Genomic DNA, 62,336 nt, shown 5'->3' with positions numbered 1-62,336 from the left:
GTGTGCACGTGTGTACCACACGTGTGCAATGTCTGTGGTGGCCAGAACAGGGCATCCGATTACCTAGCATTGGAGTTACAGACAGTTGTGAGGCACCAACCCATTGGCACTGGGAACTGAACTTAGGTCCTAGCATGTATGGCTGCACATGCTATGGGATGTAAGGAGTTCAGAGGACAACTAATGAAAGTTCCCTCTTTCCACCGTGTGGGTTCCAGACATCAAACTCAGGTTATCCAGCTTGGCAGCAACTGCCAATACACAATGAGTCTCTGACAGGATCTCTCTCTCTCCCCCTCTCTCCCCCCCTCTCTGTCTCTCTCTGTCTCTATGTGTGGTGTTTTCACTTGAATTTGTTTTTGAAATACTATCTCATTGTATAGCCTCAACTGACTTGTAATTCTCTATGTAGATAATATTGGCCTCAAACTCACAAATGCACCTGCTTCTGCCTCCCAGGCCAGGATTAAAGTAGTGTAACCCCATGTCTGGCCTGTGTCTGATCTTTAGCATATTTGTATTTTTTGGTTTTTTTATGAGACAGGGTTTCTCTGTATTGTTTTGGAGGCTCTGGTCCAGCCCGGCCTTGAACTCACAGAGATCTGCCTGCCTCTGCTTCCTGAGTGCTGGGATTAAAGGCATGCGCCACCACCGCCTGGCTTTAACATATTTTTAAAGGCAATTTAGATTCATAGAAAAGTCAAACAAAAGGTGGAGAGATTTTTTGCCATACATACCCCCAGCCCTGTTCAATGCCATGCCTCATAGATGTGCTCTTTTCCTATTTCTTCTGACTTTTCCTAAAACACAGAAACAAGGTAGGCAAGTCCACAGTTGTCAGTCCCAGAGGCACGCTCCTAAAATGAAGGGATCAAAAGGTGAACACACAGAGAAAACGGGGGAGACATCGCTCACTACACACCCCAGGCACTTCTTGGAAGATAAGACCAACGGTCTTGCTGAGTGGGAAAACCCCAAGCCTTCCTGAAGGAATTTCTTAGTAATAAGCCAGCTGGGACTGATGAACCCCAGAAAGGCTCCTAGGGAGAGATGGGGACCAAAACCCAATAATTCAAGGGACATCTGCAACATTGGAAGCCAAAGACTTAAGCTGTCTTGTATTTGCTCGTATTTTTGTTTGTTTGTTTTTGTTTTCTCCTTAATTTGTAAAGAAGATCATTTGGTTCAACATTCTGGGGGATTTATGCCTGCTTGTTTTTGAGATGGAGGTCTCAGTATATGACCCACACTGGCCTTGAACTTGCCTACTTTAAAGTCCTGAGAGCTGGGATTACTGGTGCTTTATCCCCATGTCTGGCTTTTAATAAACCACACAGTGGCCCATTAATAATGCATTTTCTATGATTTCTTTTATGGATTTATTAATTATGCATAAGAGTGTGTGTGTGTGTGTGTGTGTGTGTGTGTGTGTGTGAGTGTGTGTGTGTGTATGAGTTCATGCATGCAGGTGCCCACAGAGTCCAGAAGAGAAATTCTGGTTCCCCAGAGGTGGATTTACGAGCAGTTGTGAGTTGCCTGGAGTGGATGCTAGGAACCAAATCCCAGTCTCCTACAAGTGCAGTGAGCATTCTTAACTACCAAGCCATATCTCCAGCCTCAGTTTCGCATTTAAACCTGTCCATCCTTTCCAATAAGTGAGGGGTCATGGGTGGAATGTGCATGTGCTGGGACACAAGTCACAGTGGCAGTGTCAGGTGACAAGGCACCACGAGGCCTCAGGAAGAAAGGCCCAAAGGAGGAACTCCTTGTAGGTCCCCCAGAACAAAGATGAAATCACGTTTACAACTTAGAACCCCAAACAGAAGTTGGGGAGGAAAGAGCAGCAGATCTCAAGATAATAGGAGGGTAGCTTGATCCCACTTTTTGACGCTCTTTGTATGTTTTTTTTTTTCTTACACAGGGTGTCATGTAGCCCAGGCTTAGCTTTGACCTTGCTATGCAGCTGAAGCTGACCTTGAGCTCCTGATCTTCCTGCCTTGACCCCCCCCTCCAGTGCTGGAATTATATACACCTTTCTTCCTTATTTTCTTTCAGACAAAATCTTTTCATGTAGCTCAGAGTGGCCTTGAACTTCGGAATTATCCTACTGTCTGAACCTTCCAAGTGAGTCATGACACCTAGCCTCAGACTCTAGGTGGTTTTGGTATCTCAGCATTAAACTACAAAGCCAGTGTGAGTCGTCATATCAATGGGATTAAGAACAGTTCCACCCCAGGGAGGCTGGTTTGGAAAGGACGGAGACTACACAGTAAGTCAGTCTCTCTCTCTCAATCTCTCTCTCTCCTCTCTCTCCTCTCTCCCTCTCTCTCTCTCCTCTCTCCCTCTCTTCAAACAAATAACAAATATCTGGGAATATCTAGGGTGCTTATGTAATACACATGAAGTCCTGGGTTTATCTTTGCTCTCATATACTCTGGGTATGGTGACATGTACCTGCCATCCACTGGGGAGGAGGGAGCAGGAAAACCAGAAATTCAAGGTCATTCTTACTTATTCACTACGTTTCAGGCCAGCCTGTGTCACAAGAGAGATTCTGGAGAAAAGTTGGGCAGTTTCTTATCAACTTACAAACACACCATAGGATGAACTCTTAGGAAGGACATCCAAGATAAATGAAGACCGGTGCCCACTTTAAAGTCTATAGTGAACCTATTAGAGTGGCTTTATAAAAGTCACTGGAAACGGCCGGGTGGTTGTGACACACGCCTTTAATCCCAGCACTCGGGAGGTAGAGGCAGGCGGATCTCTGTGAGTTCGAGGCCAGTCTGGTCTACAGAGTGAGTTCCAGGACAGACTCCAAAACAATACAGAGAAACCCTGTCTCGAAAAAAACCTACTAAGGCTTGCAAAATGTTTTGAGCATATGAAAAGTCAACATTTTGACTTTTTTTGTTTGTTTTCAGGACAGGGTTTCCCTGTGTAACCTTGGAGCCTGTACTGGAACTAACTCTTGTAGACTACCCTGGTCTCAAACTCACAGAGATCTGCCTGCCTCTGCCTCCCAAGTGCTGGGATTAAAGGTATGTGCCACCACCTCCCGGCCACATTTTGATTTTTGTTTTTGTTTTTGTTTTTGGAGACAGGGTTTCTCTGTGGCTTTGGAGGCTGTCCTGGAACTCTCTCTGTAGACCAGGCTGGCCTCGAACTCACAGAGATCCGCCTGCCTCTGCCTCCCGAGTGCTGGGACTAAAGGCGTGCGCCACCAACGCCTGACCATTTTGACTTTTAAAAAAGTCAAATGTCAAAAAATTACATTGGGTTCATCAGGGATTGCAATTGGACCAGAGGACTTTGAGGACTTTTCACGGAATGGTTGTAAGCATGGGACTTTAGACTTGAGATGGAGAGATGACTCAGCCATTAAGAGCACTGGCTGCTCTTCCAGAGATCCTGAGTTCAATTCCTAGCACCCATGTGGAGGCTCACAACCGTCTATGACTGTAGTCCCATGAGATCTGTTGCCCTCTTCTAGTGAGCATGTATATAGACAAAATAGCCATGTACATAAAATATATAAATGAATAAACCTTTCAGAAAAAGAAAGACTTGAAGAAAGCCTCCCAAGTCATATAATCATAAAGGTAGAAATGGAGATTGGACACGGTGACACATGCCTGTCATTGGAGACTGAGGGAGGACTGGACTGTTGTGAGTTCTAGGTCCCAGCTACACAGTGAGATCCTGTCTAAAAGAAAAAACTAAGGGTTCTTTTGTTCTCTCATCATAAATATGTGAGTAGAAGTCATCTGTTGATCTCCTGCGATGTATCCATCTAAAAGCAAAGAAGGCAAAGCCAGTGACCTATGGTAGGGAATTCAAGGGTGGTGGATATGTGATTTAACTCCATATTCCTGCAAAGGACCCAATTCGCTTCTAAATTTCCCTCCATTTACCCGCTGTGGGTCTTTTATTAGAAGTACTCACTTCTGGGTTGGAGAGATGGCTCAGCGGTTAAGAGCACTGACTGCTCTTCCAGAAGTCCTGAGTTCAATTCCCAGCAACCACATGGTGGCTCACAACCATCTGTAATGAGATCCAGTGCCTTTTTCTGGTGTGCAGGCAAACAACATGCAGGTAGAACAAACACTATATACATAATAAATGATAAAATCTTGAAAAAAAACTTACTTCTAGGCTCTGTCCTAGACTTGACTGACTCCAAATATCATGAGGTTGTAGCTGGGAATCTACAATTTTGAAAGCGCCACGCAGCCCACAGGGTGTCTCAAGAGTTTACACCTTATAGCTCTCTGAGGGCTCCTTCAAAAGAGCAGCCTCAGGCTCCGCCCCCGAGGGTCCTGGCCCTGCCCCTCCCTCCGCTTTTGGTCAGTCCCCGCCCACAGCCCCTCTCGAGCCCGCCTCCTGCAGTCCCCGCCCCTAAAGTGTCCACCCAGTTCCGTCCCTAAAGGCACGGCGTAGTCTCGCCCACATGCCCGCCCCTTTCGTAACGTTCTGCCCTTAAGCCTATCCCCACTAGCCTGACTCCAGGCTCCACCTCCTCCCGCAGACTAGCGCGACCTCGCGAGCCCTTTCCCATGATACCTTGCGCTTGGCTGTGACTGTTGCCGGGCAACTCACAGGCCTGGGACCCGGGCGCGGGATGCTCTGCTCGGCCATGGGGCCGCGGGGTTTCCCGCCGCTCCTGCTGATGCTCCTGAGCTGCTGCGCTTCAGCGAGCACCCAGGCCGTGGCCACCCCGGCCGTGGCCACCCCGACCATGACGAAGGAGGACCTCAACTCCACCGAGGCCATCCCAGCCACTCTCAGGCCCTCCGGGTCGCCTAGGACCCCAGGGACTCCCAGGGCGCCGGAGCTCTCTGGCCCCAGGCCCACCCCGGTCACGGACGGTGGGTACAAAGAGTTAACTCCCTGGAGCGGGTAGAAGACTAGTGGGAACATGCGAAAAGTGATAACCGCTCAAAGTTCCATTCTTGTCAGGCTCCCTGTCAGAACCTTGCGAGGGAGACGGGATCTCGGGCACACAAGTGCAGAAAGCGGGGCCTAAGTTGGCACACTCCCAGATGTGGGAAAACTTCAGTAGTCCCGGGCAATGTTAATCCCAAAGTTTATATTGGATACACCCACGCAGCTGAAGATGAAATAGTTTCTGGAACGTGGAGGAAATGAACGCATAGGCTCTGCTGAGCTTTTTTCAACGGGTACATTTCAGACGCCATTCTCTGATAACAGATTTCAGCTTGCCTCCTGTGTTGAGCTGGAGGTGGGAGAGTGTAAGGCGAGGGCTTAGGCCCAGATAATAGGATTTTTATTTATGTATAATGAATGCGACTCAGGAACTGGTGTCACTTAAAAAAGAAACCACTACGTTTACTTATTTGTGTGTTTGCAGCACAAAATACTGTGGAGGTCAGAGGACACCTTGAATTTTGCTCTGCCAAACCAAGTGGGCACCAGACCAAAGTGCCTTTATCTGTACCATATCACCACCCCAGAAACTGGCCTTTTAATCTTGAGGTTGCACATTTAGTGAATATTTTATAATCTGACTTTGCGTCTGTGACTTCAGGGGCTCTGTGACCCTTTGAGTTCGTGAAATTTTCTAACTGCATTTTTCTAGGGTGAGGATTTGTAGCAGTCATTAGGTTCTCAGTGGAGCTGTGATTTCAGAAAAAGAGTTTTGGACAGCCTTGTCTGGATTGAGAGTAACAGTGTGTGTGTGTTTGTGTGATATTTTTATTATTTTATTACTGTTTGAGAGGAAACGATCTTTAACCCAGTAAGGCTGAGAGTATAGATAACTTAAAGGGCTGTCTTTGACTGGTATCCTGAACTCCTCGAGTTAATTTCAGGTCATTCTGGGAGGCCTCCTTTGAAAGCTATGAGAAGTTTGTGAGAAAAAAATACACAGGCTGGTAGGTGGTGTGGTTCAGTGGTTTGGGTGTCCACTTATCATGCAAGGAGGCCCTGGGTTCAATCCCCGACACCAAAGGGGGAAACAAATGAGGAATACATTTAACACTTTAATATATAAACCAAACTCTCTGCTTTATACTTAACCCGCTGACTTGTGAGTTAGCAGAGAAGTTAAATCATTATATGTGGGGACAATATAGCCAACTATTTGTGTCTGAAGCTCTATAAGGTTTTTTTTTTCAGGGGGATGGTTTATTCTATTCTATTTTATTTCTGAGACAGAGTTTCTCTGTGTAGCCCTGGCTGTCCTGGAACTGGATTGGTAGAGCAGGGTGTCCTTGAACTCAGAGAACCACCTGCCTCTGCCTCTCAAGTGCTGGGATTAAAGGCGTGCACTACCACTAAGGTTTGTGAACTGGGTTATCGTTAATCCAGGTAAGTATACCCATTAGTGATTTTTCTCCCCAAAATGAAGTTGTGCTTGAGCTGACATGACTGGGACTCATATCTAGGGCTGGCTTTTCCGTGACATATATGCACTTCATCTTTACTGAGTAGTAACTCACTTATTAACTATCTCTGTGCCAGAGGCACCCTGCCAAGTGTTTCACTTAATCTTCACAACAACTCCATGATGTGTCTATCTAATCCTTATCTAGTTACAGAGGCCAACACGTGAGGCAGTGGGCCTGATCGCTCACTTTATTTTCCCATCCCAGATCAGGGATTTCAGTATCATTTTAGAGAGCATACTGTTGAGTCCTTAGCTAGAGAAAAGTGTCTAGAGGGAGAATATTTGTCTCTCAGACTAAGATAGCCTTATGCATTATCAATAAACTTTCATTTCTCTTCATGCTTCTCCAGACCATGTTATACCATTTGGGGGAGGGATTTTTCTAAAACTAAAAAAAATATTTTAATTCTGTGTGTATATTTGTATTTCTGTGTGAGTATGTGCTTATAAGTGCTGGTGCCCTCAGAGGTCAGGAGAGGGCTTCAGAGTCCCTGGGGCTGTATTAAGTGGTTGTCAGCTGCCTGAACTGGGTGCTGGGAACCAAGCTTGGCTTCCAGCCTTCTCCTTCTTGCCTAGCTCCCTTCCTGACAGTTTAGCTCAGAGACTCGGTCTGGCCTCTAACCTGCATACCTTCTTGACTCTACCTCCTAGTTGCTGGGAGGCACAGGTGTTGACTTCCCATCTCTAGAGCTCGTTTTGTTAGTTTTTATTGTGAAACCATTCATTCATACACTCAAGAATGTTGGCATGACATCCTACATGCATTTGACTAAAATTCCTTTATTTGTTTGTAGCTTGAGATTGTTTTCCAAAAAAGGAAACAACATTATAGTTAAGATTCAGTGACGGCCGGGCGTTGGTGGCGCACGCCTTTAATCCCAGCACTTGGGAGGCAGAGGCAGGCGGATCTTTGTGAGTTCAAAGCCAGCCTGGTCTATAAGAGCTAGTTCCAGGACAGCCTCCAAAGCCACAGAGAAACCCTGTCTCGAAAAACCAAAAAAAAAAAAAAAAAAAGATTCAGTGATGCCTTAGCTGCGGGAGGGGAGGAATCATGGTACACACCTGTTATCTCACATTTCCTACATAGAGGTGTGATGATTAGGAGGCCAGCCTGGTCTGCATGAGCCTCTGTTTCAGGAAACAGAACAGCAACGACAAAAAAATACTGAAGCCCCAAATGTATTATTTCCTCCCTCCTCACAATGGTCTGTGCCATGGATTGGGTTTGTTATTTTCATGTTCTGGTATTGTTTGTTTTGTTTTTTAAGATTTACTCATATTTATCTTATGTGGATGGATGTTTTGCCTGCATGTATATCTGTGCACTGTAAGTGTGCCTGGTGCCTGCAGAGGCCAGAAGAGGGCGTCAGATCCCCTGGAACCAGTGTTCCAGATGCTCTGCTGCAAGAGCAGCCAGTGCTCTTAACTGCCCAGCCTTCTCTGCAGGCTCTGTAACTTCTGTCAGAGTTGTCTCCATTTGATAAAATCTCTCCATTTGATACAGAACATTAGAAATAAATTGAAACACTGTAGTGAAACCCTGAGTACTCTGGGCTCTCAGAGACTGTTAGAGGAGGCTCTCTTCTGCACCTGTGGAGGTCTCCCTTAAATGGGCTAACAATGGAGTACTGAATACAGTCAAAGTAGCTACAGGGGTATGAAGTGAGTTTCCTGCTTTTCCTCCATATTATATTTTCTTGCCATAAATTTATTACCCTGTATTGTAAATTTTTAAATAAAAAAATAACATTTTGGCAGGGTTATAATGGCACATGCCTTTAATCTCAGGCATTGTTCAGAAGGTAGATCTCTGAGTTTGAGGCTAGTCTGGTCTACAGAGTGAGTTCCAGGACAGCCAGGGCTACACAGAGAAAAACTCTGTCTCAAAAAGAAAAAGAAAAAAAAAAGGGCATTTAAAGCCACAGTAGGAACGTTTGATTATTGGTCAGGATCGATCTTATGACTAGGAGTTCAGTTTCAAAGGGGCTGAATGAAAAACTTTAATCTCAATTGTTAATCTCCATGTTTGAGGCCAGTCTGGTCTACAGAGTGAGTTCCAAGACAGCCAAGGCAGAGAAACCCTGTCTCAAAAAAGACAAAAAAGGAAAAGCAACCAGGGCATGTGAGGAAAGGGATGAGGCTGCCAGTGGTGCTTTCTTGGCATCTACTCTGATGTAGGCATGCAGGCATCTGCAGCCACCTCAGGGGGACACTGATGGAGGGTGCTCAAAGTCACTGTCCCCCAGCACAATAGGAACCAGGCACTTTGGGTTTTTTTTGTTTGTTTGTTTTTGTTTTTTGCTTTGTTTTTTTGGTTTTTACGAGACAGGGTATCTCTGTATTGTTTTGGAGGCTATCGGTCCCGCCTGGCCTCGAACTCACAGAGATCCGCCTGTCTCTGCCTCCCGAGTGCTGGGATTAAAGGCGTGCGCCACCACCGCCCGGCTGAACCAGGCACTTTGTAACAGTGGCTGGTGGCAGGGAACAGTAACAGCTCACTGCTGTGGTCGTCTGACCCCACTGTCTTTATTTCACAGTTGCTGCTCTGTGTGCCTGTGACCTGCTTCCAGCACAGTGTGATGTCAACTGCTGCTGTGATCCTGACTGCAGCCCCACAGACTTCAGTGTCTTCTCTGCCTGCTCAGTTCCAGTTGTCACGTAAGCATGTGACAGGGAGTTTTGATGGCAGTTTGGCCAGGACAATAAAATGTGGGGACAAAAAGCATGTCCCTCGCTATTCAGGAACCGCACTGTGCAAAGCCCTGTGTTGTCAGATGCAGTCGCTTGTCTGCAGGCAACCCCAACGTAGTGTGGGCAACGGAAGAGCATGCGTATGACCTCTAGGGCAGCAGTACTCAGCCTGTGGGTCGTGACCTTTGGAGGTCGTGTATCAGATATCCTGTATATCAGATATTTGCATTGCCATTCATAACAGGAGCAGAATACAGTTATGAAGTAGCAACAAAATGAACTTATGGTTGGGGGTCACCACAGCATGGGGGTCATGGTATCAGGAAGGTTGAGAACCACTGCTCTAGAGTGTTATGAAATAAGTCTCAAAAAAAAAAAAGGCCGGGCGTTGGTGGCGCACGCCTTTAATCCCAGCACTCGGGAGGCAGAGGCAGGCGGATCTCTGTGAGTTTGAGGCCAGCCTGGTATACAAAGCGAGTTCCAGGACAGGCTCCAAAACAATACAGAGAAACCCTGTCTCGAAAAAAAACCAAAAAAAAAAAAAAAAAAGAAATAAGTCTCTCTGTGTTTGTAGGTTAATATTTGAGTTGTGCACAGGTAATGTGTCACCTGTTTGTACTTGTAAATTAGTCTGTGTGCACCTTTGTATATGTATAGTGTATGCATGTATGTGTGTATGTATGCATGTATGTATGTATGTATGCTTGTCTTGGCATTCATGCCGTTTTGGCCAGAACTCAACATGGGTCTCCATCATCTATTGCTTTCCAGCTTAATTTTGTTTACTTTTTTTGAGATAGAGTTTCTCTGTGTAGCCCTGGCTGTCCTGGAACTCACTCTGTAGACTAGACTGGCCTCTCAAGTGCTGGGACTAAAGGTATGCACTGCCACTGCCCGGCACCACCTTAGTTTTGAGATGGGGTTTCACACTGAACATGGAACTCTTTTTGTTTGTTTTTTGACCAGACTGGCTGGCTAACAACTTCTTGTCTCTGCCTCTGCCTGGTTACAGATACCTATCAATGCCTAGCTTTTTTCATGCTGGGATCTTAACTTAGGTCCTCATGTTTCTGAGGCGAGTACTTTACCCACTGAGCACCTCCCCCATCCCTGTGTTTCCCAGCCCTTTGTATGGACATTAACTAGTTAGTCGGGATGCTTTGCATGCACCTCTCTGGCTGTAAACAAAGCCAGGAGTCTCAGTTCACCGTGCATGGGAAATGATGGAGAGAGACATTCTCATGGGAGTAAAAGGTGAGTAAGAGATCAGTTCTGAGTGATCTCATCTTGTGTTTCAGAGGTTTTTGCAAAAAGTAGCAGCCCTTTGAAAAGGGTCATGCATATGGGGTGGGACCAGCTTACTGCAGAGAGAGTTTACTGAAATTCAGTGACAGCCACCTGGCAGACTTAGTCCTTTTGGAAACACAATGGACTCTTCCCATGAGAAACCATTTTATCAATCCAGCAGAGAAACCGAATCCCTTTCAAACATTGGGAAGAAGCCTGCAATTCCTGTATCTTCGTATGTACCAGCCTTCTCCCCTCACTGCCTCTCTATTGAGTGGCCAATAGCTAGGCAGGGGATAGGGATAGTTGGGGCTGCCAGGCAGAGAGAATAAAGAGAAGAGAGGAGAAAAGGGAGGAGCAAGAAAAAGAAAAGGAGGGGAGGACACCAGGGGCCAGTCACATGGCCTGTCACTGAGTGAGAAGGAAAGAAAGATATATAGAATAAAGAAAGATAAAAAGCCCAGAGCCAAAAGGTAGATGGGATAATTTAAGTTAAGAAAAGCTGTCTAGAAACAAGCCAAGCTAAGGCCAGGCATTTATAAGAAAGAATAAGTCTCCATGTGTTTATTGGGAGCTGGATGGTGGGCTCCCTAAAAGAGTCTTTAAAACACAGCTGTAAGGGTTAGGGCTAAATCTATCAGGAAAAGACTTAAGATTTTTAAAACTCAGTTTTGTTTGTGATACCCCCCAAAAAAATATGAACTAAATTAAACTCCAGGGTAGCTGCAGCACCTTGGGGATCCTGGGGCAGGAGGATCGCTTGAGCTCCTGTGTTAGAAACTAGCCTGGGCAATTATTGGGAGACCTTATCTCTAAAAAAGAAAGAAAGAAATAGCCAAAGTCCGAATGCTAATCTGTAGAGCCTGCCGTTACATAGGCTTCAGTTCATAAATGTTTCGTTCCATTTAACAACTCCTGTCATGTAATGACTGGAAGTCTGTCCCCCATCAGATGGGACCTTCATGAGCACAGGAGTACCTATTATAGATACATACATATATACATACGTATGTACGTACATACATCTTGAGATAGGGTCTCTCTGTGTAGCTCTAACTGACATGGAACTTGCTGTGTAGACCTGAATTCACAGAGCCATTTTTTTTTTCTAGACAGGGTTTCCCTATGTACCTTTGGAGGCTGTCCTGGAACTCAATCTGTAGACCAGGCTGGTCTCAAACTCACAGAAATCTGCCTGCCTCTACCTCCAGAGTGCTGGGGTTAAAGGTGTGCAGCACCACTGCCCACTTTTCTACACCACCCCAGTGCTTTTGTCAGGCCACCGCCATGCCTGACAAAAGTTAGTCTGCTTGTCTTCTTTCTCTTAGAGATAAAAGCTTCAGTGCCACACTGTACCAGCAAATAAGTACCAATGGATTCTGTGTTGACCTCAGACTTCATCAGTGTCCTTGTGGTTCTTAGTGTAATTGCAGGCATCTGGAAAATTAAAGATGATCTGGCTTAGCTTGTGAACTAAAAACTTGTTGTTGCTTTCCTTAATTTTCAGGGGTGATAGACAATTTTGTAGTCAGAAGGCAGCCATCTACTCAATGAATTTGACAGCAGACCCTCCTCACCGGGTCTTTAAACTCATTGACCAGATCAACCCATCCATCTTCTGCATCCATATTTCGAACTGTAAGTATTTGAATTTGATAGATCTTGTGAAGCCCAGTTTTTCTTTTACAAGTGACTTTTGGGGAAACGCCTTCTTCAGTTACATTTAAAGCACCTGTTCTGTGTTTTGGTTGTGTGGATAATTCAAGGCTGAAGGCTGGTTTACAGGTAACTATAGATCCTTGGCACACAGTCTTCAATCCCGTGTGCTGCAGCTGTCTTTATCTTACACTTGACTTCAAAGATGTTTATGCCATGTAGACATAGGAATCCAGGTTGTGTGTGCATATGCACACGTGTGCATGTGTGTGCCTGCACGTTTTGTTTCCTCTTGGAGTAATAGCTGAAAATCAGTTTCATCTTTAAATATTACCTGTGGTTTCCATTTCCCTTTTCTTTTTTATTTTTACTAAGAGTATTTGCATGCACACAGGATCTTTATTTTTACCTGAGCAGTCAGCCTAGGCAGTGTGTTGCTCTTGAGTGTACGCTGTTCTCAGGGCAGCAAAGGCAGAGGCACACTCATCATCTCATTCCCAAGTATATCCACATTTGGGATTTGTTCCCTTGTAATTAAAGACTTGGGGGAATGTGCTGTGATTTATCCTAAGGGACAGCTGACAATGACTAAGCCATAACTGCAGCCCAGTGGACGTGGAGCTTGTCTTTTCCGACAAGAAAATATTTTAAATTACATTTATTTGTGTACATGCGTGCATAGGTTACAGGCGTCTTTTCTAGAGTCAGTTCTCTCTTTCCACCATGTGGATCCTAGGGCTCAGACTCAGGTGTCAGGACTGGTGACAAGTGCCTTCACCAGCTGAGTCATCTAGACAACCCAGAAAAACTTTTCTTATGTCAGTCTCTTTGTTTGTTTTTTGTTTTGTTTTGTTTTTTGAGACAGAGTTTCTCTGTGTAGCCCTGACTGTCTTGAAACTCACTCTGTAGACCAGGCTGGCCTTGAACTCACAAAGATTCACCTGCCTCTGCCTCCCAAGTTCTGGGATTAAAGGTGTGTGCCACCACTGTGCAGCTGATAACATCAGTTTTGTTTCCAAAGTTGGGATGTCACATACTCCATACATTTCTGCTGATTTTCAATGCTTTGTGTAAAAACAGACAAGCCTGCACTGTCCTTTGCTAATCCAGAAGTGCCCAACGAAGACTATTTCAACAGAGTGACGCAAGCATTGGGTGGTTTTACATTGAGTGCCGAATCAGATGTTCCTCCCACAGCTATATCAGACACTCCACAGCCCACTAAATACAAGGTGAGCCAACAACTTGATGGCAGCTTCTCATATATCCTGAAATACTCTCTCCTTATTAGCTAATTTCAGTATCAACATAGAAACCCAACTGTCAACCTTTGGGACACAGGTGACACCACTGAGGGCCATTGCTGCTCCTCTCAGTCAAAGACCATGGGAATTCAAGTGAGTGTTCAAATTCTGAATCCAGGATTTGAGATCACGTCTGCAGTTGAATTTGTTTTGTTTGGTTTGGTTTTTTGAGATGGGGTTTCTCTGCAGCCCTGGCTATCCTGGAACTCAAACTCCCAGATCTGTCTGTCTCTGCCTCCTGAGTGCTGGGATTAAAGGCATGTGCCACCACCACCCAGCTCTGCAGTTGAATTTTATCTCTGCAAAATTTTCTGTTCTTTTTAGCCCAAGAGAGTTTAGCAAAATGATCAAAGCTTATCTCTGGGCATGGGGAGTGAACTTCCTAGATGCTAGGTCCTTGTCTGAGAATTGTATTTTGTTTTACAGACACTAGGAAGTTGTGTGCTATTTACATATCTCTTCATTAACAAACCAGTAAAATATGACCCATTAATATTGTACTTTCTTTTTTTTTTTTTTTTGTTTTTTCGATACAGGGTTTCTCTGTGGCTTTGGAGGCTGTCCTGAAACTCCCATGGTAGTCCAGGCTGGTCTCGAATTTACAGAGATCCACCTGCCTCTGCCTCCCGAGTGCTGGGATTAAAGGTGTGCGCCACCAATGGCTGGCCCCTAATATTGTACTTTCTAAAAGCTGGGTGTACTGGTACCCACCTATAATCTCAGCAGTTGGGAGGTGGAGGTAGGAGGGTCAGGAGTTCAAATTTAAAGTAGCTTACTGAAACCCTGCCTTAAAACAAGAGGGCTGTTGAGATAACTGGGGGATTAAGTACTTGAGCCACAAACATGAAGAAGAGTATTTGGATTTCCACTATCCTTGTAAATGCTTATGGGGGAGTAGTGGCCTGTCTGTCATTTTGGCATCAGAAGGTGAACATGGGATCCCCAGGAGCTAACTAGCTACAGACTGACTCTATCTGCAAGCTCTGGATTTGATTGAGAGACCCTGCTTCATTGTTTTTTTGTTTTTGTTTTGTTTTTCGAGACAGAGTTTCTCTGCATTGTTTTGGAGGCTGTCCTGGAACTAGCTCTGTAGACCAAGCTGGCCTCGAACTCACAGAGATCCGCCTGCCTTTGCCTCCCGAGTGCTGGGATTAAAGGCATGCGCCACCAACGCCCGGCGACCCTGCTTCATTGACTCAGGTGGGCAAATGACTGAATGATGCCTGACATCAACCTCAAGCCTCCATTTGCCCCTGTACCCACGTGCTCATGCAGCCACACAAGAGTGTCCCTGCATGTACAAACAGTTGTATCACACACACACACACACACACACACACACACACAGACAGACACACGAAGATAGAAAAGGAAGGGAAAAATAACCTTTTCCAAAGCATCCTTTGGAAAGGAAATAGAGACTAATTGCCGAGCCTCAGTAAGAATCGAAAGGTTATTGGTAGAGCACATGCTTAGTGTGCTCCAGACTATGATGTCAATCCCACCTTTTCCCCCACACACAAGAAAATTCACATTGCAAACCATTGAGAAAGGGTTGGCCCATGTTCATTCATCCTGGTTTGTAAGTGTATATACAAATTTGTATATAATTGTAGAAGTAGGGTTCATGACCACATTGGTCTAGAACACTTTTTTTCTGTGATGATCTTTGTGTTGCCATGTTGATATGAAATCTGGTTACTGTTCTTTGAGTGTTCCCTGCCTGTGTGCCAGGCACTGTGGAGGTCTTTCCCAGCATTACCCAATGCAGCCTGGGAAGGACACGACTGTCCCACTGACCTGAGAGAAACATCTTGACACGCCTGCCTTGTGTGTGTCCCACCATTCCAATGTTGGCAGCACTGGGGATGGGACTCATGCTGCTCATGCATTCCCCAGGACCCCAGCCCCCCCTTCTATACGCTGTGTAGTTCAGCTGGTCCTTGAAATGATCACCTTCCTGTCTCTACCTCCTGAGTGGAAGTCACTATCCATTTTTTAATTAAAACATTAATTATGCATTTATGTTTGTTTATTTTGAGACAGTCTCACTATATAGCCTTGACTGTCTTAGTATGTAGACCAGGCTGGCTTCAAACTCACAGAGGCCTGCTTCTGCCTTCAAGTGCTAGGATCAAAGGTGTGCACCTCCACACTGGAATAATTACGTTTGTGGGGGGGGTAGATGCAAATGAGTGTAGTGCCTGTGGAGGCCAGGAGAGGGTGTTGGATCCCCCTAAGCTGGAGTTACAGATGATTGTGAGCTTAGAGCCCATGGGGGGCTTAGAAACTGAATTGGGTCCTCTGCAAAAACACCATGTCCTGCCCCATCATCCTTTCTTAGCAGACACGAGCTTCCAGTTGTAAGTAGAGAGACCTGGTCTCAAAAGCTAAGGTGAAGAGCAGTTGAGGAAGACATCCAGCTAACTGCTGACCTCCATGGACCCCTCCCCACATCCGCACACACACAAACTCTTGTAAGATTATAGTAAGTATTACAACTGCCATCTAAATGACTGCTACTGAACAGTGATTCCCTCACACTTGTGCTCAGCCATCTGACTCCTGTCCACAAAGGTAAACACTGCTTCAGCTTCTCCTCCTATGCCAAAGGGCATTCCATAATGAAACAGGCGACAATATAGTGACAGGCACACACAGGTGCACATGTCCTTCTAAGCCTCTGTTTATTTGCTTCAGATAGGATCTCACTGTGTAGCCTTGGTTCACCTAGAACCCCTATGTGGACCAGGATGACCTCTAATTTACAGTTATCTGCCCGCCTCTGCCTTCCAACTAGAGGACACAGTTAACCTTGTCCCTAAAATAAATAAATAAATAAATAAATAAATAAATAGCAGTAGTTCTCTATCTTCCTACCGCTGTGACCCTTTAATACAGTTCCTCATGTTGTGGTGACCGCCTACCATAAAATTATTTTCATTGTTACTTCATAGCTGTAATTTCGCTAGTTATGAATCATAATGTAAATATTTGATGTGCAAGATGGTCTTAGGTAACACCTGTGACAATCACTGGTCTAAACCTCTTCCAGGTTAGTTACTGCTTCTATCAGGCAGCTGATCTGGTCTGAGAGTCTCCTTTGCATTTAGCCTTAAAGGGACTCTCGGCTTTTATTGCTTACTTTGGCAGGGAGGGGCCTAGTGAATCTGGTCAGTTTCAGGGACTTCCTGAAGTCCCTTTGAGTTGTTTACCTTCCTGCTTAAGGAGCTTCTGTTCAGGGTAGAATGTTTCAATATCGGAGGAAACTGTTACACAACAGTTTTGGCTGTGTAGCTCTGTCTGATATGGGACTACATAGACCAGGCTGGCCTTAAACACATAAAGATGCATTTGCTTCTGTCTCCTGAATGCTGGGATTAAAGGTATACATTGCCACATGAAGCTTCACATTTACTTTAAAAAGGCATGTGTGGATGTGGTTGACAGCTGAGAATGAGCCCTGTGTGGCAGAGATTGTCCTCAAACATTGTGTCCCCAAACCCATAGCTCTGTGGGCACTGGCATGTGTCCATTGCATGCTGAAGGAGCACCTTGTCTCACCGGTGGGTTCTGTGTTTGCAGTATGGAGTCCCTCTGCAGACTGCAGGTGCGTCTTCAGGTTCATTTCTTCGACTGCCTTCGCCTCTCACGTCATCTCTGTGTACAGATGAGAACCCTGCGGGTAAGAGAGCGCCCCTGCCCTTCCGGTTAGTTGAGTAAGCTTGCCAGTCATCAGGCTTCATAGCCTAAAGACTCTTCAAGAGACAGGTCTCGAAGGTTGCCTGCCTGAAGAGGTGATTTCTACCTTGGTCAGTGGCTGCCTGAACACTGCAGTAAGCCTTGCAGGCAGTGACACACAGGTACACATGTCCAGGATGACAGATCTCTACGGCTTTTCACTAAGCACTTAAGTGTGCTGGTTGCCATGCTGCATGGGGCTGTTTCCTCTGGTTAGCCTTCACCCAGGGGAGCTGGCATTGGTGGCGCACACCTTTAATCCCAGCACTCGGGAGGCAGAGGCAAGCGGATCTCTGTGAGTTCGAGGCCAGCCTGGTGTACAGAGCGAGTTCCAGGACAGCCTCCAAAACAATACAGAGAAACCCTGTCTCAAAAACCAAAAAACCAAACAAACAAAACCGTTCACCTAGGGGCCAGTGACATGGCAGGTAAAGGTGCCTGACAACTTCGGAGACTCATGGAGTGGAGGGAGGGAATTGAGTCCCGTAGGTTATCCTCTGCCTTCTAACCATGTGCTGTATCTCTCATATGCCACCCCCCAAGTCAAATGTGGTAACAAAGTTGTTTTCACAGTATCCCTTGAGGCCTTGCTAATGTCCCTAGGTTTTTTTGTTTTTTGTTTTTTTTTGTCTTTTGTTTGTTTTCAGAAGTGGGATGGTGAGGCTTCCAGTTTCTTTTCACTTGTTTTGTTTGTTTATTTATTTTTAGTTTCTTTCTTTTTTATTAGAAAGTCTTATTTTATGTATCCCAGTTCTCTCTCCTTCCCTTCCTCCTCTGCCCCCCACCAATTCCCCATCCCACCTTCCAGCTCCTCCCCAGAGAGGGTGAGGCCTTCCATGGGGGATCATCAAAGTCTGTCTCATCATTTGGGGCAGGGCCTAGGCCCTCCCCTGTGTGTCTAGGCTGAGAGAGTATCCCTCCATGGGGAATGGGCTCCCGAAGTCTGTTTGTGCAATAGGGATAAATACTGGTTCTGTTGCCAGAGGCCCCACAGACTGCCCAGGCCTCCTAACAGAACCCCACGTTCAGGGGCTCTGGGTCCGTCCTGTGCTGGTTCCCTTGCTGTCAGATTGGGGTCCGTGAGCTTTATTTTTAGTTTTTTGAGACAATGGCTCACTGTGTAGCCCCAGCTGGCTCAGAAGTCCGTACATAGATCAGGCTGGCCATCAGCTCACAAAGACCTTCCTGCCTCTGTGTCTCCCTGTGCCTTCCCAATGCTGGCATTAAAGTCATGTGCCACCCTGCCTGGCTCTTGCTTGTTTGCTGAGTCAGGGTCTTTCAGTGTACCTCATGCTGGTCCTTCCAACTCAGCCCCCAAGTTCTGGAATTCCAAGTGTGCACCCCATGCCCGCTTGTGTAGGATTTCTTGGGCTGAGTCTCACAGTGGGAGCACTGGGAGCATTGTGCTCAAGTGCCTGGGTAAGACCTGCTTCTCCCAGGAGAGCAGAGATGCCAAGGCCGAGGACCTGGGCAATGGAGGGCCAAAGCCATGACTCTCTAACCCTCAGCCAGCTGTGAGCAGCTGTAATGAATGAATGGATAACAAGTTCTGTAGAGAAGAAGCTTCCCTGCACATAGTAGGCCAGTTAAAACTAGCTGAAGCCTGGTGCAGTGGGCATGCCTCACACCCCAGCTCTTAGGAGATGGAGGGAGGACCACCAACTTGAGGCCAGCCTGAGCTACATAATGAGACCTTGTCTCAAAAAGCAAACAAGCCAAACTAAGAAGAAATTTCCACTTTTCAGAGTGACAAAGCCCAGAGGGTTTGAAGCTGTGGGGAATAGATAGTCTCCTGCAGTAGCTGGTGGAACAGTTGGTCCTGCCCTGCTAAGGGCTGTGTAACATATGGATCAAAATTACTGAAGCTCCTGCAGGAAGGCTTGGCCCACATGCAAAAGCCCCATGCAGACTTGACAGTGACAGCCAAGGCAGAGACAACTGCAGTGGCCATTAGCAGGGAACTGGGGAGTAATTATGCTACATCCACAAGAGAACACTAATTATCCCTTCACGGCTGCTGGAAAGTCTTCAGGATGCATTCATTGCTCATGGAAAAATGCACAGTATAGTGTATCGTATGCGCATCTGTGTCCAAAAGGGGAAAGTGATTGTTAAAGAAAAAAAAACTACCTTTTACGTATGTGTTTTGTTTGATTTGCATAGTATTTCTGAAAGCTTCAGCAGGCAGTCATGCTACTCCCTCTGGGGCAGGGACCTGGTTAGGGGACAGAATTGGAGGGAGACACTGTGCAGTATCTTTTGTGCCTTTTAAATTTAGATTTTGTGTGTGTTTCCTAGTTGAAACCTAGTTTTTAAGCCCCATTTTAAAGATGTTGTAGATTATTTTGCTTTTTATACATGACTGTTTTAGTTCCCATTCACTAGCTGAACATGTTCTGTATCCCCCCACCCCACCCCACCCTGGGATGTTACCTTTTCCAGCATTCCTGGTGAGCCAGGCCTTCAAATGCAGCCGAAGGGTGGACATAGAAGAGTGTGAAGGAATGGACGCCCTCAGCATGGCTCGTTACAGCAGCCCTGCCATTCTGAGGGTAAGGATCATCTGGACACACAACTGTGTTCTGCTCTCTGCACCCTCTAAGGTCAGAGTGATCTCAGCAGGTGCCTGACCTGGGCAGGAGGTTGTGCTCTCTAACACTGTGGCATCAGTAGCTGTGGAAGTGATCTTTATGTAGTTTGTATGTACTTCACTTTCTTATTTCTATTTAGTTTCTAAATTTCCTGCATTCACCTTGATAGCAGCTGACCAAGGCCAGGTCTTCAACAACTGCTAGCAGCTTTAGAAACTATCTGGTGTTTTAATGTCTATGATGTTAACAGATACCATAAATGTCTATGGTCTTAACAGCCATAAAAAGTGGGCTCTTAATGGGCGGTGGTGGCGCACGCCTTTAATCCCAGCTCTCGGGAGGCAGAGGCAGGCTGATCTCTGTGAGTTCGAGGCCAGCCTGGTCTACAACAGCTAATTCCAGGACAGGCTCCAAAGCCACAGAGAAACCCTGTCTTGGGGGGGGGGGGAAGTGGGCTCTCAGGAACAGCACGGTCTTGAGGCGTAGGGAATAGTGACTCCACAGCAGCAGGCCTCCAGAATGGCACTCCTGATAGGAAAGGTGAGGCTGTAGAAAGAAATACAGTGATTGGCACTTAGCTGGAAGCACAAGAGGGCCAGTCCTGAGTGGAGACACTGCTGTTGTCTTAGTGATGTCTCCCGTGGATGAAAGTGGCCATTAGCTGAAGCCTGGAGAGGCTGTAGAAATGCATCTATTCTTGTGCCTAACCAAGTTTATTGTGATTTATTTTTTTCTAGGTACCTAATTCAGCAACACAGGTAAAAGCATTTCTCTTTCTGGAGGTGGGGATAGCAGGAATGTATATATGTGTGTGCAGATGTTGTTTGCCAGGGGTCAACCCATGGGTATTACATTCCACTTTTTTTTTTTTTTTTTTTGGTTTTTCGAGACAGGGTTTCTCTGTGGCTTTGGAGGCTGTCCTAGAACTAGCTCTTATAGACCAGGTTGGTCTCGAACTCACAAAGATCCGCCTGTCTCTGCCTCCCGAGTGCTGGGATTAAAGGTGTGAGCCACCAACGCCCGGCTTCCACTTTTTTTTTTTTTAAAGATTTATTTTTGGGGCTAGAGAGATGGCTCAGCAGCAGTTAAGAACACTGACTGCTCTTCCAGAGGACCTGAGTTCAATTCCCAGCACCCATATGGTGGCTCACAACCATCTGTAACGAGATCTGATGCCCTCTTCTGGCATGCAGGGGTACATGGAGAGCACTCATACGTAAAATAATTAAAAAAATTATTTTTACCCAGGTATAGAAGCAAGTGGCTTTAATCCCAGTAATTGGAAGACAGAGGGAGACAGATCTCTGCGAGTGTGATATACATAGAGTTCCAGGCCAGCCAGGGTAACACAGTGAGATCCTGTTCTCAAACAAAACAAAACAAAAGATGTGCTAGGCCATTCTGTGACATCCCTCTAGCCTCTAGAAAGTGCTTTGAATCTACTAGTAGTTCCACACTGGCCCAGTCCACATGGTGTCTGTAAGTCACAGCCCTGGGTTCCCCCACTTGACTTAAGCTGTTGGGGCAGCTTGGTAGGCAGAGAGTTGTGGAGATTACCTTTGTTTTCTATCACACTGTGTCCCGATGGGAGCAAGTGATTTTGACCTGGAAGAACAGTTGTAGGTTGCCTTGGTCATGGGAGCAGGCATGTAAAGACTATCTTTGTTTCTAAAGTGATGACTCCAACACTTGCCAGTTTTAAGTTCTAAACAGCTTCGTATTAATTGGAGACAGTGTAAAGAGCCGGTGTTTTTAGGTTCTTCCCAGGCAGTGGCTTCTGAGAACTGAAGTGGAGAGTCCTGTCAGAGGCTGGTTGGCTGTCTTCAGGGGATTGCTTGTTGCTTTGTCAGCCTTCTTGTGTTGGTTGTGAAAGACCCTGCAGTCTTTCTCTCAGGACCCTCGCCCCAAAGACCACCAGGGAGCCGAAGTTCACTGCAAAATGCAAGAGGATTTTCATTAAGCCGGCGCGCTGGGGTTCAGCAGCCTTGGGAAGGAGTGAACTCTGAGCAGAAATTACAGCCAGTTTTTAAAGTCTAAAACCGCAAGCGGAGTGGTGGGGGTACAAGGGGAGTTTGGTAATCGGTGCCAGACCTTCATGCAAACACGCACGATTGTGGCTGACTGGCTCGTTATCTGTCTCAGGCAACATCTGTGCCCTGGCTGAACTTTGTGACCTGCCTGGAACCTTGAGGTCTGGGGAATGTTCCCAAGTCCTTGAGGACTGAGGTCTGGGAAATATTTTCAAGTCCTTGAGGACCACCAGGGGAAGATGTTTAAGTGTAGCTGCTCAAGTCCAAGGATGGGACAGCTTAGCAATTTCCCAACTATTGAGGAGCTAACTGTTGGGGCTCTTCATTTGCAATGGCAAATGTCCCTTAAAAAGTTTGTCTGGCTCTGTCTTTCCTCAGACCTGCTGCCTACCTAGCCAGCCACTGTGTGAGGTGCCTTGTAAAAGCTGGGTGCTTCTCCTGAGGCAAAAAGGGTTGCTGAAGCTGAGGGTTCTGACTGATTCTGTGGCATCAGGCACAGGGTTGTGCCAGCATCTAACCCCGGATGTTTTATCATCCCTAAGAATCCCCGTATCCCTTAAGCATGGATGACTCTACAGTTTTCTCTGTTCTGCTCCAATCTATGATGACTGTATCTATGTGTGGACATTCCATGTTTAGTGGAATCTGCAGTATATGTGACCTTTGGGTTCTTTCACTTGATGTTTTCAAGACTCACTCATGCTGTAGCATGTTTTGGGATTTGATTTTTATGAGTGAGTAGTGTTCCTTATGCAGATGGACTCGAGCTATTTCCATCTCTGTGGTGAATAGGTGTCTCAGAGCTCTGCTTCCCAGCTTTTCTCTGACTGTGTGTGTGTGCTTACATGGGACATTTGCAGCATGCACAGTGCATGGAATGCACACCCTGTACTTTGCTTTATTGCTACGAAAGGCTCATTTTAGACTTTGGTTGCTGTAACTGTGCTTACTATATGTAGCCTGTAGTAGCCTAATAACCAAGGTTACCTTCCCTCCCAGGTCTCCATCAAAGTTCAGTCTGTCATGTATCGGTCTCTCAATCACACGCTGACCCGGTTAGAAGGCCATGGCATATTGCGGCCATCTCTGGTCAGCATTGGGCAAGATAGACTCTGCAGCAACGTTGTTCTCGAGGTGGGTGCCCAGTTGCCTTGGCAGTCCTTCTCTGACTGCCTGACTCCCACCGGTTGGCTTACTGGGGAGCTGCGCACCTCCAGGGAGAACTCCCACCCATACTGCGATGGTGCTTTTCTTGGTCTGACCTCCAGTTGCTTCTGCCATCAGAGGACACGTCTTTACATGTCTCCGTAGATACAACACCTTCCAAGAATACAACCAAATTTTCTTGTTGTGCTGGGGACATGGCTCAGTTGAGTAGGAGTGTTTGTCCCACAAGCACGAGGACCTGAGTTTGAATCCCTAGCACCATGTGAAAAGCCGAGCATGGCTACGACACCTGGCTGTAACCCAAAGTACTGGGGGACACACAGGCAGATCCCAAGAGGACACTGGCCAGCCAACCTGGCTGAAATGAGAGCCTGTGGTTCAGTGAGAGCTTGCCTCAAGGCAATAAGGCAGAGAGTTCCAGAGGAAGACCCTAGTGTCATGCTCTAGCCTCTACATGTGTGTGCTTGGATACACATGTGTGCACGCACACACACTCACATGTGTACCACACACACAATTTATTGTCACCATCATTTATTTGATTGGACTCTTCGTCTGCATAAATAGGCTGTTTGAATTGTGCTTGAGTCAGCTGATCTAAAAGATCAAAAAATTGGGCATAGAGAGACTCAGGTGGCTCTGTCCACTGAGATGCTGAGGGGACATCACTGATGAGATTGGACACAGAGTTGGGGGTTGTGGCTTTTCTGTGGCTGCTTCATCAGAGGTGGGAACATGGCTGCTGAGCTGTGGTGGGCAGAGGTGGATGAGTCCCATTCTGTCCCAGGTGAAGTACAGCCTGCTGTACACGGCCACCGGCCAGATACAAGAAGCCAGCCTCTCCCTGGTACTGGGGACGTTCAGCAACACAGTGACTCTCCTGCAGCAGAAGTTTGAGATTCACTTTGTTCAGGTAAGTTTGAGTGTTCTGTTCATTACTTGGCTGCCAAGTCGAGGGAAAGCCTGACTTCTGGGGAGGAACAGCCTAGAAGCATGACCCAGCTCCCTGCCTGCAGTGGTGTGTGGGGTTTGCCTGGAAGCTGGGAGCTGTCCTCCCAGATGTTATCATGAGGAGCACTGTGTGGCCCCGCTGCTGCACAGGACGTCCCTTTGTCTTTCAGCACGGCACCAAGCCTGTCCCTCATAGTGGCAACCCTGGTTACAGGGTGGGACTCCCTCTGGCCGCTGGCTTTCGGCCTCAGAAGGGGTATCCTTTTTTTGGATCTGTGGAGAAGGTCACCTTCCCTGTTTGCATGAATGGACTGTGCTTCCAGTTGTTGCCCAGGGTGCTGTGGGCGGGCAGCCTGTGTGTGTGGGGGGGGTGAGGGGCACTGGACGGGCCAGAGCTCCTAGCCAGTGAAATGTGATGGGGCTGGGTGGAAGTAGAGATTGGTACTTTAGGGGAAGAGGACAGTGTAAGCTGGATGGTGATGGTGCACACCTTTAATCCCAGCACTGAGGAGGCAGAGGCAGGTGGGTCTCTGTGAGTTCAAGGCCAGCCTGATCTACAAAGTGAGTTCCAGGACAGTCGGAGAAACACTGTCTTGAAAAAAGCAAAACAACACAAAAATAAACAACAAAAAAACGAGGATTCCTGGAGGCATTGGTTCACTTTTGTTTCTGTTTTGTTGAGTCAGGGTTGCTCTGTATCCTGAAGCTCACTGTGTAGACTAGGCGGACCTCAAACTCACAGACCCTCCTTGGGACTTGAGCACACTAGTACAGCGCCCTGCACTGGGCTGTACCCAGCCCTTTCCTTACTCTACATTTTGAAACAAGATTTTGGCAAGTTGTCCTGACTGGTCTTGAACTCACTCTTCTAGTTTAGGCAACCCTCCTTAGCCTTTGTGGTGCCTTGATTACAGGCCTGGCCACCACACTGGCTGGAACTAAATCTGAAGGAGAGCCAGACAAAGGGAAGACTTCCTGGGAATGACCAAGACGTCCAGAGAAGGGATTGCACCTCACTCATGCCTTGTGCCATATGGGGATGCCCTTTTCTTCCTGGACACTCTGACTGCTCTTGAACTGTTACAAGTCCCTTAACAGCCTGTGAATGTCTGGGATTATTCAGACAACGAACAGACAAGGCCAACTTACTATTCTTCGTAGCACAGGCGAGCAGGACTGCCTTGCCAGCGAGGGACTCCGGGACCCAGTGTTGTTTGGCTACAATGTACAATCTGGCTGTCAACTCAGGTGAGAGTGGCTGTGGCAAAGGAAGCAGCCTCCTTTCTCCAGTTTTAACCAGGTCGCCAGCAAGACTGCGTAGCCTTTCCATTGGCACCGAGCTGACTGATCGCAGGGCTTTGTGTGGTTAAGGCTAAATAGTGAAAATATTTCCCTTGAAAGTCCTTCCTATTTCTGGGTTTTTAATTTTGCAGCACAAGAGAACCACTTAGCGAAAACTGGAATGAGATGTGGGAGATGAGGTCTCCCTGCGTAGCTCAGGATAGACTCAAACTCCTGATCCTCCTGCCGCAGCCTCCTGAGTGCTGCAGTGGCATTTCTGAATCTTTGGCTCTGCGCATTTGTTGTTGAATTCCCACTCTGTACAAATATGTGTCTTTGTCCCTTTCATTTCCCTCTCCACCCACATCCTTCCCACATCCTTGTAGTGACTCTGTCATTAGTTTGCTAGGTCTGATTTCAGACCAGCATTTCTTCCAGAGGGTTCCACTTTCCTACAGGAGTCCAGGAGGCAGCAGCCCACAGTAAACCCTGCTTTCCTCCTGTGGAACCCATTTGTGCCAGCACCCTTTAGGAGGACAGGATATGGGAAAGCCACTATGTTGCCTGGCTTCTGACCATGGCCCATCGTATGTAGACAGAGATGGTAGAAAACAGGCTGGGGTCATCTCCATGACCAGGATGCTTCTAAGGCAGGACCACTTTAGGGATTCGATGATCGCATTGGAGAGGAAGGATGGAAGTGTCCCCAATCTGGCATTTCCTTGATTTCTGGTGCCTTCCTGAGTTGGCCTCTCTTTCCCTCCCAAAGACTGACAGGCACCATCCCCTGTGGGCTCCTGGCACAGAAGATTCAGGGCCTGCTGAGAGGCCAGGCCTTTCCTGACTATGTGGCAGCATTTGGGAATTCCCAGGCCCAGGATGTGCAGGACTGGGTGCCTGTGCGCTATGTCACCCATTCCTCCAACATGAAGGTAAAGAGTGAGGCTGCGGGCACCTGCTAGCATGTCTTCCTCTGCCCGGTGGGTTGGGGAGGGAGTGAGGAGGCTGTAGCTAAGCTAGGCTTTCCAGCTCTGCCCCCTCTTCACAAAGCCTCAGTTTGCTTCCCTGTGACATGGAAGCTGAAAGGACCAGAGTCGGCACAAGACATCCCAAGACCAGATTTATTTCCCCAGAGAGACAGAGGGCAGGAAATAAGAGACAAAGGCAGGAGAGAGGGGGAGAGGGGAAAAGAACAAGGGATGGGGGAGGGACATCTTCTCTGGAGAGACAGAGGAGACATGTCTGTCTCTTCTTTATAGAGAGGAGCTCGACATGGCCCATGGCAGTTTATAAAGGGAAGAAGGGAACCCGTGTTAGGATGAGCTGTTTTGTTTTAACTGGGCATGTTAATTAGGGCAGTCAGAAGGGACTTCTGCTTGCTGGTCTTCCGTTCTTGGATAGCTGGACCTTGGTAGTCAGTCTCAGGAGGAGGAAGTGGCCAAATAAGGGAACAGACCTTGGTGGCAGCTTTAGGAATGTAATCTAACAGTTTAGCAAGGCAGAGGGAAGGGTGGGGGAGGGGGCGAGGACAAGGCTAGCCAGAGCCATGTTTGCCATGCTCAGGCCCTAGAGCCCTTCAGAAATGACATCACTGACCTCACTGGGCTGCTCAGAGGGTTAAGTTTGTTTGGCTGTTGGCAGAACACAGTGGCCACTCCATAAACTGGAAGCTCAACTCACCACCATAGTCACTGTGGTTGAGAAATCCCCTAATCCAAAAATGTGCATCCAAATCAGAAACTATCTTAGTGCCAACATGTCACGGTCAAAACTTGGGCCCACTGAAATACCATTAACTCTAGATTGACTGAGTGATTGACTCTGACTGTCTAGCCTCTTGATAGTCATCATGGCTATGCCAATATCCAAAACCCAGGATGCTCAGCCTGGACAGTAATGGTGCAGTAAAGCCTTCCTCAGACATTTGGTGACATGAGGGACATGAGATGTGGCCTTCGTCTTTATTACTTCCATTCCCTGCCCTCTGGGCTGTAATGGCAGCCACCCACACATGAGCTCTTTCAGTTCCAAAGTTCCCCAAAGAGTTTAATGGAAGCTGACATCCTACAAATAGCTTCCTGGTCACATGTGACTCCCCCACCCACCTCCTTCTTTTGTCTTAGCAGCAAAGTGTGGGCTGTCCCCAGCGGAGGTGTGCACCCCATTCTCCCCTAATTGCCCAGCTATTTCTTGTCACAGCTGCTTCAGGCCTCTTATTGTCTGCTTTGTATATTTATAAGGAGTGGCACAGTCACCAGATCCCCACTCCAAAGATTGCTTAATCCCTGTGCCCGCCACCAATGAACCTGGGGTATGGCTTTTAGCTTTCTGGCACAGGGTAAAGACACCAGTCATCAGTGCCAGGGGAAGCAGGCCCAGGGCATCTGCTGTTCACACCCACTGCACCTGCAGTTTCTCCTAGCAACGGGATACTGGCAAGCTGGTTCAGTGATAAGGTTTCTAAAGGCTCTTGCAAGCTAAGGAATCCGTTACTGCTTTTGGCAGTTTAGCTTAGTGGTCTGCTAGGTTTTTATGCCAGGATATAATTTAGAGAAAATATATGCGGCGAGTCAAACATACAGGGAAGTACCATAACTTGGGGGATTCCCTATCTACCCACTATATAGATTCTGCATTTCCAGTTATCGGCAAAAAGATGACCTGGAGGACCCAATGCCCATTTAACTTGTCCAAGCAAAGGTCCTGGGACAGAGTCAGGATCCAGCCTTAGTTTGGGTAACCCCATGCTGGCCCCCTCAGTGCAGATGAAGCACTGTTACCTTTGTTTGAGACCGGGTCTCTCTAAACAGCCCTGGTTGTCCTAGAACTTGCTATGTAGGCCAGGCTGGCCTTGAGCTCAAAGCATCTGCCTGCCTCTGCCTCCCAAGTGCTGGAATGAAGGCATGCACCACTATACCTAACCTGCACTATTATCTTTGGTTACATACAGATATTGACTCTACCCCAAGCTGTTTTGTCTTGTTTTCGTGGATAGGGTAAAGGGTTCAAGATAGGGTTTCTCTGTGTGCATTTCCTGGCTGTCCTAGAATTCAACTCTGTAGACCAGGCTGGCCTCAAATTCACAGGTGTCTGCCTGCCTCTGCCCCTGAGTGCTGGTGGTAAAGACATGCACCATCATGCCCATCTGTCTTTTTTAAAAATTGAAAAGAAATTCTGTGTATGAGTATATGAATGTATGTATGTACACCAAATGGGTGCCTAGGGCCTGCAGAGGTTAGAGGAGGGTGGCGTGTCCCCTAGAACTGGAGATACAGATGGTTGTGTGGGTGCTTGAGGCTGACCCCAGAGCAGCCAGTGTTCTTAACTGCAGAGCCATCTTTCTAGCTCCAAGTTATATCTTCATTGCTAGCTGATGAAATTAAATAAAAGCATGTTTCTGTTTACATTCTAACACAACCTACAATCAAGGTCACCTTTTCTCTGTTAAATTCTGTCATAGTCTCTTCCCTGTTGGCCCCAAAGGTCCCACCACTGGGTAGCAGGAATGCAGTACTCCACAGTGACTAGGCCTTGTTTGGGAAAGAGAGGGGCTGGCGCATTTCTCACTGGGTGGTACTGTAGTAGGAGCAGAGGGTGCTGTAATGACTCAGGGTCTGTAAACTTATTTGTACCTGAACTCGTATATAGTGTGTTCACCCTTGTGTTCCAAACTTTTTTTTTTTTTTTTTTTTTTTTTTGGTTTTTCAAGAGAGGGTTTCTCTGTATTGTTTTGGAGGCTGTCCTGGAACTCGCTCTGTAGACCAGGCTGGCCTACAACTCACAGAGATCCACCTGCCTCTATCTCCCAAGTGCTGGGATTAAACACGTGCCCGGGGTGTTCCAAACATTTTTGTAATTGGCAAACATTTTATAATTAAAGGCTCAACTGCCGGTTTAGTTTGACTTGCGGTGGTGTAATATTCTGGTTTAATCTAGTTTTCTCTTGCAGGGCCCTTGCCAACTCCCTGTGGCTTTAGGTATAGAAGTGAAATGGACTAAGTATGGATCTCTGCTGAACCCCCAAGCCAGGATAGTGAACGTCACTGCCCAGCTCATCTCCATTCCAGAGGTATGCCTGCTGGCAGAGGTCTCCATGGGCTGGGGTGTGGCACCAAAAGAAATAAACCACATAAATAAAAGGGGCAAGTGAGGTGACAGCAAGTGTGACAGGAAAAGTTTATTGGTGTGAAAGATTATCGTTTCCATTTGGATTTCAGTGTTTTTTAAGATAGGGTCTCAAGGCTGGACTTGAGCTGTTGACTCTGATGTCACAAGCCCAGGTTCAGGGACAGGCAGCTAGTGCTGCTGTGCCTGGTAGGATCTGGTATTTTGACCTAGGATCTTCTCATGTAACCCAGACTGGTCTCAAACTTGTGACTCTCGGCGTCAGCCTCCAGAGTGTTAATGGGCAAGTGCCATTGTGCCTAACTGTAATTTTGAGTCTTAAGAACAATTTCATAATCATTCGTTAACTTGTACGTCAAGGGAAGGACTCACTGACAGGTAATTTTTGTGAACACTGAACCATGTTGCTATGCTGAATCAGCCTGGATCGTCATGCATCTGGGCTGCACTGTGCCTCGGTGACCCCAGCCTCAAGGGGACAGTGACTGAGTGAGGAAGATGACAAGCGTGCCTGTTTGTCTTTCCATTACAGCCCCTCCCAGGGCCCGAGAGGACAATTGTCGTTTCCACTACAGTGACATTTGTGGATGTGTCAGCCCCTGCAGAGGCAGGCTTCCGAGCTCCACCCACCATCAACGCCAGGCTGCCCTTCAGCTTCTTCTTCCCATTTGCGTGATGCAAGTGGCCCCCGCAGGAGTGAGTACCCGTCCTGAAGGTCCCTCTGCAGCAGTGGGCACCCAGGCGCAAGGCTCTGGAGGACACCAACCCAGTTGCTGGTTACCCTTAAACCACCACTCTGCCCTCTCCACTGCCGTTCCTCTCAGAAACGTTACTCCGCTATGCTAGGGGCTCACGTCATGTGGTTCCAGCACCCTGCACACAGGTCACAGGCCTTGTCACCTCTGGAGAGGTGGGAGGAGGAACCTAAAATGTAGCAATGCATGGAAAGCCACCTCAGTGCCTTATCCCTCATCCATCGGGAGTCGTCTTCAAAATGCCCATCAGCATTTGAGAAGTACAAACCAGCAAGGGGCTGTAAAAACGTGTGCCCATGAGGGCATTGCACCCCAAGATGGTGCTAAATACAGGGCAGTCTGGGAGCCCCGCAGTGAGCCAGTGTGGGCTGCTACCAAGGGGAAAATGTGGTAGGCGGGCCCAGGGGAAGGAGGGCGCTTATTTTATCCATTAATTGTACAGTAATTGAAAGAGACGCTGGTGGGTGCAGAGCCAGTTTGAAGCTGATGGTACAGCTGGAGGCTGCAGAGGAGGCTGGGAACCAGGATAGCTCCCCTAGGGGATGCAGCAGGAGAATCTGTGGACCAGCTAATAAAGAAAGGGTTTCTGGAATGGGCTGGTACAGGGTGCCAGCTTCTGTTCTTCTCAGGATGTGCTTAGGAAAGGATGGGCCAATTCCTACACAGAGGGAAGGGTGGCATCAAGTTTTACAAGTCCAGCTTCCTTGTCTGTTTTCGAGCGACAGCAGAGGCCAGGTGAGAAAAGGTGGCTATGGTTCCTTTGCTGCAGGAGGAGGGTGTGGACGGGTGGCACTGGGTCACACCGAAGAGGCAGCAGAGCTGACGAGGATATGTTCCCAGCATCCAGGGAGCGCAAGCCGAGGCAGAGATGAGGGCTTCTCTAGGTGGTGCTTCTGGGAGGCTAGTTCCCATCCCCAAGAAGTCCATTCTGTCTCAACAGCTTGTTGAGTCTCTCAATTTCTTGTTCCTATTGTAAAAGCAGACAGGCATTGGGCGCTGAGCTTCTGAACCACATTCCAGCAGGCCTGGGGCTACACGCAGCTAAGAGCCAGTCTGTGGCATCTGGCTGCTGAGGGGAGGGCCCTGGGCAGTGATTACAGGAACAAGATGCCCAGAGGAGCCGGGCTTTGGTGGCGCACGACTTTAATCCCAGCACTCGGGAGGCAGAGGCAGGCAGATCTCTGTGAGTTCAAGGCCAGCCTGGTCTACAGAGCGAGTTCCAGGACAGCCTCCAAAGCTACAGAGAAACCCTGTCTCAAAAAAACAAAAACAAAACAAAACAAAAAGATGCCCAGAGGAGGGACTGGGCCTGCCTCCAGGAGCTGGAGCTTAAGCCAGAAAGACCAGAAGAGGGAGCAACAGGCAGGGCTGTTGTCTCCAGGAGACTGGGCAGTAGTGGGCTGGAGGGGACAGCAGTGGAACCAGTCCCCCAAGTCTCACCTTCTCAGAGCAACTGAATTCCAGATGCTGGATCTTGGTGGCCAGTTGAATGTTTATCTGCTTTAACCTTAAGATCTGCCGTTCCGAGCGTGTCTTCACTGAGATGATGATACCTGGAAGGGAGGGGAGGAGAGAGTGTGCAGTTAGGCAGTATTTCCCTGTGGCCCCCATGGGCACAGTTCCTTTAGCCCCTGTGTTCCCATTCCCCAAGGACAAGTGTCCCCAGCAGTGAAAACTGCTTGTTTTCCTTGGTCAGAGTCCAGAGTGGAAATGAAAAGGCCAAGTTAAAGCAGGGACCCTGTGCTGGAGCATGGCCCTGACAGGTTGGCACATGACCTGCTAACTTGGGATGCCTTGAGCCGGGCGTTGGTGGCGCACGCCTTTAATCCCAGCACTCGGGAGGCAGAGGCAGGCGGATCTCTGTGAGTTCGAGGCCAGCCTGGTCTACAGAGCGAGTTCCAGGACAGCCTCTAAAGCCACAGAGAAACCCTGTCTCGAAAAAACAAAAAAAAAAAACAAACAAACAAAAAAAAACAAAACTTGGGATGCCTTATACAACTCCATGGCCCACGGCTCCCAACCCCATGGCCAATCCCAAGAAACACCAGTGCTGCCCCTCAGATACAAACCCCAATAAGGCCCATGAGTACCACGAGGTTGCCTGCTGCAGCTGCAGTGTGAGGCTTTCAGCCCCTCTCAGCCAAAGCACCCCCTGAGGGAGCCCATTCACTGGCTGCACTGTGGTGTATTTAATAAACCTTTTGCCTCTGTCCTTTTAATTAATTCATTTAAACCCTATGTGTCACCAGTCTGTCACCTTTGACTCCACATGACACAGTGCTAAGCTGGCTGAGCTGTGACCACTTGTAATCTACCAGCCTGAGTAGAACTAACTGCTGAGGGCCACAGAGCTTGGATATCGACGACTGTGGTTCCTGGGATGACCAAAGTGCTCCAGCCACCAGCCAGCCGTGGCCCCACAGAAGCCCTGCTCTTCAGACGGGCGTGCGTCAGAGCAGTGTGTGTGCCTGGAGTTGGGCAGACCAGGATTTCCCCAGGTGTCCAGAGCCAGAAGCCAGGGGATGGTAGCAAGTGTCAGCAACAGAGTGATCACTCTGGGAAACTGGGGGAGCTCCATGAGGGGTCCCTGGGTTGGGCAGTCAGCACAGAGCTTGCTAAGCCACCTGCCTCTTCCCTTCTGGAGGATGCCCTCCTGTGCTGTTCAAGGCAAGAGTCCCATGCTTCCATAACTACCCTCTGGTGGCCAGTGTTAGATGACTTTGGAGCATCACAGTCTGCAACCAGAGGTGGTAGCTCATCACCAGATATTACCTGTTAGCTCATCACCAGATATTACCTGTTAGCTCATCACCAGATATTACCTGTTAGCTCATCACCAGATATTACCATCTATCTACCTTTCTTCAGATTCCAAGGAGGCAGCAGCCATGGCACAAACCAGGTATAAGACCCCAGGCCTCTGGTGACCGTATTGCCACCTTGGTACCGGCCACAGTAACCATGCCCCCTCCCCTATGCAGTTCCAGAGCACAGGAGACGCACCATTGATGATCCGGGCCACCCGCCAGAGCCGCAGCAGGATCAGCAGGCCAAGAGCTTCAAACTGGTGCTTTTTAAACAGGAGGATGAGGTCGAGGACAAATGACACCACCACCACGATGGTGTCCAGGATCTCAAACTTATGGTGGAAGAACTCCAGGCGGAAGACGAAGATTTTAAAGAGAATCTCTATCATGAAGAAGACGAGGATGGCAAAGCTCATGTAGTGGAACGCCTGAGGGGACAGGGTGGGCAAGGGACACTGACCGTCACTGGCAGTCTCTGGACGCACCCCAGCCCCAAGCACACCTGCCTGGTTACCAGAGAGGACTCAGTGCTGAAGACAGTCGTCACCAACACAGGCAAGGCTTCCAGAATTAAACATCCCTGGCCAGGCCTGACTGTCAACCCAGTACTTGGGAAACTGAGGCAGGAAGATCAAGAGTCGAAGGCCTGCCTGGGCCACAGAGAGAGACTGTCTCAACTAAAAAGCAAAGATGGCTGCTGCTCTGTCATGGGTGCTTTCATAGCACACATAGGCCAGGGGTTTGCTTTCCAGTGCTGGAGTGAACAAAACAAGCCCTCCACACTGTCCTCTGGCCAACTACCCTACTGATAGGAACACAGCCTATGGCTGGACAGACACTTGCCCAAAGCCATATTGGTTGTCACTGCAGTACTGTGGGCAGAACACAACTCTGTATGGAGGGGACAATGTCGGTGTCCAATAAAAGGTGCACGCCTTTAATCCCAGCACTCGGGAGGCAGAGGCAGGTGGATCTCCAGTTCCAGGACAGCCAGGACTGTTGCACAGAGAAACCTTGTCTATGAATGAATGAATGGCGGCACCTCCCGTAACTGTTACTACACGGCTGAGGACTGGGGCAGAGTCGCACACTCCCTGAGGAGCAATAAAGATTAGTGGTACCTGGAGAGTTCCCAGTTTCTTACTAAGGAAGTCAGGAAGCAAGGGGATATTCCAACTCCTGTGGTCATGTCAAAAGGACATGTAGCCCTCTAACTGAGGCTCACAGCAACCACACTGGGGACAAAAGGGTAAGAGTGATTGTAGCATCACAATAAGGTATCCACCCAACGCAAGTGAGAGAGGAGGATGGGCTCACCCACACTGAGCATCAAGTGACTCAGTCGATGCTGTCCCTGCCCGCAGACAACGACCCTGTCAGCAGCACCCAGTGTATATGCCTGGCTGCATATGGACCTGAGCTGTGTGCACGCATGGCTCGGGGGCTGGTGTGTACCTGCACCACACATGCACCTATCTATACCACCTACATACACTCGCACGCGTGCTTGTGCCATGTGCATACCTTGACCGTATAGTCTTTCTTATCTGGCTCAATGATCTTGAGATCCAGAAGGAGCTCAGCAAGCACCAGGAGGGCATCCAAGATCACCAGGCAGATGATGATAACCTGGCGGGGAGGAGCAAGAGGATGTGAGACCAGATGGGACCACTTTCCTTCTCAGGAGCCACTGGGAAGTGGTTAGGTGAAGGTGTTAAGAATGGGATCCCAAGCCAGGCAGTGATGGCTCACGCCTTTAATCCCAGCACTCGGGAGGCAGAGGCAGGTGGGTCTCTTTGAGTTTGAAGTCAGACTGGTCTATCAATCGAGTTCCAGGACAGCCTCCAAAGCTACCCAGAAACCCTGTCTCAAAAAAACTAATAATAATACCATCATTCTGGAGGCAGAGGAAGGCAGATCTCTTGGAGTTTGAGGCCAGCCTGGTCTACAGAGTAAGTTCCAGGACAGCCAGGACTGTTTCACAGAGAAACCCTGTCTCGAGAAACAAAAGAATGGACCCCTGTCATCCCCTATCCTCCCACTCTCCAGGAAGCCCTGCCTTTTACCTTCTTGCCCCTGACCATGCATGGTGGGCACATCACACTCTGGGAGCAGCTTGCTCCACCCACTGGGTGAGAACACCGCCATCCCACTCCCGGAGGACAGGCAGGCCTTGGGGAACCCCTCTGGAACTCAGAGTCCCAAGGCTGGGATGAATAACTTACTGAGCATCTGCTCTGTGTACTTCAGCAACAGCAAACCATAGAAATAGAAGATTGAGTTGGGTGGTGGTGGCACACACTTTTATCCCAGCACTTGGGAGGCAGAGGCAGGTGTATCTCTGTGAGTTTGAGACCAGCCTGATCTACAAGTTCCAGGACAGCCTCCAAAACCACAGTGAAACCCTGTCTCGGAAACCTCCCCCACCCCCCCCAAAAAAAAGAAATAGAAGAATGAAACTAAAAGACAAAACCCTACTGCCTTTTAGGAGTGGCATTTGCTTTGAGAGATGGTCCTGGAGAAAAAGACTGGGTGACTAAGGGGCAGAGAATGAGAGACTGTGGGCCCCTAAGGGAGAGGAGTTCCCAAGCTCCACAGGGCACTCAGGGGTCCCATTCTTTTGGTTTGTTTGTTTTCAAGACAGGGTTTCTCTGTGTTGCCCTGGCTGTCCTGGAACTAGCTCTATAGACCAGGCTACCTCTGCCCCCAAGTGCTGGGATTAAAAGCATGCACCACCACGGCCCAACTGGTATAGGCTCACTGGACTAAGCAACCAATGAGCCCCAGGAGTCATCCTGTCTCTCTTTGGTGCTACCACACCAGGCTCTTGTCTTCTGTTAAAGCCTGGGTTCTGGGCCCAGAACTGAGGTCCTCTTTCTTGGACAGCAAGCCCTTTCCTGACAGACCCATATTCCCAGCCTGGATTTTGTTTTATTAATTCTTGTGTATTTTAGAACCAGAGGGATTAGCAAAGTCCCATGATCTAAAACTACTGTATTGAGAACAGGTTCACCACACAGGCACCAAAAGGCATGGATCTGGATCTGTGCTACTGTGTGGATGACTGTGAACGTGCTGAGTGCAGGCAGCTGGACCCTCCGGCCACACGTGATACCCAGAACACAGGTAAAATGCAGACTGAGGGGGTCCAGTGGCACAGGATGGACAGTGGCAAGGATATTCTGAACTGCTGAGTGGTGAGCTGTACAGTGCTCTGTGTACTACACACCGCAGAAATAGTCACTTTAAAATGATTAGCCTTAGCCAGGCAGTGGTGGTGCTCACCTTCAATCCCAGCACTAGGGAGGCAAAGACAGGTGGGTCTCAGTGAGTTTGAGGCCAGCCTGGTCTACCAAGCAAGTTCCAGGACAGCTAGGACTGTTACACAAAGAAATCCTGTCTCAAAAAACAAAAGATTAAAATTTTACATCATGTGACTGTCACCTGAAATTAGAAGTGAGAGAGACCAAGAAAAGACAACGATGGGTCATATCACTTGGCCTCCATGAAGTGATCTCCAAACCTCAGATCTGCCCTCCTACCTGGCTGCTTTTTGTGGAAGGGAGTCACACCCCTTTGTTAACCCACAGCCTCCCCTGTGGGGTGCCCCCCCCGCAGGATTCTGTCAGTCTGCACTGGGGACTCAGCTGGCCACACTTTGCTCCAAGTGACGGTGGACATGTAAGACACCATGAACAGTGTGCTCAGCCCTGACAGCCCTTGATCAAGGTCAAAGACCCATCTCTCGCTTTCCTGGGAAGCTCACTCATCGTGTGACAAGTGACAGCATGCTCTGTCACTATGTCTCGAAGATCCTACCAGCAGAGAACAAGACTCCTGAGCCCCAGTACCCCTCCTCCCATTTCATCTGACTTCCATCCAAGACCCTCAACCTATCTGGTCATGTCACTCCCACAGGACCTGTCCCCAGCAGCCCCTGCCTCATTCCGTAAATTGCTGCTTTATTCACGGGAACCTTGCACCCTTCCCCCACTCCCCAACGCAGTAGGTCCTGGTCTCCTTTCATACAGACCCCTTGACCAACTCAGTTCCCTGCCTGAAACATGCCCTTCTACCCCTGGGGCTATGAGCTTGAGTGTCGGTGACAGTCACCTCTGACCTCTTGACTCCTGGCCTGTCCAGAGCCTTAGACCTCATCCTTGCCCCTGCAGGGGACATCTAAGCAGCATTTGTCATTCCTGCCACTCCACAGACCCGTCACATCCAGCTCACTGCCACCCGAAGTATGGAGACCACTGTCCCCTCAAAGGACAAATGTCTTTATGATAGTTATCTTTTTTTCCAGCCTAAGAGTCAGATCCAGGACCAGCAGGCAGAGTGGCAGGATGAGTCCCTTCCAGAGGCAGGGACATCCAGAGGGGGTGGGTCTGTGGCTTCTTTACAGCTGGAAGGAAGCTGGCTCCCTCTGTTTGCTCTGAAATTGCAGGTTTGGATTTCAACCACAACAACATAATACCATGTTTCCTGCCACAGCCAGAGGGGCTGGCAGAACGCAAGGGCTTCTGGGTGCTAGCTTGCTTTAAGTGGGAAAAGAGACCAATATACCCCCAGAACAGTGTCAGTCATGAGAGTGAGGCTGTTTCTCCTTGCTTCCAGAAGGGACTTGGGCTCTGATGCCCAGAGTGGCATCCCCAAAGTTCCTCCCTGTGGTACTGGACCCACCAGGAGCTGTGACTGTTGCCATGCCTTGGTCTCCTGCATTTTCCTGGAGCAGTCATGCTTCTAGACACCAGCTTGCTTTTTGCAGGGCTGGAGAGATGGCTCAGCAGTTCAGACTGCTTGCTGCTTTTGCAGAGGACCTGGGTTTAGTTTCTAGGACCCAAATCAGGTAGCTCACAAGCCCCTGTAATTCTAGCTCAAGAGATCGGACACCCTGTAGCCTCTGAGGGCTCCTGAGTACAAATGGTGCAATAAACTTGTGAAAGCTCACACATGTAAATAAAATAATATTTTTGAAAAATTGCCTTTTACAAAGTTGGGATAGATGATACCCACAGAGCTCAGCAAGGAAGTCCCTTAGTCTCCCCAGGGCAGCATCGGGAGAGAGGTGGTGACAGTGAGAGCCAGGCACATGTGTGGGGTGTGTGTGTGTGTGTGTGTGCGCACCCACTCCCATGTACACACATGTGGAAGTTATGTTAGTGTCTTTAGCTATTTTCCACCTAATTCACAGAACCTGAGGCTCACCAACTGGCCAGTGAGCCCCAAGGAGCCACCTGTCTTCTCTGCCTCCATGCTGGGATTCCTGGCATGTACTGCCACACCCAACTCTTTTCCTGGATGCTGGGGAAGCAAACTCAGGTCTTCATGCTTACACAACACTTAGCCATCTTCCCAGGGCCACGTGTTTTGTTGCCTCTCCATAAAGGAGGGTCTGAGGGTCTGTGGTGATGAGGTTTTGAGGCAGGGAACCCACATGACCTTGTCCAGAAGCAGGCACTGTGGGATGAATGCTTCCCTCATAGTGTACTTGGAGTATACACAGGCAGGTGTCTCACAGTGAGAAAGTAACTAGTATAAGGTAACCACTCACGGGTTGCTGCAAAGCTTCTGTGGCAGTGGGTACAGTCGCAAGGCTGTGCAGCTGCCGCCACCACCTAGTTCCCATGTGTTTCCACCACCCCAAAAGGAAATCCCGTCACCCTCAGCAGCCACCCCCTCCACTCTTTCCTCCCTCCCGAGGCCTCCCATCTGTCTGCCCGGCTGTGCACATTCTATATGGCTCAGCAACCTGCGTCACACACAACTGGGATCTTCCCGTCTGGACTGTCACTCAAGCCTTATTTTCAGAGTTGCGGCATGTGGTGTCCACATTCCCTCCTTTGTCATGCCCAAGTCGTTACCTCTGGAGGGACAGGCTACGACAGGCCATACCATGGAGCATGACAGACATGGTGGGCGCTCAGGAAGCACCTGTGGGATGCACGGGTGGCAGAGGGAGCTCCCACCTTGGAAACCTGGTGACTTTACCCTCCTACCTGAAACCTGTGGGAACTGAAGAGTTTCCTCAGCCTGTTCCTGAAGTCCAGGGCCGGCCTGGGTGCGGGGACAGGGCCAGCCTCGGCATCTGTGCCCACAGCACTGCCTTCCCCTTCCGCTGGCGTGGGGGCTGGCTCGTCTTCCTCCTCCTCGTTCTCCCACTTCTTGTAATTGACATTCCACGTGTGGTAGTCGTCCCCAACCACTGTGAAGTGCTTCAGGAACCTGCTCATCCTCTTGGCAGGAGCCACCTTGGCTCTGCGAGTGACACCCTAGAGGGACAGGACAGGGCAAGCATGTGAGGTTCCCATAGCTGGGATGGGGGAGAGGCCCACTCCAGGTCCCAAGGTGCTCAGAGCACCCTAGCCCAGGTCAAAAAAGTGGGGTTTTGTGTGTATACCTATTTTTGGAACCTAGTATCTCTGTACACGAGGCAACAGGAAACCCCAATCCCACCACACACGTCCCTGTATTCTGCCCAGCAGTCACCAACAACGGTACTAAAGCCCAGTCTCAGCAGGAGGCCCACCTGTAAGTATCAGAAGAGCCGTGCACTCTCAGAGAAATTGAGAGCTGGTGAGGGCAGTGGAGGAAGCGTCCAAAAGTAAAAGTCCAGTTTCACAGAGACTTCAGATGCCAGCCCTACACTCTTGGCCAGGCAGGCGGAAAGGGACGGAAGTTCTTCCAGGATTCCCCACCAGGCACACACACCTGCTATCCCAACATTTGAGAGATGGGGCAAGAGGATGAGGATGCAAGTCCAGCCAGAGCCACATAGTGAGACCCTGTCTCAAAACTCAAGAATACGGGCTACCCTACTGTGTACTCAGCCTCTGTGCTTAATCTGCCTCTAAGAGAACAATGCAGCAAGCCAGGTAATAGTAGCCCACGCCTTTAATCCCAGCACTCAGGATGCAGAGGCAGGCGGAGCTCTGTGGTTCCAGGCAACCCTGGTCTACAGAGGGAGTTCCAAGACAGCTGGGGCTACATAGAGAAACCCTGTTTCCAAAAGCAAAAAGAAAACAGAGAAAACACTGTAGCAACCTATCTTATTTGCATTGGACTTCCTGTGTAGCCAACTTTTTGTTTGTTTGTTTGAGACATCCTTTCTCTGTGTAACAGCTCTGGCTGTCCTGAAACTTGCTCTGTAGACCAGGCTGGCCTTGAACTCACAGAGATCTGTCTGCCTCTACCTCCCGAGTGCTGGGATTAAAGATGTGTGCCACCACCACCTGGCCTTTGTGTGACCACTTTTTACAACCTAAACTAACACATGGCTGTAATCTAAAGTCATGTACTCTTCCATGCCCCTGTCCTAGAATAATACATGTGTGTCATTTGCTGAAGGCAGCAAATACAGAGATTGAAAGCAACCTTCTAAAATGAATATCCATTTTGGATGTTGGTTGATAAACCATTATTTGTATTACTGTAGTTGTCTGGGTCGGCTGGGATCAGTTGAAGGCAGTGACATGATCCTTGTACAATGTGGGTAAGATCCCTGCAAAGTACCCCACCTATTTCCCATGGGATGCAGCCAGCACTGCTCAATAAAGACAGAGAAGCCCTTTATGGGGGATAGACACAGTCACCCACCAGATACACAAGAGACACAGAATACACAGTCACACTCAGGGACAGCCTTCTACAGGCAGGCACAGGTTCCCACAGAGGACAGGAGATGCAGGGAGCACATAAGTGGGGAATTCAAATCTGGACTCATTCTTGGTTAAAGACGTGAAGGGGAAGTGCTTTTAGTGCTTTCCTTAATGTGACACCAATGCATTGGTGACTGGGAGCTAATCACTAAAGCATATAATCCACGCAGGCATTTCTGAAGGTTCTGCCTTTAGCTCTGTTGCGAGCAGGACCCACTCCCCACATGTCTAGTCCCAAGATCATTCCCGTCCGTCTCTGTGTGCACTACTGCAGCAACCACCTGTCACTGTTCCCTTCTGTGTAAAACTAGAAAGAACACAATGAGACCGTGGCGCGCCTTTGCCTAAAGCTCTCCAGTGGTTCTCCACCACACTGAGTCCCTCTTGCTGGTGTCCTTCCTGCCATTCATGCTCTCAGGGAGGCTTCTCCAAGCTCACCTCTTCTGAGAGGCTTGGTTTAATCCCCTGACCCCACTCCCCCCCATCTGTGTCTTTATTACGTCATTGCTCGATTCAAAGTTTATTTAAAACCTATAAATACATCCTTTTGACACTGTCACTTAGAAAGCTGTAGGATCTTGTAGATAGCCATTATAGACACCTACATGTGATTTTCTCCCTTGAGAATCCAGTGCTCACGTCTTGAAATTGTCTTTCTCCTGTCTGTCTGTCTGTCTGAATACTTGATGAACTCACTCTCTCTGCTTTGCTCAAGCTCATACTGGGACGTCTCCTACCACACCCTATCTGGCTTTGCCTGCAGGGAGCTGCCTGCTGAGGGCAGGGTGAGCTCTCTGGCCGCTGGCAACAGTGTCAGGCTGTTTTCCCTGCTGCTGAGGACAAGGTGACGCCATGGCACTTGCTTGCCTGTTGATTTGCTGCCTGCCCCACTGAGCTCTCAGCTCTGGGACAAGTAAGACTTTTGCCATCTCGTACAGCTGTACGAGCAGTACCTTGCCCAGTGCCCTGTGTATGGTACCTTCTGCAACGCTCCTGTGTTTGCAGGGGACTGAGTTAACACAGACATGTGACCAGAGGGCCAGAGAGATGGCTCAGCAATGACGAGCACTTCCTGTTCTTCCAGAGGCCCTGAGTTTAATGCTCAGCACCCACGTCAGGTGACGCACAGCTGCCTGTAACTCTTACTCCTGGTGGATCTGATGCTGGTACCTGCACTCATATGCAAGGACATCATACAAACGCACACTCTAATAAAAATAAACATTTAAAATGTGGCCAGAACTATGATATAATATATATATATATACATACATACATATATACATACATATATATATATATGCACATATACACGAGTATGCACAGGCCAGACGGGTATCAACTGTCCTGCTCTTTCAGTCTCCATTGTATTCCCTGGAGACAGGGTTCTCTCACAAGCTAGAGTTAGGCTGGCAGCCAGCAGTTATTTTCCTGCCTCTGCCTCTACCGGCACTGGCACTACAGGCACATACACCCACACTGTCTGCTTCTATATAGACACTGGGGATTCAAACTCAAGTCCTCATGCCTGTCCCACTAAGCTATCTCCCCTGTCCACAGCTAGGTCTTTAGACATCTGTTCAGTGTAGCATGGGGTGTGACTCAGTGAGACCATGTTTACCCAGTAGGCCTTAGGCCCTGGGTTCCATGCCTAGCATGCAAGGGGAAATAAAAGCTGGAGAGATAGCCAGGTGCGATGTGCACACATTCAATCCCAGTACTCAGTATGCAGAGGCAGGTGGATCTCCATGAGTTCCAGGCCAGCTGAGGCTGCATAATGAGACTCTGTGTCAAAGACAAATGAAGTTGGAGAAATGGCTTAGTGGTCAAAAACAAATGCTGCTCTTGAAGAGGACCTGAGTTTGGTTCCCAGCACCCACATAGTAACACAACCATCTGGAGCTCCAGCTCTAAGGGATCTGACGCCCTCTTCTTCTTTTTTTTTTTTTTTTTTTTTTTGAGACAGGTTTTCTCTGTATTGTTTTGGAGCCTGCCCTGGAACTTGCTCTGTAGACCAGGCTGGCCTTGAACTGACAGAGATCCGCCTGCCTTTGCCTTCTGAGTGCTGGGATTAAAGGCATATGCCACCAGTGCCCGGCTGACACCCTCTTCTGACTTCTATAGGCACTGCACTCAAAAGCACATAACCTACACACAGACATACACGTACACATGTAACTAAAAATAATTGTTTGGGGGCTGGAGAGATGACTCAAGTGTCATAGGCATTTGTTGCTCTTCCAGAGGACCTGGGTTCAATTCTCATTACCCACATAATAGCTTACAGCCATCTGTAATTCCAGTTCTGGGGAATCTGATGGCTTCTTTTAACCCCTGCAGGTCCCAGGTGTGCACATACCGCACAGACATACATACAAGCAAAATACCCAGACACATGAAACAGAGATCCACCTGCCTCTGCTTACAGAGTGCTGGGATTAAAATTGTGCACCGCCACATCTGGCTACTTTTAAAAAGATTTTAGATAAATAAATACATTAAAAGCTCACTGTAGAGCCAGCAGGATGGCTCAGCAGGTAGAGATATTAGCCACCAACCCTGAGTTCACTTCCTAGAACACACATGGTGGGAGAGAACTCTTGTCCTTTGACCACCACAGGTACACTGCTACACACAAAGTCATTTGAATGGGTTTTAAAGCTCGGTGTGAAAGAAGACAGAGAATTACAAGCAGGAGTGTAATGCCTGAAGGATGGAATTGTGGCTCCTGGCCTTGATACAGTAACCTCTGCTATCTCTCTCTTCTCCGTGGTCAGGACACCAAATACAATCACTGTGCCCCTGAGAATGAGTGGAGTGCTACAGTCCCTGTTTCTGCCTGCAGGGCTGAACTGGAGGAACTTTCTAGAAGAGGAGGTGAAGACAAGAGCCCATGAAGACTGTAGCTCCCTCTCTTCCTCAGGAATCTTGGGGCAAGGAGGATACACACAAATGAACTTTTGCTGGACTCTACATGCCACAGGCAGGGGCAGACGCTGTGAGGTAGCAGGTAACTCAGGAAACAAAATAAAACATCTCTCAGGGATGTATGAGGGACTGAAGAGCTGTGGAGATGTTTCAAGACTGGGTGAGGGTGGTCTGTTTCCAGAAGCCAGGACAAAATTCTTCACCACCCCGAGCCTTCAATGGGAACCCGAGAGAAATGACAAACTTCACCCAATAGACTCATCCCAACAAACAAGCCAAAACAAGCCCCAAAGGATTACCCGGGGCCGGGGAGATGGCTCAGTGGGTGAAGGCACTTGCTGCTAAGCCTGATGACCTGAGTTCAATCCCCAGGACCCACATGATAGACGGTGAGAACTGACACCCACAAGGCATCCTCTGGTCTTCATGCGTGTGCTGTGGCATGTGTGTGTCATACACAAATGTGGAAAAGAGAACAAAGCACGTGTTACCCTTAAAAATCAGCTGACCTCCAGATACATGAACGACCACTGAACAAAGCTCGGTGTCTTCAGGAGAGACAACAGCACGTGTGTGCTGAACAGTGTAGGCTATGGGCTGTGCAGCACATGACAGAAACGATTCAACAGAAACATGCGGGAAAACATGGCCCATGCCTGCTCAAACCTCAAAATGGACACACACAGCGGAACTGGCCACCAAATCAGCTAAAATTACACACACACACATACACATACACACACACACATACACACACACATGCACACATACACACATACACACACACACACACACACACCAAGATACATGTCAAATGGCTGAAAAAATATTCACATTTGATAGAACAGATGTGTAGATTGAAACACAATGAACTCCAAGCAGGACCATACAAGAAAACGAACAAAGGAATGTAAGCACCATAGTTAGAGGTGTTTGCCAAGCTCTCTGGGCCCTGGGCTCCATTCTCAGCAACACGGGAATAAAGAACTTGTGCACTTGGGAGCGGACTGGGGGGAGGGGTATGTCTTGCCCCCGTCCACACACTGCCCTGGGTTCTGTGTGACCTTATGCTTCCAGGCTCCAGATTTGGTCAACAAACACCACCCACAGCACCAGCATTTTCTAGCTAAGTGCCAGGGGGAGCCCCATTGTCACAGCTGAGGGGCTGCTGAAGTGTGGTGAAGCTGGGGCTCTGCGGGCATCCAAACCGCAGGCTGCCCCGCTGGCCCACCACCCGTGTTACTAGGTACCTCAGGAGCTGGGGAGTTCAGACGTCTTCAAAGGCTAGGAGGCCCAAAGGAAGCTTGAGCCAGTGCCTCAGAGGCCAGCACCCCTCTTCCCCCCCTCCTCAGCCAGCATTCTAGTCTAAACCTTTGTCCTCTGTGGCCCGGGAAGGCAGCATGGCGCCCTACCGATGCCTGACACATCCATTCTCTGTCTCACCTTGCCCCTGCAACTGCTCCTTTGAGCTCTCTGACAGAAGCCCAAGGGAGCCGTCCAAGTCCCTTCACATGGCAGGTATGGCCCTGTGAGACCCAGCCTCTCGGCTTCCGCAGCACAGCTTGCCCCTCACTCCTGCCCTGCAGCCTCACACTGCCCCCTCAGCAGACTCAGATGACAGCAATGCCACTTCCCGAGTGCTCCTTCCTGGACCTGGAGTCAAAGGCAGATTCCTCTCCCAGGTTCACAGCCTCTCCTTCTGTTCTTTCTCATTCCCTTTTTTTTTTTGTTTTGTTTTTTGTTTTTTTCTTTGTTTTGTTTTGTTTTTTGAGACAGGGTTTCTCTGTGGCTTCGGAGCCTGTCCTGGAACTAGCTCTTGTAGACCAGGCTGGTCTCGAACTCAGAGATTGCGCACCTCTGCCTCCAGAGTGCTGGGATTAAAGACATACACCACCACTGCCATCTGAGACAGGGTTTTTTTGTGTACCTTTGGAGCCTGTCTTGGAACTTGCTCTGTAGACCAGGCTGGCCTGGAACTCACAGAGATCCACCTGCCTCCGCCTCCTTAAATGCTGGGATTAAAGGCGTGCGCCACCACTGCCTGACTCTCTTTGCTTTCTTTACTCTTCCCCAGAACCCTCTGTTATGTTGGGGATCTTGGTAGATTCCATGGCAGGTGAGGGTGACCAAGGCGCAGGGACAAACGTGCCAGGCGGGCAGCGCTTCAGTGAGCAGTTTTATTAGAAAGATAAGGGAGGGGGAAGGAAAGGAAAAAGAGGTAAAGACACACAGAGACAGAGGACGGAAGAGAAGAGGCCCAGGGGAACAGCAGGAAGAGAGAGAGTGTAAGTGGGCGGGGTCTTTCTTTTAAAGGGGTCCTTTGCACCTGCGTGCAGACGACTTAGTCATGGAACCCTGGGCTGACCTGAGTGCCTTCCGCCTGTGTGCATTCTGCCAGGTGACGGGAGGGGGGGGGGGATGGCCAGCATAATGCCTGTCCTTATAGCCTCCTCTCAGTACCCAACTATATTGCTCCTTAGCATGTAAACGCCACAGTGGAGGGTCTGTGTGCCCTGAGCCCACTGTGATATCTGCCTAAGTCTCTCTCCTCCCAGGACGGTCATGAATTCCCCTAAGAAACACCTCACCCTGCAGCCAAAGCCACCGAGGGCCGGGCTCTCTACCAAAACCCACACATCCCAGGAGAGGCGAGTTTTCTCTCTGAAACCTGTTGACCACTCAAGAAGTGACTTGAGTAACTTGGGATGAAAATACTTGTGGTGTCCAGCGGAGCAGAAAAGAATTCTGGTTTTAAGTCAAGACTGTCTTGTCAGAGGCAGGAAAGCTCCAGAAAAGGGCTGACCACAGTCCTCTGTGTCACCCCAGCTTCTCACAAACCTAGAAAGATGGGCCCTGTGACGCCTGCTGAGCACCTGCCCAGGCCAGACTCCTGTGGGCCTTAATGGAAACTCTGTGTCACCAATGTGGAAAAATCTGTCCCCTCCTCCACTTGATCCCCTGCAGTTGGAGATTCTGTCACACAGGCCTAGGGTTGTGCTACTATCACGTGGAGACTTCAAAGTGGAGGGACGAGCACAGACTCCCTGCAGCCAGTGTGTCCACTGGAGTCCCTGCTGTCCACATTCTCCTCTGACCTGGTGCTCCCCACCCTGAGGTCACCTCCCTGTCTCAAAGCCCAGGCCAGGGCTGCGGAGGTGCTCATCAGGTATGCGCTGTGCAAGTGTAAGGACCCGAGTTCGAATCCCAGCACTCACATAAAAACTGGGCACGGTGGCTGGAGAGACGGCTCAGCAGTTAAGAACAAAGGCTGCTCTTCCCAGCCCCCAGGACAGGCGGCTCATAACTGCTGGTAGCTCCAGCCTCAGGGGGTCTGACACCCCCTTCCGGCACCCGCACTCAGGTGCACACACCCACAGACATACACGGAATTTTAAGAATAAAAATAAAATATTAAAAAAAAAAAAAGCTGGCCGGGCGGTGGTGGCGCACACCTTTAATCCCAGCAATCGGGAGGCAGAGGCAGGCGGATCTCTGTGAGTTCGAGGCCGGGCTGGACCGATAGCCTCCAAAACAATACAGAGAAACCCTGTCTCGTAAAAACAAAAACAAAAACAAAAAAAAGCTGGGCATGGTGGCTTGAGTCTACAGTCCTAAAGGGCATGTTCTAGGCCACCGAGAGGCTCTTTCTCAAAAACAAATGGTGGGTGGCCCCTGAGGCTCGCTCTCTCTGTCTGTCTGTCTGTCTGTCTGTCTGTCTGTCTGTCTGTCTCTCTCTGTCCCTCTGTCTCTCTGTCTCTGTTTCTCTGTGTCTCTCTCTCTCTCTCTCTCTCTCTCTCTCTCTCTCTCACACACACACACACACACACACACACAGGCTCTCAGCCCACCACGTTCTGATCTGTCAATCATCACTCTGACTGCTGGCCCCTTCCCTTGACAGGTTTCCCTCTTTCTCCTCTCCTTGCTCATCTCTCATGCCGGGCTCCCTTGGCAGGCCGAGGGGCCGCTCCACTCCGGAGGTCTCGGCAGCCCTGTGTGCAGTGCTGCTCATGTTCCAGTACACAGCTCCATCTGACCTGCCACCGTCTCCGTAGTGTGCTGTGCCCAAACTCAGCTCACTTCCTCACCGAATCTGCTCCCCGAGGGCACAGCATCACCGCCACCGCGCCCAGGCTGAGAACTGAAGAACGGGCCGGATTCCCTCCCGCTGTCTCTGCTCTAGATGTCACTTAACAGCTGCCAGCTCATGTGTCCCTGCTCTGGCCACCGCCTCGGCCCCAGCCTGCTCTGCTCTCCTCACTGCTACTCAGTCTCCCCCGTCACAGCAGGTCCCCACTGTCGGCGCAGGCCAGGCTGGGCGTCTTTCCCACTGTCCCACCACACCGCTACGGAAGAACTGTGGCCTAGCTTTCTGGGTCTCCCGGGTCCTCCCTGCCTTTCCTACACTCCAGCTGCAGGGTCTCCTGTGGCCCTAAAGGACAACTCTCTGGCTCAGGACCGAACCCATCTTACCCTGTACTGTGTATCATCCAGGTCTTGGACCTCGATGTCCCTTCCCCAGCTGTCCCCTCCACCACTAGCTGCTAACACTTGGTGTCATTTCACTGGACCCCTGGACCCCGGGGAAGGGCTCCATAAATACTGAATGAACAAATTAACCACATGATTGAATCGGGGAGCTGTCCCTCCAAGACAGTGTGATGACATGTGACAGGTGTCCCACCAGACAAATGACTAACAAGGGTAAATGGAGGCCTACACACACCTCATGAGACTGTCTGCATTCACAGGGGCCGAACTGCCACCTGGAGGAGGGGAAAGTCCCTGCCTCCCTGCAGAATGGCCTCAGACACCACAGAAAGGGGTACTTTTTAAGAAACACAGCCAACTCCCAAGTCCTTGTTCCCAAGAGCCTGCCCATGTCCCTGTTCCCTCTCAGAGCTAATCCGGGGGCCTTGATTTGCTTATTGACAACAACCCTCGACCCAGAACTCCAGCAAGACCCTACAGTAGCAGCATCCACCATCATCCACGCCCATTTATCATGTTCTATAGCACAAGTCCATGCGTGACCTTCCCGCCAATGGTGGCTCAGGCCAGCCCTGAGGGTCTCAGTGTGGAAAGATGACAGAGTCAGGCTCAGCCCCAGGGTTGTGTGACACAGACACCATGTTTGGAACCAGAGTCAAGAGACTCCAGGCAGCTAGTGGTTCCTGTCAGAGCATTAACAGGTTCAATTCCAGGATCCCTTTGCAGCAACAGGAAGTGGCCTTGTTTGGCTCTGCTGACAATGTCACTAAGGTGGAATCACTCGGGGTGTAAGCAGCCAGGGTGCTGAGGAGCAGAAGAGACCCTGAGGGTCAGGTCACGTGATGACAGAGACAGGGATTCTACAAGCCAAGACATGCTGAAGCCAGCTCCAGCCTCTCCCTTCTGCTAGGTCAGGCAGGCCACCCCGTTGCTCTCACAGAATCGTGAGAAGTACAGCGGGCAGGGGAACAATGTCTGCATTCCATAGAGGAGGACACTGAGCCACAGGAGGCAAGAACACCAGCCTGGAGTGACACATCACAAGTCAGTGTCAGGGGACAGGTGCAGGGGGAGGACACTCCCACAGGAGCAGGGGGAGGACACTCCCACAGGCCCCTAGAGACAGGGACTTTGTTTTTGTTTTTGTTGTTGTTGTCCTTTTGGTTTTTCGAGACAGGGTTTCTCTGTATTGTTCTGGAAGCTGTCCTGGGACTCTCTTTGAAGACCAGGATGGCCTCGAACTCACAGAGATCCACCTGCTTTTGCCTCCTGAGTGCTGGGATTAAAGGCATGCACCACCACTTGCCCAGCACCATGCCCATCTTCTAAAACATATTAGAAAGCTGACCTTCAAAGTGACTCTGAGGAAGGCTCTAGCTACTGGACTTGCATGGCAGGAAGAGAAGGTAGAGTTACCCTCTGACCTCCTCTCATGCACACACACAACTAATACATAAGTGAAAACAAACCAGAAAGCCTGACATGGTGACCAACAGCTGTGATCCCAGCGCACAGGGGCTACAAGTGGGAAGATCAAGAATTTAAAGTCATCCTGGGCTACACAGTGAATTCAAGGCCAGCTTGGGCTCCAGGAGACCCTGTCTCAAAAGAAAACCTAAAAACCAGCTGGGTAGTAGTGGTACAAACCTTTAATCCCAGCATAGGGGAGACAGGGACAGGTAGATCTCTCTGAGTTCAAGGTCAGCTAGAGATACACAAAGAAACCCTGTCTTGAAAAACAAAGAAACAGCAGGGTGGTGGTGGCACACACCTTTAATCCCAGCACTTGGGAGGCAGAGACAGGTGGATCTCTGTGAGTTTGAGGCCAGCCTGGTCTACAAAGCTACACAGAGAAGCTCTGTTTTGAAAAACCACAAAACAACAGCAACAATAACAACAAAAAATTGTGTGTGTGTGCATGTGTAAATTTTGTGTGTGTGTGATCTGTGTGTGCGCACACACGCGAGCATGTGTGTGTGTGTGTGTGTGTGTGTGTGTTCTTGCATGCGCATGTGAGTGCAGGTGCTGCAGAGGCCACAAGAGGGCATCAGATGCCCTGGAGTTGGAGTCACAGGAGGTTATCAGCTGCCTGAGCTGCCCAACATGGGTTCGAGGAACTGAACTTGGCTTTTGTGCAAAAGCAGAATGTGCTCTTAAATACTGAGTTGTCTCTCCAGCCCCTGCTTTAATTTTTTTAAAGATTTTATTTATTTATTGTGTATACATAGTGTTCTACCTGCTTTAATTTTTTAGTGTTAGAATTTTCAGCTACAACAAAAGCTAGGAGTGACAAGTGACAAGAGTCACACAGGTTTGTTTTGTGGCATGTGGCCAATGAGGAGGAAATATATCTGAAAAGCCCTTACCTCTTTTATGTAGCTCAGGCTGGCCCCAAATTCACAATCCTCCTGCCTCTGCCCCCTGAATGCTGTGATCACAAAATAGTGTGCCGCTAAATCTAGTTATAGAAAAGCTGATTTTCCAGGTTACCTGAATAAGGGTATCATAAGGGGTGAAATCCAGGTTAAGGTACTGTCTTCTCTCCTTAACGGGGAAACCGAGGCACTGGCATACGGCAGCCAGCATGCCAGTGGGTCAGCTGTGTCTTGTATTTCCCAGTCCGCACTCAGGCAGGCAAGCCCATCCTCCTCAAGCATGACCTTTACCCCCTCCCATGCCATGGAGCCTGTGAACTTCAGCAACTGAATGGCCCTTGACCTTTGACCTGTCATCTGTGTTATCCCAACATCAACTACTGTCCTGGGCTAGATTCTACCTGCTCACACCTGTTGCCACCCTGCATCCGTATATGTTCATGTCCACACATGTGCACGCTCTCTCTCTCTCTCCCCTCTCCCCTCTCCCTTCCCCTCTCTCTCTCTCTCTCTCTCTCTCTCTCTCTCTCTCTCACACACACACACACACACACACACACACACAGAGGTCAGAGGTTAACCTGAGATGTCATTCTTCAGGCACTGCTCACTCCTTCCCCAACAACTTAAGAGTGCACAGGCTAGTCTGCCTGGTGAGTGAGTTCCCCTCCCTCCTGGCCCTGAGAATACAGCATGCACAGCATGCACAGCTTTCCACGAGGATTCTGGGCTGGAACTCAGCTGCTCATGCTTGCACAGCAAGCCATCTCCCAGCCCTGGGCCCAGGCCCAGGCATTCATTCCTGCATGTGTGTGAGTGCACATGCTCGGATAGGTTTGTGTAGAGGCCCAAGGTTGGACTCATCCTTTATAGCTTTCCCACCTCATTTACCGAGGCAGACTCTCTCAATCAAACCCAGAGATCCCAATGGACCAGCCTCACGCATGAGCCCTTGCTTGCTTTGGGGATCCCCGTCTCTGCCTTCTGAGACTGGGATCATACCCATCGTGCCCACCCAGCATTTTTGTTGGTTTTTAGAGGTTCAAACTTCATGCTTGCAACGAAGATGCTTTCGCTGCTAAGAGCCATCTCCCCAGCCTCACCCCCATTTTCCTACCTGCAGCCAGAGGGCTCCAGAACCTGTTTCCATCTCTACAGAACAGAGAGCCCTTAGGTGGCTGGCAGTTGCTCTCCCCAGACAGCCTGCTAACCTTTCCATCTCCTGACATCTCAGAACTTGGGCTCTGTAAGGGATGTGGCATCCCGCCCCTCCCCCCTATAGAAAGCAGTGTCTTTTACATTGACCTGCTGTTCTTTCAGCCAGGGGCTTTCTGACTGTCCCAGGATTGTCCCTTAGGGTCCCTCATAGGACCAAGCCTGCTGGTGCATACCTGGGATTCTTGCACTGGGGAGGCTGAGGCTGGGGGATTGAAAAGTCCAAGACAAGAGCCTGTCTTCATAAAACTAACCTGTGGGTGTGGTCTGGTGTCTAACTGACTTCTCTGGTCTAGAACACCTTGTGTCCTGTCACAGCTCATTGCTGGAGGAAGCAGCGTGTCCTGTGTAACCCCGGGGAGGGGAGTCTGCTGCATGTGGCCAGCTTCCTGCGGTCTCGGCCCAATGCTTTCCCCTGGGCTGGCGTACCCTGGGGTACATGTCTGCTTTCTTGTAGCCTTACCAACAAGGCACTGAACACGAGATGGTGTTAGGGACCCCTGCCATAGCCCTTTACTTAAAACGTCTTAGGCTTCCCACTACTCTAAGCGGTAAAGCCCACCCCGCTGTCCCCTCCTCCTCCTGCTGCAGCTCTGCCCACATGTCTGGTCTCATCTGCCTCCCTGCTTAGCCATACTGCCTTCATTCAGCCTTTGCACCTGGCAGGTTTATCCGTCCTCGGGGCCTCTGCACGAGTGGCTTCCTCTGGCCTGGAATATCTAACTCCTTTCACGCTGTCATCTAGCTTTTCTTTTCTCTTTTAGGTTCCTTCCAAGTGCCCCAGCTCAGGGGTGCTGGTCAGCCTGCCCCCCTCATACACTCCTGCACCTCCTCTGTCACCCTCACGCCTGATTGAACACCCCGGGGTGCAGGCTGCTCAGGTTCCTGCTCACACCATACCTCACACAGTACCTCCCACGCCTGCCAGGACCCCAGGCTCCGAATTCAGGGACACCAGCAGCGAGTCGAGTGTCTCCCAGTGAGAGGCGGGGCGCAGTGAGCCCACCTGCCCCGCCCCCACCCTGGCTGGGTGTTCTGAGGAATGCCTATTTATAAAATCAGGGAAGTCTGTAAATAGGTGTTGAAGTCTTTCCTTCTTGAGGGTGGGGAGGAAGTCTGAGGTTTACAAAAACAACCCCTCTGTGGCTGAGTGGCTCAGGTGGGGGGGACTAGCGACCCAGGTCTGCCTAGAGCTGCTCCTCACTCACCTCACGTTCACCTGGAGGGTCAGGGATGTGCTTGAGGCTGTGTGGGGCAGTGACTTTGCTCCTTGCTTCCTACATAACCCACTAAGAACGTGGCCCAGGGCTACGGAAGCCCATGCTGGTGGGGGCCTGGGACAAAGATTCCCCGTCATGCCTCACCCCTGGTACACCCTGACACATAACCCTAGGTGGGATCCCTCTTACTGCCCATCCCTCCATTCTGTTTCCAAAGGGCTTATGTGCACCCTGTCCAAACAGGCATGGGGAAGTGTCTTGCTCCTTTCCCGAGAGGACAGAGATGATGATGTTCAGAGAATGGGAGACAGATGCAAAACCTGTGACACCAGCCACGCCACATTGCCTGGTACCTCGAGCTGGGCTGCTTCACAAAAGCAGAGGAAGGGTGAGTTCTCCATCTAGAAGCTGTGTGTGGTCACCTGGGGACCAATGTGGGGGTGATGCTTCAGCCATGAAGTTCACAGAGGAAAGGCCTCTGGCCCCTCCCTGCTGCTCCCTTCCGGAAGGAGCCCAGATACACCAAGGGGATGTGCAAAGGGAAAGGAGCCATTCTCTGCCATCCAGGCTGTGTCTCTAACTACCTGAGAAAAACTTCAACACAACTGACAGAGCAGAGATGACCTACAGGGACAATGTGTGCTGCCCTGGAGACTCCTTGACCATGAATGTCAAGGGTAAGGAAATTGTCCTCACTTAGGGTAAGGTGTATGAATGAGTCTTCAAGCCTCCTGTATTAGTGCCTGCTCGAATCTCTCAGCCTAAAGAGCACACACGTTTTTTTGTTTTGTTTTTTGGTTTTTTTTTGTTTGTTTGTTTGTTGTTTTTTTGGTTTTTCAAGACAGGGTTTCCCTGTGTAGCTTTGGAGCCTGTCCTGTAAATCAGGATGGTCTCGAACTCACAGAGATCCGCCCACCTGTCTCCCAAGTGCTGGGATTAAAGGCGTGCGCCACCAACGCCCAGCCACCCCACGTTTTTTAATATGCAGTTACACCTAAGTGCATCTCAAGACCACAAGAAGTTGAAACCTGTGCCTTGAGGCTGTGTCTGTCCTTCTCCTATATGTCTGTCTGTCTGTCTCTCTAAATACTCACTACCTTTGTTTCAGTCTGGCTTGTCCTGACTGAAATTCTCTGTCACAGTCAAGGATTTGGCTTTACCTGAGTGGAGATTCCCAGACAAGCTCTCAAGGTTTGTGTCCCCTCAGTGCCACTGACAATTCCACAGAGAGGGCCAGCTGCATGTTGGAGTGACCAGAAAACATCCCTGCAGTGCTGAATGGAACTCAGAGTCTCACACACAACAGACAAGCCTCCATGACTGAGCCACCCCGGCATCACCTGACACACCACAGTCACGTACTCAGAGCTCGTGAACACACCCTAAGTGCAGCGAGGCTGAGAGCCATGGCCACGCTCAGCATCTCTAGAGGAAGTGAGCCGATGGGGTATCTCACCCCAGCTCCACACACTTGGATTCCAAGCCCCGAAGATGGGCCGGGTACATACACATACATTCATCTGAACCGTGGAATAAGGCCAGCAGAGGGACCACAACCCCTGCTTGTCCCATCATGGAGTCAGCAGCCTGCAACAGAAGTGGCAGTTGTCCCCGGGTACCCTACTAAGGCCACAGACCACTATTAGGTATAATCCTCACTGTACCTCTGTGGGCTAATGCTATTTGCTCCCATTTCTCAGAATGGGAAACTGAGGAGCAGGGAAAGGAGAAAGGAGAAAGGGACTCTCAGGAAGTCAGTGTCCAGACAGGTGGCCAAGCCATTTCGGCAGAACTGGTAACTGACAATCTGGTCTGTGCAGTGATGCACACTCACCGCTCACCCCATGCCTGTGTTCTCCAAACCTAGGAGGCCATGGACCAGCACCACGGTTCAGCAGGTAAAGTCCCTGACACCAAGCCTGATGACCTGAGTTCGATCCCTGCTACCCACATGGTGGAAAAAGAGACTGAACTCCCACAAGTTGTCCTTGGACAGCCACAAGTACACATGAGAACACACACAGAGACACACAAAGATATACAAATAAGCATGGTTAATAAAGAAAAATCTAGGCATTCTGGACAAGCTCAAGGCCATAAAGACAAACTCTTCCTGCAAGCACATTCCAAAGCATGGAGTAGCGGGCCAGGCTCAGCCATGGCAGGAGCACGCCATCTGACCAAGCAAGGGCCAGTCTGCCACCAGGGGTCCTAGCCAGCTAGTCAACGGTGGAGACAGCCCCTTTGTGGGGACAGCATGCCCCACCTGGCTCCAGTTCCCCAAGGTGTGTGCTAGCTAGGTTTTGCATTTGTCCATTTCTCTTGCTGGCCCCACACCCTGATACAGGCTGGTGACAAGCCTTCAGCACCTTGTAATTTACCTCTGCAACTGTCCAGCTTCATTCTCATCCCTAGACCCACCTGGACCTCATCCTAGCTTCAGCTGTGGCTGCTTCCTCTGGGGACACGCCTCTGCCTACATGAATGCTCATGGTCACTAGTAAAAAAATACACAAGCACGCCAAATGCAAGCCTGGGCCAGCGTTGCTATCGCCCCTCCCATGTCACTCCCCTCTCACCACCTCAAGTCCCCATCTCCCAATAACCCAAGACTGAAGACAATGTCACCCTACTAGCTGTAAGTAGCAGACCCCTGCCTTGGTGGCAGTCGAGAATCTTCCCAAAGAACCCAGCAATTTTACCAAGTCTAAGGCCATCCAGAAACCCTTGCTTTGCTTCAGTGAGTGGGCTCCGGCTGGTCTCAAACTCACTAAGTAGGTAGCTGAGGTGACCTGGAACTCCTGACCCTGAGTGTTGGGATTGCAGGTTTGCCCCGCCCCCAATCAGGCTCTGACATTGTGGTTCTTAAACAAGTCAGGGTTTGCATGGCAGACCCTGATCCCCTGCCACTGGGTTCTGTGAAACCCAGCAGGAGCTTCTCCTTCATGACTGAAGGCAAGGCACAACACCTTACAATGGGGTTTCTCTCTGACAAGCAAGAAACTTCCACAGGATTCTCCCCTCACAGCAGGAACCACTAGACAGGATTTACCTTTTGGTCCTGGGAAGTCATTTTCCTATTGCCTCAGGTTCCAACAGTGACAGAACTGGTGGCTGACACACCCTGCTGTCACTGAGTGTGTGCTTCTCGATCTGTCCTCAGATCAGAGTGAACAGCGTCTGAAAATAAAGTCACAAAATGTGTTGGAAGGGTACAATCTGGGAAGACAGTCAAAGTCTTAACGAACACTCCGTTGAGCGATGGCTCCACCTTGGACACCTGTGAGAAGCGTACAGTAGTTATGGTGACCAATGAGTAGAAATAACTCAGGCCCATCAATGGAGGGAGGGATAAAGAGCCACACAGTGGGATACTACCCAGCCTTCAAAGAGGAGAGCTAACAGTTGCTCAATGTTGATGACCCCACACTAAGGGAAGACAGCTGGACTCAGCACCCTATATGCGGATCCTGGCACGGTGGTGTACCTGTAACCCGGCACTCAAGAGGCTAAGGCAGGAGGGTTATGACTTCAAGGCTAGCCTGGACTGCATAGTGAGGGCCTGTCTCAAAATTAAAAAGGAAAGACGCACACCTTTAGTCCCAGTACTCTAGTGGCAGAGGCAGGTAAATCTTTGTGAGTCTGAGACCAGCCTGGTTTACAGAGTGAGTTCCAGGACAGCCAGGACTACACAGAGAAACCCTGTCTCAAAACAAACAAAAAAAAAGGAAAATTGGAGATGGTGAGATGGTAAAAGTACTTGCCCCCATATCTGTGGGTTTTTTGCTTTTTTTTTTCGAGACAGGGTTTCTCTGTGGCTTTGGAGGCTGTCCTGGAACTAGCTCATGTAGACCAGGCTGGTCTTGAACTCACAAAGATCCTCCTCCTGCCTCTGCCTCCCAAGTGCTGGGATTAAAGGCATGCACCACCACCGCCCAGCTTGCCCCCATATCTGGCAACTTGAGTTCAATCCCTGGGACTTACACAGTGGAAGGAGAGAACAGACTCCCACAAGTTGCTCTCTGGCCTCCACACGTGTGCTCCGTACACACACACACACACACACACACACACACACACACACACACTATCTCTTTGAAAAGACATTCTGAGACAAGCTTGCTCTGGCCATACACTTGCTCTGTAGACCAGGCTGGCCTCGAACTCACAGAGATCCCCCTGACTCTGCCTCCCCAGTACAGGATTAAAGGTTTGCACCAACACCCCCAACAAATAATTTTCTTTTAAGATTTATTTTTATATTTTTAAGTGTGTGTGTGTGTATGTGTGTGTGTGTGTGTGTGTGTGCGCGCGCGCGCGCTCGCACGTGTGTGGTCCAGTGTAGTGTGTAGGACTGTGCATGTGAACACAAGTGCCCTCACAGGCCAGACAGAAGTTCCGCTAAAGCTGGAGTTTCATGTGGTTGTCAGCCACGCAGTACGGTTGCCGGGAAATGAGCTCAGGTATTTTGCAAGAGTAGCATACACTCTACCCCTAAGCCATCTTTCCAGGTCCTGGCCTGTCTTTCCTTTCTTTTTCTTCCTTTCTTCCTTCTTTTTTTCTTTCTTTTTTTTTTTTTTTCGAGACAGGGTTTCCCTGTGTAGCTTTAGAGCCTGTCTTTTAAAGGAAAACTTTGGGCATTGGTAGTTCCTTTTTTTTTCTTTGGTTCTGGAATGACTACGTGTGATTTTTCAAAATTATTTTTAACATAGGTGATAGAGACATATAGTAAAACTTTAAACAGCATAGAAAGATGTCTGCTAGTGAGTCAGCCTCTACCCTGCACCTCCTTCCCAGAAGCATCCACTCTGACCAGAATCTTTGTGGCCTCCACATAGAAAGGGATGCATAGTCCCCCTTCACTTCCTTCTGACACAAATATGAGTGGCATGCTCCTCTCACAGAACCCGACTTATTTCCTTTTAGGGTGGAGCAGGCAGATTAACAGTCCCCCAGAGCACCCAGCCCTTTTCCCTGGAACCCAGAGTGCATCACTTTATGTGTGCACAACAATTAAAGAGTGTGCGACAGGAGACTGCCGGCATGGACACACTGTCAGCAGGAGGGTCTGTCGAAGCAGCAGAGGTATGAGGGATGGAGCTGTCAGCAGAGAGAAGCCTGAAGATGCCGGGTGGGAGGCCAGTGCGTGCTGTGTGCGCCCGTAAAACCTGGCAAGGACCCTCAGACCCACCCGGAGCCTCTGGAAGAAGGCTTGGAGGCCTCTCCCTTTGGACCATGGAAACTGCTTTTAGGCTTGTGACCCACAGGACTGTGAGATAATAGATGGGACTTTTTAAAAACCACCAAATGTATATATAGTCTCTGCCACAAACCGAGGACACTCACAGTTCCCAGGGGACCACACCGTGGCAACTCACTCTAGACGGACGTACTCACTGTGATGCCCGGTACTCCACTGTGGGAATGCATCGAGGTCCCCAGTGGTCACATGAATGCCTCCCACCCCCTTCCCATCCCAGAACCCCACTGGGTAGCTCTACACACCTTGCACTGTGTGCCTTTGTACATAGTCCCAAGCGTGAGCCAGGCCAGTATTGGATGTCTTTCTCAGTTTCTCGCCATGTGATTTTGTAACACATGGAGAAAGCTTGGAGCTAAGCAACTCAGTGAGACTGGCTGCTAATGCACGCACAGGTCTTCTTGTCTCTGCCTCCCAGAATTGGGATTCTAGACATGGAACATCACGGACATCTTTTTATGTAAGAACCAGGCTCAAACTCAAGTCCTCACGCTGGCGTGCCAAGCCCTTTACCAACTGAGCCGTTACCTTAGCACCCCTTGGGTTATTTTTCCAGTTACAAATACAAAATGCCATCAGCATGAGAAAAATATTCAAAGCCTTAACCCCTCCAGAAACTCACTCCCCCTTGAGCCCTCTCTTCTCCTCTTGTGCCCTCCAGCCCAGATGACTGACAAGGACTTTGGCGACAGTGGAATTCAGCCACATGCTCCTACACGCCCGCAGGTAAAGGGCCAGAGAGACGGTTTAGCTGGTAGAGGTTCTTGCCGCCAAGCCTGACAACCTGAGTCTGACACCCAGGACTCAGTGGGAGGAGAAAATCACCTCTGGCAAGGTGTCCTCTGACCTCCACATGTGGCTCCAACACACACTCACGCACACGCTCATGCACACACACTCTAAATGTAGTTAAACAAACAATGCTGGGCATGATGGTGAACGCCTTTAATCCCAGCACTTAGGAGGTGGAGGAGGCAGATAGATCTGTTAGAGGCCAGCCTGGTCTACAGAGCGAGGTCTAGGACAGCCTCCAAAACAATACAGAGAGACCCTGTCTCAAAAAAACAAAACAAAACAAAACAAAAAAGGACCCTTGATATTCCCTGTGTTTTCAAAGCAGAAACAAAACTAACTCAGATACAGAAAGACATGGGCTTCATCAGCTGAGGACAGATGGTTTCTTTTTTTTAAATTTTATTTATTTATATTTTATGGATAAGTGTTCTGCATGTATGCCTGCATGCCAGAAGAAAGTATCAGACCCTATTGTAGATGGTTGTGAGCCACCGTGTGGTTGCTGGGGATTGGACTCAGGAGCTCTAGAAGAGGACCTCTTAACCCCTGAGCCATCTCTCCAGCCCTGACAGAGGGTCTCAAACTCCAATGTCTTCCACAATAAACCAGCACAAACAAATAAAAATGATGAAACCCAATGCCTGAGTGGCTATGGAGAAACCTCACCATGGCTGGAGAGACATGACCTAGACAGACAGACATCTAGTAACAGGGACCAGCACCTTCCAAATGACTACACCCTAGACTTGGCCACTTTCGTTCAGACACTATCCCAAAGGGCTTCCAGCAAATCTGCAGGCAGCAGTGTTCTGGCACAGTGAATGTGTGACCAACCCCCAAAACCCGCATGGGAGAAGCTGAAAGCCACATGAACCGGGAGGAAGGGCACACTAGGGTCTGGGCAGAGGTGGAGAAAGCAGGCCGTTGAGCAACCAGAGCTGATAAGTGTTAACCAACTCCACGCTTACCACGATATGGAGCCGTTTGTGCTGTCCTCCATGCTAGGCCCTCAGAGCCTGGAGATGACAAACATCACAAGGACAACACAGTGCGGAGGCCACACTCCCCGGCCTTCCCGGTGTGTGACAATAGGAAAGCACGGGACGAGAAGCCGGGCTCTTTCAGGTTGAGTGGCCAGGCTCCCGACGAAGTGACAAGGGGCTTCCTGAATTTCAAGAAGACTGTAGGGACAATTAAGAGGAAGGTCCTTTGACAGCAAGAACTTAGGAGGACAGAGTGGGGAGTGGACAGAGTCAGAGAAGCAGGGCAGGAGATGCGAGTTAAGGTAAACTGTAGGGCGTTGGTGGCGCACGCCTTTAATCCCAGCACTTGGGAGGCAGAGGCAGGTGGATCTCTGTGATTTCGAGACTAGCCTGGACTACCAAGCGAGTTCCAGGGCAGCCTCCAAAAGCCACAGAGAAACCCTGTCTCGAAAAACAAAACAAAAAAAAAAAAAAAAAAAAGATAAACTGTAGGAAGGGGATGGCCTGGGGGATCTCCCAGGGCTCCCAGCTTGTGGGACATACTGAGGAGTTGGGGGAATAAGAGACACAGCAGGGACATGGTGAGGAGGGCGAAGGAGGATGGAGGTCTGGACTTGTGGCTGGCCTACATGGAGTGGGAGTTAGGAAGGGACACGGGGACTCTGGCTGGGGTGGCCGGGAAAGGAAGTCTGGGGGCACCGTCCGGGCTTCCTCCTTTTTGCTAAACCATGGCCAAGGGAGGGTTGTGGGCCAAAGGGAGTTCTGGACTTGGGTAAGTCTTAGCCTAGAGATTCTCAAACCCTGCTTTGACCAGCTTTTTGGCCAGAGGCATCCTGGAGGCAGAAGTTGCTGTCCCCAGCCTCTGCCTTACTCAAGAAACCTCAAGCAGCAGCGGTGGGCGGTCAGGAAACCCTGCAAAGCCCGGAGAGTCCCCACTGACCTGAAGTGAAGGGACCAGGATGCAGAAGTACTTTCAGGGGTAAGGAGAAGAGTAGAGCAACACAGCTCCCAAGTGACCCTGAGCTAGATGGGGAGCTAAGACTCCCCAGCCGTCTCAGCAGTCCTGGGGGGCAGACACCGCTCAGAATGCCACGGGGGCAGAAACGGACACAGACACAGAGGGTGGCACAGTCTCACGGCTAAGGTGTGTAGAGTCTCACGGCTAAGGTGTATGAGCCCCTCCCCCAGAGGGTATAGGTGCTAGGTAAAGGGGAGGGACTGCAGAGGGGTGGGGATGCTGCTCTCAGTCTTACAGTATACCCTAGCCCACCCCGCATTCATTCTTATTCCTTGGCGCCCCTGAATCCAACAGGTGGGGGTTCAAATGGTTTCCAAAAGGCGCTACTGAGTTGGGATTCCTCCTGCTAGATTGCACCAGTAGGATGGTCCGTTGGGGCCTCCTCCTGGGGTGCAAGCACTACCCATACCCCCTTCCCTCCTGCTGTCTCCCTGTAGTTGCTGTGGGGCTCTGGGATGGGGAATGGGGCTTAGGGCTTCACACCCACCTTCTGGAGTGCTGGCTGAGCTGGCTGTGCCTCCTTTGCTGGCTCTCTCCACCTGTAGGAGGGGGACACTGTTGCCTCCTCCACGGGTCACAGGGTCACACAGTGATGGGTGTGTCAGAGTTAGGGTGGTGGATCCTGGTAACGCCCACTAGGAGAGGAGGCGCTTGTCAGTGCCCCATTCCCCGGGGAGGATAGCGGGGTGGGCCAGTCACAGTTCACGAGGCAGCACCGGGCCTCAGCCACCCCCCGGTGCCCGCCAGGCCTGGCCTGGTTACTCCCAGCCCCCTCTGCTAGGCCCCAGCCAGGATGGACAAACGTCCTGCCTAGGAGCAGTCGCGCTCGAATTACGAATCACGGGGATGGAGGGTGGCCAGGGCTTACTTCCTCCCTCCAGGCCCTCAGGCCGGTCGGCCGCCCCCAGAGCAGCCGCGGCGTGTAGGGCAGGACACCCCCAGCCTGAGATGCGCCTAAGGCTGGACAGAAGATGGTCACCCCGCGCTCCCCGAGCCCCATCCTCATTACCTGACTGCAATCTGCTCAGCTCGGTTCTCATTCCAGGGCACACTCAAGCACACCCCTGCTCTGCAGAGCCCAGGGGGCGGTCCCATGGCCTCTTTGGGGGTGTGGTGGGGCAGGAGTTTCCACAGCGGCTCTAAACTTGCTACAAACTCGGGAATCTTTGGAGGCACCCATGGGCTTCCACACAGCTGAGAGGCCCGCAACTCTGAAGCGGCTCTGCAATGACAAAGCCAAAGTATGCACAGAGCCGGGGCTCTTCTGCAAGGCTGTCCTAGGTGACAGCACGCTCCCCTGACCCCGTGAGCCTTCCCAAGGACCACCTCCCCCAGCCCTCCTCCAAAGCCTCAGTGCTCGCTAGAGGAGATGCACTCCCTAGCTGGCTTCACGGGGACAATTGATACAAGAGCAGGTTGAAGAGAAAATCCTCCTATGTGCCCGTGGAGATGGTCCCAAGAAAAGTCAGGCCCGGAGAAATGGAGCCGGGGGCGGGGTAAACTCGGAATGCTGCTGAGAGATGTTGTACTCGAGTCTGTATGTGTGTGTGTGGGTGACACTCAGGGAAGTAGTTTCCTAGCATGCTTACTCAGACCCA

At 49.7% G+C, this 62,336-nt stretch overlaps 2 protein-coding genes across 4 annotated transcripts; one reads left to right on the top strand and one right to left on the bottom strand.

The window, feature by feature from the left end:
- Positions 1-4,569: 4,569 nt before the first annotated feature.
- Positions 4,570-33,921, top strand: Tctn1 (tectonic family member 1). Of its 2 annotated transcripts, XR_005870950.1 has the most exons (16): positions 4,570-4,868; positions 8,947-9,067; positions 11,895-12,025; positions 13,124-13,275; positions 16,933-17,032; positions 19,531-19,640; positions 20,417-20,437; positions 22,709-22,843; positions 23,664-23,789; positions 23,998-24,083; positions 24,935-25,075; positions 25,878-26,040; positions 29,058-29,177; positions 29,766-29,929; positions 32,857-32,890; positions 32,970-33,921. XR_005870950.1 is itself a non-coding variant. In XM_040731182.1 (15 exons), the coding sequence occupies exons 1-14, from the start codon at positions 4,622-4,624 to the stop codon at positions 29,907-29,909; spliced, it is 1,797 nt and encodes a 598-aa protein (XP_040587116.1). In that variant the 5' UTR covers positions 4,571-4,621; the 3' UTR covers positions 29,910-29,929; positions 32,970-33,921. The 2 variants fall into 2 exon arrangements, 1 of the variants encoding a protein (XP_040587116.1); XM_040731182.1 differs by lacking the exon at positions 32,857-32,890 and having other exon boundaries at positions 4,571-4,868.
- On the bottom strand, positions 29,271-62,053 carry Hvcn1 (hydrogen voltage gated channel 1). 2 transcript variants are annotated; one of them, XM_040731184.1, is made up of 8 exons: positions 61,748-62,026; positions 61,226-61,373; positions 55,735-55,862; positions 38,795-39,067; positions 34,320-34,424; positions 32,992-33,223; positions 31,429-31,541; positions 29,271-30,955 (listed from the first exon to the last, which is right to left on the bottom strand). In XM_040731184.1, exons 3-8 carry the CDS (start codon positions 55,753-55,755, stop codon positions 30,890-30,892), a joined length of 810 nt encoding a protein of 269 aa, XP_040587118.1. In that variant the 5' UTR covers positions 55,756-55,862; positions 61,226-61,373; positions 61,748-62,026; the 3' UTR covers positions 29,271-30,889. The 2 variants fall into 2 exon arrangements, with proteins under 2 accessions (XP_040587118.1, XP_040587117.1); XM_040731183.1 differs by lacking the exon at positions 29,271-30,955 and having other exon boundaries at positions 31,257-31,541; positions 61,748-62,053.
- Between the last annotated feature and the right edge of the window lie 283 nt (positions 62,054-62,336).

Source organism: Mesocricetus auratus, unplaced genomic scaffold (assembly GCF_017639785.1).
Source record: "Mesocricetus auratus isolate SY011 unplaced genomic scaffold, BCM_Maur_2.0 Super-Scaffold_100025, whole genome shotgun sequence".
Taxonomy (NCBI): Eukaryota; Metazoa; Chordata; class Mammalia; order Rodentia; family Cricetidae; genus Mesocricetus; species Mesocricetus auratus.
This window is presented reverse-complemented; position numbering and strand designations above follow the sequence as displayed.

Excerpts from the sequence above, each read along its gene's own strand:
- Tctn1 (XM_040731182.1), top strand. The coding sequence starts at position 4,622 with ATGCTCTGCTCGGCCATGGGGCCGCGGGGTTTCCCGCCGCTCCTGCTG. Across the intron at positions 4,869-8,946 it reads GCCCACCCCGGTCACGGACG|TTGCTGCTCTGTGTGCCTGT; the intron begins GTGGGTACAAAG and ends TTTATTTCACAG. Across the intron at positions 20,438-22,708 it reads TACCTAATTCAGCAACACAG|GTCTCCATCAAAGTTCAGTC; the intron begins GTAAAAGCATTT and ends CTTCCCTCCCAG.
- Hvcn1 (XM_040731183.1), bottom strand. The coding sequence starts at position 55,755 with ATGACTTCCCAGGACCAAAAG. Across the intron at positions 34,425-38,794 it reads TCAGTTCCCACAGGTTTCAG|GTTATCATCATCTGCCTGGT; the intron begins GTAGGAGGGTAA and ends CCTCCCCGCCAG. Across the intron at positions 33,224-34,319 it reads AGAAAGACTATACGGTCAAG|GCGTTCCACTACATGAGCTT; the intron begins GTATGCACATGG and ends CTGTCCCCTCAG.